The 66001-nt window shown below is 40.4% G+C and overlaps 1 protein-coding gene and 1 pseudogene across 1 annotated transcript; both read left to right on the plus strand.

Annotated features, from left to right (window-relative positions):
- LOC136329986 (guanylate-binding protein 7-like) overlaps nucleotides 1–9146 on the plus strand; it is a 329745-nt pseudogene extending 320599 nt beyond the window's left edge.
- A 15379-nt stretch (nucleotides 9147–24525) lies between these two features.
- LOC136330982 (guanylate-binding protein 1-like) lies at nucleotides 24526–60625 on the plus strand. Its single transcript, XM_066268716.1, has 12 exons — nucleotides 24526–24651; nucleotides 31983–32088; nucleotides 34361–34569; nucleotides 37614–37741; nucleotides 38979–39088; nucleotides 39510–39706; nucleotides 47632–47874; nucleotides 48882–49162; nucleotides 57849–58061; nucleotides 58472–58574; nucleotides 58811–59001; nucleotides 60115–60625. The coding sequence occupies exons 3-11, from the start codon at nucleotides 34380–34382 to the stop codon at nucleotides 58921–58923; spliced, it is 1578 nt and encodes a 525-aa protein (XP_066124813.1). The 5' UTR covers nucleotides 24526–24651; nucleotides 31983–32088; nucleotides 34361–34379; the 3' UTR covers nucleotides 58924–59001; nucleotides 60115–60625.
- Nucleotides 60626–66001: the final 5376 nt, after the last annotated feature.

Genomic DNA, 66001 nt, shown 5'->3' on the forward strand with positions numbered 1-66001 from the left:
CCGCGGGCGCACTCCCTGGCGGCTTGAATGAGCGTCGCTGCGGTAGCTTCCTCCACACCCTCGTCTCTCAGATTCAAGTGATAACAGTCCTTTTGCTTTCAGTTTGTGTGGAACTCCAGAATGCTCCGAGGATAAATTTTTCTGTTTCTAGTTGATAAATTTGTTGTGATTTAGGGGAGAGCTGTCGGACGCGCTTCTCACGGCGCCATTTCCGTGACGTCACTCCTCTTTCCATGTTTTTATATCGTTTTCAGTTTCTTTTATCCACATCTTTTAGTTTTACAAGTACAATTCTTTTACCTCACTGGATAAATTTAGTCCTAGGCATTTTATTCTTTGTTAGATAGTCATAAATGGGGTTGTTTTCTTAAATCATCTTCTTGATCATTCATTATTAATGTATAAAACTACAGTTAATTTCTGAATATTACATAGCTTTGAATCTTTGTACTTTCCTGAATTTATTTATTAGTTCTAATAGTTTTTTAATGAACTCTTTAGGGATCTCTTTATATAAAATTATGTTATCTGCAATTAATGACAGTTTTACTTCTTCCTTTTCAATTTAGATGTCGTTATTTCTTTTTTTTTAATGACTGCTATGACTAGGATGTCCAATATGATATTGAATAAAATTGGTGGAAGTAGACATGCTTGTCTTTTCCTGATCTCAAAGAAAAAAACTTTCTTTTCACTATTGAGTATGATGTTATCTGAGGGTTTGTCATACATGCCCTTTATTATGTTGAGGTATATAGCCTGTATTCCAAATTTGCTCCATTTTATAAATTGATGTTGGATATTGTCAAACTTTTTGCATTGATTAACATGATCATATTATTTAATTTTTCATTTTGTTTATGTGATTTACTTCATTCATTGATTTGCGAATGTTGAACTAACCTTGCATCCCAGGAATAAATCCCACTTGATCATGGTATATGAACTTTATAATGTATTGCTAAATTTGGTTAGCTAATCTTTTGTTGAGGATCTTTGCACTTATGTTCATCAGTTATACTCCTATTTCTATTTTTGGAATATTTTGTCTGACTTTGATATCAGGATGATGTTAGCCTCTTTAAGTACTTTGGAAGTCTTCAGTCTTCTTTAGTTTTTTGGAATAATTTGAGAATAATAGGTACTAATACTTCTTTGAATGTTTTCTAAATTCACCTCTAAAGCCATCTGGTCAAGGGCTTATGTTTGTTGTGAGTTTTTTTTATCATTGATTCAATTTAATTAGCTATCAATAATTCATTAGTTATCAATCTGTTCAGATTTTTTATTTCTTCCCTATTCAGCTTTGAAACATTTTATGTTTCTAAGAATTTCTTCCAGCTTGTCCAAATTGTTAGCATACAATTAATCATAGTATATGCTTATAATCCTTTGTATTTCTATTGCGTCAGTTGTTGTTTCTCTTTGATTCTGACTTTATTTACTTGAACTTTCTCTCTCTCTCTCTCTTTTTTTTTTTTTTGATGAATCTGGTTAAAGAATTATTAATTCCATATATTTTTTCAAAGAATCAGCTCTCGGCTTCTCTGATATTTTCTTTTCTATTGGTATTTTTTAGACTGTTTCATCCTATTTATTATTTCCTTCCTCCTACTTACTTTGGTCTATGTTTTTTGTGTTTCTTTTTTCTGGTTTCTTTAGTGAAAGGATAGATTGTTTGAGATTTTTCTTGTTTTCTGAGGTAGGCCTGTATTCAGTGGTGGGATTCAATTAATTTAACAACTGGTTCTCTGACCTAATGACCATTTTAAGTATAAAAAAAAAACCACCAAAAGGTAGTATATTATTTTATGCATTTAATATTTGAATACGAACAATAAAAGTGGTATACAAAACTAGATTATAAGAAAGTGTTTTACATTATACAAAGTGAAATAAGTAAATCACAAAAAACCAGGAACTGAATTATTCCATACGTAGGTAGGATATAAAAGCAAGACTAAGAGACATTGATAAGAGTGTGGTGGTTATGGGGGGTGGGGGGAGAGGGAGAGGGAAAGGGGGAGGGGGAGGGGCACAAAGAAGACTAGATAGAAGGTGACGGAGGACAATCTGACTTTGGGTGATGGGTATGCAACATAATTGAATGACAAGATAACCTGGACATGTTTTCTTTGAATATATGTACCCTGATTTATTGATGTCACCCCATTAAAAAAATAAAATTATAAAAAAAATAAAAAAAGAAAGTGTTTTAAAATATTAATGAAAAATATTAAATAATACCTGACAAAACACAATAAAACTTCTATTTAAGGTATTTCCATACTGCTTCTTGATTGGCATCCTCACATGCGATTTTTTTCACCTATGAACAGAGTGAAGATTACTATGGACACTTAGAATATGCTGTTGCGCAGATGAATGTTAAAAAAGAGTAAGGAATGTACATTTGTGATTTCCACATTGGGTGGCTACCCAGGCATCCACCTTAGAGAGAACTCTAGTTCCAGGTGCCATTTTAACAACCGGTTTGCCAAACTCAACAAAAAAACTAGGTATCGGTTCTACTGAACCAGTGCAAAACCAGCTGGATCCCACCACTGCCCGTGTGTCTATAAATTTCCCTCTGAGATGTCCATTGGCTGTATCCCATAGTTTTGGGTACTTGTGTTTCTATTTTCATTAGTCTCAAATATCTTTTTTTTTCCTTTGATCTCATTGTTAACACCTTCTTTGGTTAGTAATATATTATTGGGCCTCCATATGTTTGTGTTTTTCAGTTTTCTTCCTGTCATTTAATTCTAGTTTCATACTGTAGTGATCCTAAAAGATGGATTAATGTGTACTTTAAGGCCAGTGTTCCCTTGTTTATTTTTTGGCTGGAGGTCTATCTATTGATATCAGTGGTGTGTAAATTACTCTACTATAACTGTATATGTCAATATCTGAAGTTATGTCTATCAACATTTTCTTTATATACTTAGATACTCCTACTTTATGTGCATAGATATTTATGAGTTATATTTTTTGTTTGATGAACGCCTTTATCATTTTTAAATGCCCTGCTTTCTCTCTTGTTGCAGCCTGTGTTTGAAAGTCAGTCTTGTCTGTTAAAACTATTGCTACTGCAATTTTATTCTTTTCCAACACTTGACTTTCGGTTTGTGTGTGTCTTTTGATCGGAAGTGGGTCTCTCGTAGGCAGCATATGCACAACTCTTGTGTTTTTATCTATTCAACCACCTCATGTTTCTGACTGGAGTATTTAGTCTGTTTAAAGTTAATGTAATTATAGATGAGCATGTAGTTTTTAGTATTTTATTGTTTATTGAATGATTTTATAGTTCTCTATTTTTTATTCTCTTGCTCTCTTATGTTTTGATTACTTTCTACAGCATTGTGTTTGCCTCCTTTTCTTTTTATTTTTTGTATATCTCTTATAAGTTTTTGGTTTGCACTTTCCATTTGCTTCATATACACCATGTTATGTCTATTCTGTTCTACTTTTAGTTGATGGTTGCTTAAGTTTGAACACAATTGAAAATCACTAATATTTTTACTTCTTCCAAGTTTGTTTTTCATTAGTTTTTTACTCCTCTGTATGTATGGTTTATGTGCATTTTTTGTTTATTGTTGTAATTACACATAATCTTCCTACTTTTGCCTTTTAACCTTTGTACTAGCTTTATATTTAGTTGACCCACTGCTTTTATTAAGTGTTTGAATTTGTCAGTGAGAATTGGTTATTTTTCTATATTTCCTTATTTGTATTTATTTTTGATTTTTTTACTTAAAAAGGTACCTTTAACATTTCTTGCAATATATGCTTGGTGGTGATGAACCTTTCAACTTTTTCTTGTCTGCAAAACTCTATCTTGTTTAAGTGTAAATTAAATTATTGGGTCAAGTAATCTTGGTTATAGTCTTTGCTTTTTACCACTTTAACTATTTCATGCTAATCATCTCTGGCCTGCATAGTTTCTGTTGAGAAATCAGCTGACAGTCTCATGGGAGCTTCCTTATACATAACTAACTGCTTTTCTCTGACTGCATTTAAGATTCTCTGTTTATCTCTTACCTTGGCCATTTTAATTATCATGTATCTTAGGACAGGCCTATTTGACTTCATCTTATTTGGGACTTTCTTCACTTTCTGGACTTATATGTCTGTTTCCTTCACCAGGTTAAGGAATCTTTCAGTCATTAAGAAGAGAGTGTCCTGTAGTGACCTATAGTGCAGTCTTCCTGGTTAACTTAAGTTGGCTGCTCTAGGGATTTGTGTGCCCTCCTTTTGTTGTGAGCCTTCATTTCTTTTGACACATCAGTAGGTGGAATTGACCTTCAGGTGACTGGCTGTAAGGTCTGGCCATGACTACAGGGATAAGCTGTTGTATGAATTCTGATATCACAGTGCAAAAGCTTCTTTATAGCATGGTTCTGGTGCCAACCGAGCTTACCACTCAGATACGTCTTTTTTAAAAATGGCTGTGCAGTACTCTGGTGAGGACTAAATCAGGCCACCAGGTGTGTTGGTTCTGAAACCTTTTAGAAGTTCCAATGTAACTCAAGTTCAACTGCCATTTGTATCTGCCTTAGGGCCTCTTGGTGGGAGTTAAAATATGCTCTGCAGTTGGTTGCCACCTGTACTGGATGTGATGGTTCTTGGGAGAGACTATGCTGTGAACAGCTCAGGTGACACTAGTATCAGGCTTGCAGCCCATTGGTGGGCACCATGATGTGAGTTGAGGCTTTTTACCAGTTTTTACCCTGACTTTTGTATCTTCTGAAGCTAGCCAATTAAGTTTATCTTTGTATATCTCTGAAGCCTTTCAAACTTCTACCCCTGCAAGGATGGAGCAAGTGAGTTTATGAGTAAGTGAGTCCTTTTCAGGCCCCTGAAAAGTAACACTTTGGATTCAGAAGACTTTCTTCTCATTCATTTAAAATCCTTTCAGGTGTTCACAGCCAAATGTTGCAGCAACTCCTCTTCCAAGCACTGGTTCCATGGGCTGGGGTTTATCATTCCACAGGGGGGGTGGCTGACCAACCAAGCTGTCCTCAATTCTTAATTACCACACTGTAGGTATGGGACATGCTTGTTCCACATATCTGTCCTTCCTACCAATCTTATTGTGGCTTCTTCTTTATATTTTTCTCTCTCCATTTTCTCCTTTCGTTGAGTTATATTTTCCTTGAAGCTCTTCTCTTGAGCCTCCAGCTTTTCCTCCCGTTCCTTCTCTTTCTGTCTTAGCAGCTCCTTTTCTTCTCAGCTTCTCAGTTTTTGGCATGCTCAGCTGTTCCCCAAGCATTTTACAGAGGAAAGAATATCAGTTATGCTAATCTACAGATGATTCTCCAAGCTGATTGTTCTATAATTTTGTTGTAAATTTGATGTGGTCCTGGGAGGAAGTGAGCATACTTATCTATCTACTTTGCCACATTATTCACAAGTCAGACTACTTCTTCCAAGAGAATCACAGGCGACCTTTCCTTCTAACAGCTTCTTTCCCTCGGATTTCTCCACATTTCCCTGTCAGGAAATCATAGAGAAGAAGAAAGATGACTTCTTGCTGCAGAATGAAGAGGCATCTGTCAAATATTGCCAGGATCAGCTTAAAAAGCTTTCAGAGACACTGATAAAAGGCACTATGAGAGGAAATTTCTCTCAGCCTGGAGGATACAATCTCTACTCAGAAGAAATGGACAAGGTTGAAAAGTCCTATAACCTGGTGCCCAGGAAAGGAGTTAAGGTGAAGTATAAAAAGAGGGGGAAAGAATTTCACACTGGAGTCACAGGGTCTGTGTGGATTCTCTTGAAAATTTAAGACCATGGGACCATATGTGCAGAGAAAGCAGAGCATGGTGATGTCTGTACATTTTCAGCTTTTGTATACACAATTAGTTAGATACTCTTAAATAAACCAGAAATAGATCTTTGCAAATATGAAATTTATTATTAAAAATCTATATATAAAAAGAGTGTCTGTGTTATTTAATAACAGTGAAAAAGTTTTTGTGCTTAATATAGGAAATACCATATTTCCCCATGTATATGACACACCTTATTTCTTAAAATTTGTGGTCTAAAAACTGGCTGCATCTTATACAGTGGTGGCAGACTTTTTAACTTGCATGTCCCATTTTTTCACACTTGATTTTGCACTCATTGTTAAAGACAGTGATTCATCATCAGACACAGATGAGCTCAAGCTAATGGATGAGAGTTTTGACAATGATGAGAAGTTTATGAATTTTATGATGAATAAAACTTGAGTTCAATAACTTTATATAATACTTTTTTTTTTCAAAATTCAGACCTCAATATTATGGTGCATTTTATATGTAGGAGCGTCTTATACATTGGGAAATATGGTATATAATTAGAGAAACAATGTTCTCCAAAGCTTATGATCTTACTGAAATAAGACATATAAATAGTCAGTTGGATATGATGAGATATGGTTATCATGCAAGTATACATGATAGTGATGATGATGATGGCTAACATATATTGAGCACTCACTTTCTGTTACAGGTATCACCTTAGGTGCTGTATTTGGATTATCAATTTAATTCTTAGAATAATATGAATATAGGCGCAGCTGTCATCCCCATTACACAAGTAAGAAATGTGATGTAGGCCCTGGCTGGCTGGCTCAGCGGTAGAGCGTCGGCCTGGCGTGCGGGGGAACCCGGTTCGATTCCCGGCCAGAGCACATAGGAGAAGCGCCCATTTGCTTCTCCACCACCCCCCGCTTCCTCTCTGTCTCTCTCTTCCCCTCTCGCAGCCAAGGCTCCATTGGAGCAAAGATGGCCCGGGCGCTGGGGATGGCTCCTTGGCCTCTGCCCCAGGCGCTAGAGTGGTTCTGGTAGCGGCAGAGCGACGACCCAGAGGGGCAGAGCATGGCCCCCTGGTGGGCAGAGCATTGTCCCTGGTGGGCGTGCCGGGTGGATCCCCCTCGGTCGCATGCGGGAGTCTGTCTGACTGTCTCTCCCCGTTTCCAGCTTCAGAAAAAAAAAAAAAAGAAATGTGATGTACTGAGATGTTAACTGAGCTGTCTAAGCACACACAGCCAGTCAGTGAGTGGTAGAGATGGTGGGTCAGGTCTGTGTACTTGACATCCCATTCAAATCTTAGAAGGAAATTCAGCAGATCTTCCTGGAAGAGAAAGTAGAAGCTGCAAGCCAAAGTATCAATAAATGCTATCTGAATAAAGAAAGGGTAGAGGAGAATCCAGTCAAAGAAAAATAATGTGCAGGTAGTGTAATAATAGAGGATGAGTGTTTGTAGAATTGTACCTAAATCTGGCTGTCTGGAACCTGGGTTTGTGATGGTGGCATCGTTAAGACAAGAAGCTAGGGAGCTAGAAAGGAGGCTGCTATACAGAGTTTTACTCTACCAAAGAGGTTGAATTTTTTATTGTGGCTGTGGCGAAAGATAATTAATATGGGATCCTAAGAAGGATGAAGAATTTTCAGGATCAAATTTGTAGTTTTATTGAATAACAAATCTTTGCTCTTCTTTGTTTGCTTTATTTATTTTTTTTAAGGCAAATGAGGTTTTCCAGACTTTCCTGCAGTCACAGGCTGCAACAAAGGAATCCATCCTGCAGGCAGACAAAGCCCTCACTGCTGGGGAGAAGGCTCTAGCAGGTACGGGGCAGGGCTCTGACCACAGGGAGGGGAGGCTCCTGCAGTGCCCTGTAACAGGTGTGAGAGCAAAACCTTCCTGAAACAAGGTGCTTCCTGTCCTTCTGTCCTACAACTCTACTAAACTGAAAATAACCAGGGATATTCTGGTAGCTCATTGAATCAGTTAATGCCTTTCCAACACATTCTGAAACAGATTTCTCCTTACCATTTTAAAGTCATTTTAGTCCCTGAAATTAGGGGAGTACAGCTCAGCTATAACTGCTATTCTTTCCTCTCTACAACCCTTGGGGAACAGCTGAGCGTGTCAAGGATTTAGAAGCTGAGAAGGAAAAGGAGCTGCTAAGACAGAAACAGAAGGAACAGGAGGAAAAGTTGGAGGCTCAAGAGAAGAGTTTCAAGGAAAACATAACCCAACTGAAGGAGAAAATGGAGAGAGAAAGAGAAAACATCCTGAGAGAACAGGAAAGGGTGCTGGAGCACAAGCTGAAGGTAAGTCCATGTGGGTTTGGGGCAAAGCCTAAAGGACAGGAACCTGCTTCCTCATGAAGGGAAGAGAAAAACTTTAAAGTCAGAAACCCTGAAGGAAATCCAAAGGCATATGACTCAGTGAATTGTCAGATTAATCTGATCTTCTAATTCCCTAAATCTAAAAAACTCCACATCTTCTGTAGTATTAGAGTTTGCAGGGTACAAATGACTTGCTCCAGGCTCCTGAACTGCTGTTTGTGGTGATTTCAGGTTCTCATTGTGCCCCTAAGTGAATAGGACCTCAGACCTTAGGATGTTTGTTACAACCATCAATAAAACTTAATATAGACTCATTTGGTTGAAAATATCAGATTGTGTCTAATATGATATATAAAATGCTGAAAACTCTTAAATATGCTGCATCAGTTTCTAGGTCTTCCTGATTCATTCTGTACACCCAGAGTACCATGCATCCTTTGTCCCAACTTGCAGTGTGATAACCAGTGTTATACAGAGTCAGAATTCCCATTATGTGTTGCATGTGTGTAGTCATCCTATTTCAGTGGAATCAGGAAATAGAATTAAACTTCCATTCTTCCCAAAAAACATCCTTAGAACAGGAACACATTCCCGGGATAGTTGTCATTCTAGCTCAGCCAAACTCTTCTCCAACACCCGTGAGATTGTGCTGAAAGACCCTAGGAAGGTTGAAACCATGGGTACTCCCACTATCAGGAAACAAATAGCTGGAAATTGTGGACAAATACATCAACTACCATGTAAGCTAGTAGAGAAATAGAATGTGCTGAGCTGCTGCAATCATTAAATACAAAGGGATGATTATATGGAACTTTCATAAGACAACTCTCTCCCTTTTACAGATGCAAGCAGAACTACTTAATGAAGGATTTGAAAAGAAATCTGAAGAGATGATGAAAGAGATAAATCGACTTAAAGAAAGAGGTTCAAACAACTAAAAACAGTTGGCCTTCAATACTAAAAGAAATAGTGTGGCAGGTGGTGTATTACTTGGAGCACTCGGTGGGAAAGCAGGGAAGATAATTGCTGGAGTGAAAATGTTAGGGCTATGCATTTTTAGATAGGCTAAGAATTTTCAGTAAATATTTTATAGAAAGTTCATTGTGTCTTAATAGTATAACACTATGAGTCTTTTTCAAGTATGTGTGTCATTGTAGGTTCACCAAAAAAAGTTTAGAAATAAAGAATGATTACCAAAGAACATCAGTGCCTTATGTACAAAAAAAGGCTTAATTTCGATAGAATTAATTAATTTAGAGAAATAAAACACAAGTTAGAAAATGATTTATTCATATTAAAAATTTAAGTAAAACAAACAAAAAAGGAAACAAATGGTAAGGTGAAGAAAACACTGGTAATCTGTATTACAGTCACGGATTTTATTTCTTCAGCTACAATGATCCCTATAAACAGAGAGCAAATAGCAACAACCACATGTTTTAAATAGGCAAAAATATTTAACTTCATTGATTATAACAGACTTGCAAAGTAAAACGAGGAGATTGCTGTGTCACCAGTCAGATGGTCTAGAAAGAAAGTTTTGATAAGACACTAGATAGACAATGAATGGTTCAGGAAACTGGCAGTCTCTCCGATGTGCTAGGAGAGTACAAATTGAGGCAAATACATATCAAAATGTTAAAAGCAAGTACTATTATTGATCAATCATGTCCACACTTAGGAATAAACCTTAAGATTTATTGACCCTCGCTGAAAATGACATATGTAGTACTAAATTTCTATCAGGATTGTTGTAATTCCAAAAGACTAGAAACAATTTTGAATTTCTGGGTCTTATACTGGTAAAGTAAATCTTGAGACATGCTTACAAAGGAATACACTACAGTCACTAGTGTGAAAGGGGAAGCTCTGTTTGTAGGAACATGAGGAAACCACTAAGATGCAGAAGGTGTGTACCAGCAAATTTAGAAAATAATGAGTATGTGCGTTTATGACCATCTATGTAGAAAAATACAACGTAAAATATCATCCATGGAAACAACAGGAATGAACATGCGTAACTGAGGTAAGACATGAGAGAACAGCTAACCTTATATACTTTCTGTGCCCTTTAAACCTTGTATGAATTATTACTTATTTAAACATAAATAAATGTGATTACTCAGATTAAAAATGAAATAATAACACATGAAAGAGAAAGTTCCCATGACAGGCTCAAAATATTTGACACTACCAGAAATACCATAATTTATCTCAACAGGAAGAGTCTACTTATCACAGCAGGGAAGAGAAATTACAAGATGTGCATCTTAATTTTATAGTCCGTTGGGCCTCTCAATAAGACCTTGAAAATCAAATCCCGGCCCTGGCCGGTTGGCTCGGTGTTAGAGCATCGGCCTGGCGTGCAGAAGTCCCAGGTTCGATTCCCAGCCAGGGCACACAGGAGAGGTGCCCATCTGCTTCTCCACCACTCCCCCTCTCCTTCCTCTCTGTCTCTCTCTTCCCCTTCCACAGCCGAGGCTCCATTGGAGCGAAGTTGGCCGGGCGCTGGGGATGGCTCCTTGGCCTCTGCCCCAGGCGCTAGAGTGGCTCTGGTCGTGACAGAGCAACACCGGGGATGGGCATAGCATCACCCCCGGGTGGATCCCAGTCAGGCGCATGCGGGAGTCTTGTCTGACTGCCTCCCCGTTTCCAGCTTCAGAAAAATACAAAATAAATAAATAAATAAAATCCCTACTTTACGTTCAATTATAAAGTCTACCAGAATGTCAGCTGCAATGGTCTCCAAATTCTTGCTGCAATTTATAAAGATGGCGATTTAGACAGAAAATTTTTCAGAGTCAGCTCCAACATTTTAATTCTTTACAGCAGTGTAGAGCTCAAGACTCTTGTGATTAGAATGAACTGCTTGTAATTCCACACGCTGTATGTATTCTCTTGACTCTGGAGTTTTACACACAGGACACATCTTCTTTAAACACCCAGCTGCTCACCCTGAGCTCTTTATTTGCAAGCATCAATTGTATTTTTCTTTACCTGCTGCTATTTCCTGATCTTTTAAGGTTGCAAAAAGCTTCCTCCTTGGGCTAACATTGTACTATGATGACCCTGATGCCATAGCACTTTTATATAATTGTGAAGTTGAAATGACCTGTTTACAGCAGTCTTCTTTACTCCTCATAATCTCTTCTATGTGATGATCTTCATCATTGCTTATTTGGTTCTCATGACAAAGCTCAGCCTGTAAACACCAAGTATTCAAAAAATAAGAACGAACACATGAGCTGTCATCCAACATGGCACCAACTGCCCTTTTTTTACTATAGTAACAGCTCTTTTTGTTCTCAAAATAAAAGACACAGTTTTAGTTCCATAGGGACTTACTGAGGCAGAAAGCATATGCACACCTGTCAGAACCTGCTGCCATGTTCTCTGAGGGACAGGACACTCCATGGGATCTGGGTTCTTCAACCTTCTTACCCATGACAATTACCCAGCAATGAGATCACCATCTTTGTCTCACAGTGCAATTATGGCATTTAAAATAGTAAAAAAAGAGAGACAGTATTTTTTATTCATATTTGCACTGTAATTCTATGCATTCAATATGTTTCAGTTGAAATAAAACTACCATTTTGCTATGAAGATCAATTTCATTGAACTCACAGCTAACAGAAGAGTAGATCTAAAAGCATAGCTCTGTTTTCTTGATGTTTGTGAGATAGTACTCAGTTGGCTGTCAATTTCCCCATTGAAAGCCACTGTAGTGAGGAGCCCTTCACCTGACCCAGTCCCCGGAACCACTGGTATCACCTGAGAACCTTCTGAACATTGCACATCTGGATGGTGGATAAGAAGTTGAGGGACAGTGGTGCGTTCTGCTTCCTCACCAAATCTCCCCAACACACATGACCAGCAATACAAATTAGAAACAATTAATATGAGAATGGTGACATGAAATGATCATAGCTTAGAGAAAGGAGGAATCAAGACTGAGGTAAAGATCAATAAAAACCGAGAGAAGGAAATCTTCACGTACTTTCAAGTTTAGTCAGAAATTGTTCTCTCTCAGAATAAGTTTACACAAACCTTAAGATTAAGTTTAAGGAATAAGTCCTCTGCCATACTTGAAAAATTAATAAAAAATTGTTCAATTATTGAAAGAATCAAAGATCTATATTAGGATGTTTTCCATAATTTGGGAGGAAGGCAGTTTCACAACCATGCTTTCACACTGTTCTGTTACAGTAAGAAGTGAACCACTCCGAACATTATTACATTCCTTTGACTAAATGCTCAGATTGGTTTACTGCGGCCTCACTAGTGCTCCTCTCTCACCTGCCACTGGTATTGTCCAGTCCTCACTGTTAGGTCGCCCAGGGAGGGACGCACAAGCCTGATGAGTTTAATAAGAAATTTTTTATGCATCTGCAGACAGGTGGGCTGAGACTTTAGGGACTTCAGCCCCGATGGTCTGGGGCTTTAAGCTTTTATAGGGTAGTGAGCAAGGCTTAGCACGGATGTTAGTTTTGATGTTAAATTTCGGGGGTGGGGGCAGTGAAGGGATATGCTTAATCGGGAGGTTGGGTGAGGGGGTTGCTCACTGAGAAAGTTCCCCCAGTGGAAGGTTGGGTGAGGGAGATGTGGAATAGCAGTCAGGTTTCCTCAGGTGGAGAGCTATGGGAACTGCCCTGGCATCAGATTTCTTAAAGTTTAACCCGGCTTAGTAGGGTTTTTAATAAGGGGCTCTAGACTGAACCTAACACAGCATTCATTTATTATGGAAATTCTTCAGTGTTACAGAGGGAATAATATCCAGGAACTCGTTAAAAATACAAAGAAAAATAGAGGACACTTTCCTCCTAAAATACAGGAAAAAGCTGAGCAAAGCAGGAAAACTGACAGAACAGTGTCAGATGGCTTCCTCTGCACTCTGCAGGCTCAGGTTAACTGCTGCCAATTACGCATACATTGCATTTAACAAAGCAAGAACATTTAAACAACATCTGCAGCCTGGGGAGGTACTTCTCTGTGAAACAACGGCTCACTCCTGGGTGGATGCAGGAGCTTCCATGGCAGGTTCTCTGGCCTTGAACTTACTATAATTATATCAGAAGCTGCGTTCTCTCTGGAGTGGGGAGGAGTAGGGCACCATGTGCAAACCCTGGACCATACACAGCTGACAGGGCTACCAGGATGGCTGAAACTTATGTCTGTTCATACTGATACTGTTTCTGATGCCAGTTCTGAAGTGATTCTGGAATGTGTCACATAAAAATCATAGTACTGGACCTACATTTGGAGAAACTTAGGCTGTTGCAGTAAGATTTAATTGGGGTTGAAACAGAAGTTTGCTCACAGGCTTTCAATGTCTCATCTCTGTTTGTCCCACCAAGGAAAAGTCCAGTCTTTTCTTCATTAAGCCTAATATAAAGACCAAAGTCCATCCTGAACTGTGGTGGCACAGTGGATTAAACATTGACCTGAATACTAAGGCCATCAGTTCAAACTCCTAGTCTTGCCTGGTCAAGGCACATCATATGAATTGATACTTCTTGCTCCTCTTTCCCTTTCTCTCTCTCTCCTCTCTAAAAATCAATAAATAAAATCTTTTAAAAAAATAAAGACCAAAGTCCAGATAGTCTGTGCCGTGATTTAGCCAATATCAGTTTAGTCCAGTGCAGCTGCTCAAAGCCTGGACTTGGGAGACCATCAGGCTGCCCGCCCATGCAGCATGGTTGCAAACATGGTTTGCCCTTCCCATGCAGGAAGGCAGAGAGAAGGGCAGAAAGGCAGAAAGGACAAAAAGGACCAAATCACTGCTCTGACTCTGTTTATATTACTGGCCTGGCAAGGACTAGCTTCTTTTTTTTTTTTTTTTTTTTTTTTTAATTTATTTATTCATTTTTAGAGAGGACAGAGAGAGGGAGAGAGAGAGACAGAGAGAGAGAGAAGGGGGGAGGAGCTGGAAGCATCAACTCCCATATGTGCCTTGACCAGGCAAGCCCAGGGTTTTGAACCGGCGACCTCAGCATTTCCAGGTCGACGTTTTATCCACTGCGCCACCACAGGTCAGGCGCAAGGACTAGCTTCTTAAGCCAATCAGTTTCTTTTAAATTTTGTGACTTTATATTGGTTCCTCCCACTAACCAATTAGATTCTTCTCCTAGGCTAGACTGACAAGCCTCTATGGTTGCCATTCTGGCTTCCACTGTGCATGTCTTAAAGTGGAAGCACAGACGCGCCTCCTGCCCCAGTATGGGTCTGGCAGTGTCTTGTGGAGAATCCTCCCAAACCTGAGTCTGAGACTGAGGCTCAATGGACTCTGAAGGCACAATGGATTCCTGGAATGTGCAAATGGGTTTATAAATGCTTTAGCCTTCTAGCAAATTAAGCTAAAAGGAATGCTGCAGCATCTTACAGAAGCAGGCTTTTCAAGTTTTATAAAATCTAATGTCCAATTCCTTTGCTCTCTTTTGCCATCAATATCTACCTGTTAATGCACATTGACGATACTAGAATTTTGAGAACTGATCAAGTCTCCTAACTCATCACATACTTTAAGCCCCACTGACTTCATTATTTCTACTGATTCTTTGCCAATTAATACACTCTTCGTTATTATTTTAGAAAAGAATGCTTCCTGTACTAACTCACCTAAATATAATATCAAATTTTGTCCTGTCATCATCTCAACATTCAATTGCAGAAGGGTCCATTTCCCAAGGTCACTAATGTGGTTGTTTGCAAGGTCCATTTCATTATGGCTGGTAGGAAAGAAGGCCTTAGTTCTTTGCAGGTTGTTATCTGAAAACCATCCTCAATTCATCACCTTGTGGTCCTCTACACCAGTGGTCCCCAACCTTTTTTGGGCCACGGACAGGTTTAATGTCAGAAAATATTTCATGGACCGGCCTTTAGGGTGGGACGGATAAATGTATCACGTGACCGAGACAAACGTCAAAAGTGAGTCTTAGACAAATGTAACAGAGGGGTGGAATCCTGATAACATTATATGGAGTGAAATAAGTAAATCAGAAAAAAACAAGAACTGCAGGATTCCATACATTGGTGGGACATAAAAACGAGACTAAGAGACATGGACAAGAGTGTGGTGGTTATGGCGGGTGGGGGGAGGGAAAGAGGGCGAGGGGGAGGGGTGGGGGAGGGGCACACAGAAAACTAGATAGAAGGTGATGGTGGACAATCTGACTTTGGGTGATGGGTATGCAACAGAATGGAATGACAAGATAATCTGGACATGTTTTCTTTGAATATATGTACCCTGATTTATTGATGTCACTCCATTAAAATAAAAATTTATTTATAAAAAAAATGTAACAGAGGGAATGTGGTCATTTTTTAAAAATAAAACACTGTTCAGACTTAAATATAAATAAAATGGAAATAATGTAAATTATTTATTCTTTCTCTGCAGACTGGTACCAAATGGCCCATGGACCGGTACCGGTCCACGGCTTGGGGGTTGGGGACCACTGCTCTACACCATGGCAGCTTGCTTATTCATGTGAGCAAGCCAAGAAAGGGAGAAAATGAGAGCCAGAAGAAACAAAGAGAGAAGAGAATGGGTGAAAGAAAGAAATGCAACAAGAGAGAGTGCTAGCAAGATGGAAAGCATTCCTGTACCTAGATTGTTACCTAGTCACATAAATAATGCATCATAGTGTTGCTATTCTTTAGAAGCAGTGCTATGATTCAGCCCATTCGCACCAGTTCAGCAGAACCGATAACTAATTTTTTGTTGAGTTCAGGGAACCAATTGTTAAAATGGCACTTGTAATCAGGGTTCTCTCTAAGGGGTTTCCTGGGAAGAAGCCCAGTGTAGAAATCACAAATTGACATTCCTTACTTTTTGTTTGTTGTTTGTTTTTGTTTTTGTTTTTGTATTTCTCCGAAGTTGGAAACCGGGAGGCAGTCAGACAGACTCCCGCATGCACCCGACTGGGATCCACCCGGCACACCCACCAGGGGGCGATGCTCTGCCCATCTTGGGGCATCGCTCTGCAGCAATCAGAGCCATTCTAGCACCTGAGGCAGAGGCCACAGAGCCATCCTCAGCGCCTGGGCAAATGCTGCTCCAATGAAGCCTTGGCTGCGGGAGGGGAAGAGAGAGACAGAGAGGAAGGAGAGGGGGAGGGGTGGAGAAGCAGATGGGCGCTTCTGTGTGCCCTGGCCGGGAATCGAACCCTGGACTTCTGCACGCCAGGCCGACACTCCACCACTGAGCCAACCGGCCAGGGCCTCCTTACTATTTTTTAACGTTCATCTGTGCAACAGCATATTCTAAGTGCTGTTGTAATGTTCATTCTGTCCATAGGTGAAAAAAATTTGACAGAACTATGCTTGTAACATTTATTTATTCATTTCATAAAACTCATTATACCTTTGATGAAATACTACATTTTAATTCCCTCACATTTTTTATTTCAGTAAATAAACATGTAAAATAAAGAGAAAAAGTGCCGCCTGACCAGATGGTGGCACAGTGGATAGAGCATTGGATGGGAACGCAGAGGACCCAGGTTCAAAACCCCGAGGTCTCTGGCTTGAGCACAGGCTCATCGACTTGAGTACGGGGTTGCTGGCTTGAGCATGGGACCATAGACATTACTACATGGTCACTGGCTTGAGCCCAAGGTCACTGGCTTGAACAAGGGGTCACTCGCTCTGCTGCAGCTCTCCAGTCAAGGCACATATGAGAAAGCAATCAATGAACAACTAAGGAGCTACAGCTAAGACTTGATGTTTCTCATCTCTCTCACTTTCTGTCTGTCCCTATCTGTTCCTCTCTCTGTCCCTGTCTCTCTCTTTCTCTGTAGAAAAGAGAGAAAGAGTGTGTCAAATAACCAGGGGGTGACAATATTTTAAATTCATTAATATTTTAAAACTTTTTTATAGCAATCTAGTTTTGTATACCTCTTTTATTGTTCTTATGTAAGTATTAAATGCATGCAATTATGAATTATATCATTTTTGAATAAAAATTATATCATTTTTTTATACTTAAACAGTCATTAGGGCAGAGAACCAAACGATAGTTTCATTATTTGAATCCCACCACTGGATAGAGCCCAGAGACTTGGAGACAACTCTGTCGTAAAGCTGTCATTGTAGGCCTTTGTTGCCATTCAGAATTTTAAAGAGAGTGCTCTTTCCCCTTGTTCTGAAGGGGAAAAAGTCTTGTTTACTGAATTTACTGCATATGAACAGCTGTGCAACTCACTAAGTGATCATCTGCACACTGCACACTGCACCGATCGCCCCACTCAAAGCCCACTTCGTCCCCATCTTCCCTCCCTTTGCCACATCCAGCGACCCCCACACCCCAGCCCCTCTGGCTGTCACCACACTGTTGTCCTTGTCTATGTGTTACATAGAGAGGTATTGATGGGGTGGTTTTTTTAAACAATTTCAAAAGGAGATGAAAGAATCAGCTACTTTTAGTTCATAAACATAGAGAATTTGCATTTATTTAATCTTACATTATACACATTTCACAAAAAAGTTTCAGTTATCCCTGTAATCACTTTTTAGTTACCTGATACAAACCAAAGACTTTATTGATCAGGAGAACAAGCAGCTGATTTATTAACATTAGCTCTACTTCAAACTTGCCCTGTCTTGCTTTCATTTTCCATCTCACTTATAGGAACTGAAAATAAGGTTTCAAACTTTGTCCTGAGATTATCATGAGTATTCTATAATAATGGTGAAATGCGGCATGAACTTTAGACCTTATATTTCACAAACATTAATGACAGTGAAGAAACTTAAGGAAGCCAAGGAAAGAGGCGGACAGAACTGGTGCATCCTTGGCCAGTTTCTCAGCTAGACTTCAATCTAACCTTGAGTCTGCTGACATACAGACTTGCCATTTAGAATAGGACCCAATGCTCTCAAAAGCTTCAGTACGAATCTTAATTTTAGATGAGGTTTAGAATGTTCGGTGATTCTGCAAAAGACGCCAGATTCTGTTAGATGACTGTGACACAGAAAAAGCAGCAGCTCAGAACACATTTTAGCTTCTCTGTGTTTTAAGACACAGCATTGATAATTACAGGCCTCAATTCATACCTTTCTACTAATACAAGGGTTTCTCCCAGTTTTTTAAATTTATAATTGCCATATGACATAGAAAGAGAAAATATTCACCTCAAAAGAGTACAACAGGTGAATGTCACAAAATGAACACTTACATGGAATCATTGCACAGGTCAGGAACACTTCACACCCCAAACGCTTTCCTGTACCCTGTTTAATCAGTGACCCTTCACTCTTGTTTGTAGATAATCACCTGACTCTTAAGATCAGAGGTTGGATTTTCTGGTTTGAGAACTTTACATAAAAAGAACCAAACAATATATATAAGAGCTGGCTACTATGTTCAGCTCTTTTCACTCAATATTTTGACTGGGAGGCAGAGGTGGATTTAACGGCAGGCACACCGGGCATGTGCTCTGCGAACAAAATTTTTGTTGCATCCACAAAAACACTTGTTCTTACCTAATTCAAGTGTGCTGATCTCAAATCTGACATTAGTTTTTCTCTGTAAGCTACAGGGGTTTTTTTGCAATTCAAGATTTTAGGTTTTCATCTTATTGTAAAATTTTCAACATTTAGTTTAACATAATGAAGTAAAATGTCTTCTTGGGCATCATCTTTGTGAAAATATAATAATTTATATAATGCAGTAAATACACTAGTACACTAAAAGATATGATTGCATCAGAATTTGTCTACAATTTGTAAATAGAACATATTAAAACACTTATTTTAATCATAAAATTTGCACGAAACTTATTTAAATTTTATTCAGACAAGAATTTGCATTTGTAGCTCTTGCATTTGTGTACTTGTTGAGGATAATCTCATTGATGCTCCAGCAGTAGTCTGCCATGGTTTAGAGCTGTCAAGAAATAGCCGCCATTCTGTTGGACTGTAAGTGGTAAGACTATTGATATTATGACATTAAACAAAGTGTTTGTCTTTAGAAAAAAAGTCCACAAAAATTTGTTCACGCTTCTTGAAATGGGATACTTTAGCTCAGTGGTCCCCAACCCCGGGGCCGCAGACCGGTACTGATCTGTGGGCCATTTGGTACCGGCCCGCAGAGAAAGAATAAATAACTTACATTATTTCTGTTTTATTTATATTCAAGACTGAACGGTGTTGTATTTTTTAAAAATGACCAGATTCCCTCTGTTACATCTAAGACTCACTCTTGACGCTTGTCTCGGTCACGTGATACATTTATCCGTCCCACCCTAAAGGCCGGTCCGTGAAAATATTTTCTGACATTAAACCAGTCTGTGGCCCAAAAAAGGTTGAGGACCACTGCTTTAGCTGACAAATGAAGTACATTCTTTTCTTGAAACCTGGAGGCTAATAACTCAGCTGCTTTCTTTGATAGGCCCAAATCTTTTACTAAGTCATTCAATTCAGGTTGGCTAAACTGCTGAGGGGTTAATGACTGCTTGGCATCAGAAGAAGACCCTTCAGATTCTACAACCATTTCCTTATGTATCTTATCAAAATACACTTGATGACCATGTTCACTTTCTTTGTCCTTAGAAGAAATAAAACCATTGAAAACTGGAACCGGGACTGTCTCAGAGTGTGGGATAGGTCGTATTGCTGAAGGAATAATATTAGGATATGAGATCATATGCCATTTTTTCTTGTCGATGCCCTTTGTATGGATCAAACAGAAATATCAGTCACTGCTGTGGTCCTTAGGTTCACGCCAAACCATGGGAATACCAAAAGGCATTCCTTTGTGTTTTCCTTTTGACCAGTCACAAAGCATTTCCTCACAATTATGACACACAATATGAGGAGCCCAATTCTTGTCTTGATTGCCAAGGGGAACTTGAAAATAGACAATATATGCAAGTGTCACAAATGATGAAATATTGCGCCTTTGACATTGAAGTGTGTAACAGCCACATATATAACAGAAGATGTCAAGACTATTCTTACATTTACACCTAGTTGAAGAAGCCATGATTCAATTTTAAAACAAAATAAGAGGGTGTTTTTTATCAGATAATACTTTTTTTTTTTTTTTTTTTTTTTTTTACACAGGCAGAGATAGACAGGGACAGACAGACAGGAACGAAGAGAGATGAGAAGCATCAATCATTAGTTTTTCGTTGTGACTTCTTAGTTGTTCATTGATTGCTTTCTCATATGTGCCTTGACCGTGGGCCTTCAGCAGACCGAGTAACCCTTGCTGGAGCCAGGCGACTTTGGGTCCAAGCTGGGTGAGCTTTTTTTTTTTGCTCAAGCCAGATGAGCCCGCGCTCAAGCTGGCGGCCTCGGGGTCTCGAACCTGGGTCCTTCCGCATCCCAGTCCGATGCTCTATCCACTGCACCACCACCTGGTCAGGCTCAGATAATACTTTTTTACATTTAAAAACAACTACAATTATGTAAAAGTGCATGCCATTAACTGTAACAAAAAGAAATTTAAATTGCATAAACACTAGAGCATGCACCAAAAAATGGATTTCAGATTTGGAATCAGCGATGCAGAAATATATTTTAAAAAGTTCTAAACCTTCATGCAACAGAAAATGAAAAAAATATTGTTCCTCACTGATACAGACCTTAATTCACACATTTCTACTAATACAAGGTTTTCTCCCAGTTTTTTAAATTTGTAATTGCCATATGACACAGAAATAGAAAACATTCACCTCAAAAGAGTACAACAGGTGAATGTCACAAAATGAACACTTACATGGAATCATTGCACAGATCAGGAACACTCCACACCCCGAACGCTTTCCTGTACCCTGTTTAATCAGTGACCCTTCACTCTTGTTTGTAGATAATCACCTGACTCTTAAGATCAGAAGTTAGATTTGCTGATTTGGGAACTTTACATAAATGGAATCAAACAATATGTAAATACTATGTTCAGCTCTTTTCACTCAATATTTTGACTGGGAGGCAGAGGTGGATTTAACAGCAGACACACCAGGCATGTGCCCTGGTCCTAACTTCTGAAGGGCCCCACAAAACCCCAATTTTACACTTTTTTCCTAATGACAAGGGGTCCAATATTTTCTTCTGCACCCAGACCTTCAACCGGCCTTAGTCTGCCTCTGCTGGGAGGGTCATCCTTTGTGTTGCACTTGCTTAATTTGATTGTTTTCATTGCTATTAATCTTTTCATTTTACAAAAATGCCACAATTTACTCATTAATTCACTGTTGACGGACATTCCAGTCATTTTCATTTATGCTAATGTGATCATTTTGTTTATATTTTATGGGGGGCATGTGCATACATTTCTTATGGTAATATATTTAGAAATGAATGGCCAAGTCATGGGGTACTTACATTAAATTTTATTCTTTAGGCCCTGGCCAATTGGCTCAGCGGTAGAGCGTCGGCCTGGCGTGCGGGGGACCCGGGTTCAATTCCCAGCCAGGGCACATAGGAGAAGTGCCCATTTGCTTCTCCACACCCCTCCCCCTCCTTCCTCTCTGTCTCTCTCTTCCCCTCCCGCAGCCAAGGCTCCATTGGAGCAAAGATGGCCCGGGCGCTGGGGATGGCTCCTTGGCCTCTGCCCCAGGCGCTCGAGTGGTTCTGGTCGCAACAGAGCAATGCCCTGGAGGGGCAGAGCATCGCCCCTGGTGGGCATGCCAGGTGGATCCCGGTCGGGCGCATGCGGGAGTCTGTCTGACTTTCTCTCCCCGTTTCCAGCTTCAAAAAAAAAAAAAAAGAAGCAATTATTTTATATTTCACAATGTTTTTCAGTTGGTGGATAGTTTTTTTCTCTGGAATTGCCTGGCCATAATCATGCGGTTGTATTCTAGTAGGGAATCAGTAGGATATGGTAGACTTCACATGGCCTTAACAATATGTCAGAGTATGGCAGGGAGAGCACAATCGCTGTCTTACATGGATGTCCAACATTCAGTCACCTAGTCCACAATTTCTGAGTCAGTCATTCATTGATTGTAATTTGTCATAGTTTCTCTCATGTTACAAAATTAAACAGACCATCAGCTTGGCGAGCAGAATCTGTAGGGCTCTTATAAGAGAGATGGATCCTGATCACGTAAGACAAATGGCTTTTTGCCATCTTACTCTGATAAGTTCAGAAGCCCAATAGGAGACAGGACTTCCATGCTGTTAGAAATAAGCCCTCAGTGAAAGCCAGTCTAGAAGTAATCAATTCTATAGTGAAAAAAAAATTTATTCATTATAAGGTAAAACTAAAAGGTAGGGAACATATACTCGATAAGATACTGAAGGAAGAAATTGAAAATATAAAAAATGGAAGGATATATCTTGTTCTTGTATTAGAAGGATTATGATTAAAATGTCCTTACTACCTGAAGCTATAAGCAGACTAACTACCATTCTTTATTATTATTATTGATTTTAAATTATTGTGTTTACATAGATTCTAGTGTCCCCCCGAATGCATCCCCCCTCCCCTATGTTCCCCTAAACATCTCCCTGTCCCGTCCCCACAGTGCCCTCAACTCTTCCCTCCAGGATTATCCCATCCTATCATCCCCTTTCTCTTTGTCCACTTTTTCTCTGGTTCCTTTGATCCAATCTCTGTCCCTATTCCATTCCTCAGTTCACAGTGTTCATTGGATTCCTCAGATGAGTGAGGTCATATATTTTTCTTTCTCTGCCAGGCTTATTTCACTTAACATAATAGTTTCCAGGTCCATCCATGATGTCGCAAAAGGTAAGAGTTCCTTCTTTTCATGGCCTCATAGTATTCCATTGTGTATATGTACCACTGCTTTTTAATCCACTTGTCTACTGATGGACATTAGGGCTGTTTCCAGATCTTGGCTATTGTAAACAATGCTGCCATAAATATAAGGGTGCATTTCTTCTCTTAAATCAGTGATGTGGTGTTCTTGGGTTATATTCCTAAAAGTGGGATTGCTGGGTCAAAAGGCAGTTCCATTTTTAATTTTTTGAGTAATCTCCATACTGTTTTTCACAGTGGCTGCACCAGTCTGCAATCCCACCTGCAGTGCAGGAGGGTTCCCTTTTCTCCACATCCTCGCCAGCACTTATTCTGTGTTGTTTTGTTGATGAGCACCATTCTGACAGGTGTGAGGTGATATCTCATTGTGGTTTGAATTTGCATTTCTCTAATGATTAGTAATGGCAAACATTTTTTCATCTGCCTATTGGCCATCTGTATGTCCTCTTTAGAGAAGTGTCTATTCATTTCTTTTGCCCATTTTTTGATTGGATTGTCTATCTTCCTGGTGTTGAACTTTAAAAGTTCTTTATAAACTTTTGGTTATTAACCCCTTATCAGACGTATTGTCGAATATGTTCTCCCATTGTGTGGTTTCTCTTTTATTTTGTTCATATTGTCTTTAGCTGTACAAAATCTTTTTAGTAGGATATAGTTTAATTTGTTCATCCTGTCTCTTATTTCACTTGCCTGTGGAGTTAAATCAGCAAGTATATTGCTATGAGAGATGTCAGAGAGCTTACTTACTGCCTATGTTTTCTTCTAAGATGCTTATGGTTTCACGGCTTACATTTAAGACTTTTATCCATTTTGAGTTTATTTTTGTGAATGGTGTAAGTTGGTGGTCTAGTTTCATTTTTTTTGCAGTTAGCTGTCCACTTTTTACAACACCATTTGTTAAAGAGACTATCACTGACATCAATAGTACTTTCAAGATATCTCTAATTGCCACACATTATTTCTTACTCATGAGAAAAAGAAGAGCCAGAGGCTTAATTTATAACAGAACAAATCAGACTGCTATCAAAAAAACCATTAAACATCTTTAAACTGCTGGTGCATAAAATGCAAATAATAATACCTACATTATACGCATGCGCTAAAGAATAAGTTAAATTTGATTAACAACACATGTATAGAGTTTAGAACCACGGGGGGCACTTACATCCAGTAGGCATTTGGTGATTGTGACCCCACGCACCCAGAAAAGGCGGTGTGGACCCACACCGGGCTGCTCAGCAGGCGTCAGTGGTAAACCACTGCTGCATCTTCCTATTCTATTTTTTCTCTCCCTTTTCCATTTTACTAAAGTAAATGAAATGAAGTTGAGTGCTTTTATGCAAGTATTCAAGAAAAAATTGACCACACAACACATGCTAGTAACAATTGGCAGACAAGAATGCAAAGCTGAAAAGAAAGCAGAACTAAAAGTCATTGGAAAATCTGAATTAGGGGTCAGAAATGAACCATGAAGTTCTGTGAAACGAACAATTTGTTCATCACAAATAGGTGCTTCAAACAACCAGAGGACAGTACACATGGACGTCACCAGATGGCCAATATGAAATTAACTATGTAATTTCTATATTTCACAACTCTCCGCAATTTATTTTATGGTTGCTGTTATTACTTTGTACTCTGTACTTTCGGTTTCTAATTATTATAAATATTTTACTTCTAAACAAAGGATCCTTAGGAAATCTGGAAAGCCCTCAACATCGTCCGGGAATTAAAAGTCCAACCACCCAGTGAAAGAGAGGTAACCGAAATCACTCCAACACAAACTGAAGAGAAAAACAGGTAGGAACTCTATTTTCTCATCAAAGCAGCTTTCTCTGCACCTCTAAAGGATCTGTACTCTGGAAAATGGAGCCCAGGATAAGGTTTGGGGGGTGATTTATAAGGTCAGTTTGTTTTCTAAGAAATGGCCAGCGTGAAGACAGGTTGCAGCTGAGCCCAGCGTGTGACAGGAGGTTGGGTGAAATCCTGGCACTATCAGGTGCAGAGTATCCCTAGTGTCCCTGCTGTGCTTGTGTGGAATTAGTCACCTGCAGACATGGGGCTAAACTAAGAGTCTGAAATGCATTAATTTGGATTGTCTTTCTCTCTGCCAACATTGTCTGTATTAGCTGTGGACACAGTTAAATTACCATTGTCTTTTTACCATTGTCTTTGATGGAACTTGCTCAGTTCTGATCTGACTGTAGCTAAGACACCGAACGGGCTTCAGATGTTATTTTCCTGAGAAAGAAAGCATAGTAAATGAGATGCAGTACACAGCCACCTGGCACTGTTACAGAAAAAGAAAAACCTGAAACCTAGAGTGAAAGAAGATTCAGGAACACTCCATACTTTTTAATCATACATATGAACTTTGTTTCAAAGTAGATTTCTTTTTTTAGATGTAACCCAAGTTCTGGTTGCCAGAGAAGAAGTTTGGGGGCTGGGTGATGAAAAGGAGAAGGGATTAAGAAGTACAAATTGGCAGTTACAGAACAGTCAAAGGGTTGCTAAGTACAGCATAAGGAATACCATAATAATATTGTAATAATGTATGCTGCTATGTGGGTACTAGACCTGTAGGGTAGGGGGATCACTTCCTAAGTTATATAAATGTCTAACCACCATGTGGTACACCTGAAACTACTATAATATCGAATGTCAACTATAATTTTAAAGTTAACATTTTTAAAATATATAATAAAAAATAGCTCAGTTTTACTAGATCTAATTTTTTAATACCAACTCCCTTTTCACCCCTACAGGCAGAATTTGGTCCATCATGGCCAACATATGGCCCAAGGGCCCGATCCGGCCTGCATAATGAGTTTATGTGGCCCACGATTAAATTTTTAATATTCTCCGCTACTTTAAAATCTTAGCTAATCAGAAGTGGAAGTGTCTTTGATTATTGAAAATTGAGATATTTAAGAAGATAGTGATACACGGAAAAGAATTCCACGTTTGACTAATCTAGGGTTAACTTCCAATAATTGGTCGAGTGGATTTGTGATACTTCTTTAGTTTTTAAAAAAATTCCATTATAAAGATTTACAACTTTTATACTCATCTGTACTTGATATGAACTGTTTGACATTTAGCGACAATGTGAAACCCACATTCTTTTAGATGGAGTTTGCCAGTGTGCACCCAAGGTCAGACAATTCATTATTTTTGTGGTCAAGTGTGCTGATTCAAGTGGCAATGTAGCTTAGACAATAGCTGCAGTTGATAACTGAAAACGTGTCCAGGCTGTTTGTAAAACAAAATAATTGTTTTATTTACGATATAACCGCTTCAAGCTCATTCTATTAATTAAATATTGTTTTGATTGATTGTGATAGTTTGGATATTTAAACGGTATCTAATTATATTTTTATTAAAATAATATTGTATATTAATTTTTTCACTCACATTTATTCATAAACAAATTACATAATAAAATTTTGTTTACTTAAATGAATTGTTTTTGTATTTAACATTTTTTTAATTTTAATGTTTCATCCGGCCTATGAAAAAAATTTTCTTTCTAAATCTGGCCTGGGGGCAGAAACTGTTGCCCATGCTTGATTTGGTCCCACTGCTTTACTAAAAAATTTTCTCTTTAAAGAATTGATGTGGTATTGTTTCTTTATCTCTTCACTTTGGTATTTTAATTATGGTGTGTCTTGGTGTGAGTCTCTTTGGGTTCCTCTTTAGTGGGATTCTCTGTGCTTCTTGAACTTGTGTGACTTTTTCCTGCATCAATTTAGGGAAGTTTTCAGTTATGGTTTGATTGAGCAAGGTCTCTATCCCTTGTTCTTTCTCTTCTCCTTTAGGAACCCCTATTATGTGGATGTTATTTCTCTTCATGTTGTCACAGAGATCTTTTAGAATTTCCTCAGACTTTTTGAGCCTCTTTTCTATTTGCTGCTCTGCTTCCGTGCTTTCATTTATCTTGTCCTCTATATCACTGATTCAATCCTCAGCTTCATCCATCCTGCTTTTAATTTCTTCTAATGTGGTCTTCATTTCTTTGTCATTTCTGACTGTTTCTTTTTTATGATTTTAATGTCTTGTGTGTGTGTGTGTGTGTGGATGATGTTCTGCCCATCTAGGGCATTGCTCTGTTGCAACCAGAGCCATTCTAGCACCTGAGGCAGAGGCCATAGAGCCATCCTCAGTGCCCAGGCCAACTTTGCTGCAATGGAGCCTTGGCTGCGGGAGGGGAAGAGACAGAGAGGAAGGAGAGGGGGAGGGTGCAGAAGCAGTTGGGCACCTCTCCTGTGTGCCCTGGCCAGGAATTGAACCCGGGACTCCTGCACGCCAGGCCGATGCTCTACCACTGAGCCAACTGGTCAGGGCCTTAATGTCTTTTCTGATGCTTTCTATCTCTTATTTGGGTGCTCATTATGTCCATACATTGTTGCTCTAAGATCTTTGAGCATCCTAACAATCATTATTTTAAATTCTGCATCCAGCCCTGGCTGGTTGGCTCAGTGGTAGAGCGTTGGCCTGGCGTGCAGGAGTCCCGGGTTCGATTCTCGGCCAGGGCACACAGGAGAAGTGCCCATCTGCTTCTCCACCCCCCCTCCTTCCTCTCTGTCTCTCTCTTCCCCTCCCACAGCCAAGGCTCCATTGGAGCAGCATTTGCCCGGGCGCTGAGGATAGCTCTGTGGCCTCTGCCTCAGGTGCTAGAATGGCTCTGGTTGCAACAGAGCAATGCCCCAGATGTGCAGAGCATCGCCCCCTGGTGGGCATGCTGGGTGGATCCCGGTCGGGCGCATGCGGGAGTCTGACTGCCTCCCCGTTTCCAGCTTCAGAAAAATACAAAAAGAAAAAAAAACTAAAATTAAATTCTGCATCCACTAATTTGGTTATTTCCATCTCACTCAGTTCTTTTTCTGAGGATTTGTCTTGTTGATTCATTTGGATTGCATTTCTTTGTCTTCTAATTTTGTCTGTGTATACACTCTAACTTTGGGTGTGTTGTTTGTGTAGCTAGCTGAGTCTAGGGTGGGTATTGTCTGCCTCCAATTTTCAGGGGTTTTTTTTTTCTAGGTCTTCTTGGGTTGGCATTAGCTGTTGCTCGTAATCAGATGTGGGCTACTTCTCTGCTATCACTATTCTTTTTGCTACTTGTGTCAGCATTTTCTATGTCTTAGCTCAGTCAGATGTGAGGATCCCTTCCTTAAGCTACCATTCTAACAAGGGATGTTACATTCTGAACTGATGGTCTCCGTATCTGGCCACTGGATGTGCCTGTCCTGGACCTCCCTGGCCAGAACCTGGTGCAGATCAGTGGGGGTCACTCCCTATGACTGGCTCTTATCAATCTTGTTGGAGCTACAGGCAATCAAGATCTTGTGGATGCCTCTGCTGGGCCCAGGTGCTATTGTAAATATCAGCTGCACATCTAGGCTAGCTTTTACCTACTCTTGGTCTGGGGGAAGTTCCTTTAAAATTTCAAGTTCCCCTGAGTTCCACTTTCTGCTGCTTCTTATTGCTGGCTACTTGTTGGGCTCAGTACTGTAATTAAGTGATTAGGTACAGTATTGGATGTGGCTTGCCTCTTAGCCTCAGATGTCTTTCTATCCAGACTTTTTATTTAGTTAGTTTTCTTCTTTTTCAGCACTCAGAAGGGTATGGTTAGAGAGGTCCAGTGGGTGTGACCTCTGTGTGTTCGGATGTGTGGTCTGCCAACCGCTCCCCCCCACCCCACCGCCACTGTTTCCTCCTCAGGCATTTGGGCTCAGGCACTGCAGGTGTCAGCCTGCATCTGCGGCAGCCGCAGCTTCCATCACCCTTGGCTTGCCGGTGCATGCCCACTCAGAGCACTTCCATTGTCACTGGGGCCTCAGCCTCTGCCAGGGACCGGCCCATGCTGCAGGCAGGATTGTGCGCAAGCTCAAACCTCCTCAGCAGCTGCCCCAGCCTCTGACTACATGGGCAGGCCCGTGTGCAGCTGCTCAGATTGCCTCTGCTGTCGCCCGGACCCCTTCCACCTCCAAAAGCGGGCTTGCGCGGCGGGCAGGATTGCACAAGAGCCTGGACCTCTGCAGTGGCTGCCACGGCTCCCACCTCCACAGACAGGCCCGCATGAGCCCACTCGGACTGCCTCTGCAGTTGCCCTGGCTCACACTGCTGGCGGGCTTATGCGCTCACTCTGACCTTCATAGCGGCCACCATGGCTTCCTCCTTTACGGGCAGGCCGGTGTGCACTCACTTGAACCACCGTGGCTCCTGTAGCCGCACCCCACTGCCGCCAGCCCGCCAGCCTGCCTGCCCCAAGCACTCAGTAGCCTGGGGGGGGGGAGTGTAGCTCAGACCTCAGCACTCACTACCTGTGTCCCTAACATGCTGCCTGCCTCTAAGCACCTCTTTGTTCTGACTGGAGCAGAAGAGCCTCCAGTGGGCAGGGTAATTTCTTCTCTTTGGTGGTGTTGCTGCTCTGAGGAAAAATGTTCACTTTAGATTTGGGGAGTGATTTAACCCAGGGGTTAGGGTACCCATCTCTCAAAGTGTCTCCCCCAGTGCCTTCAAGACCACACTGTCCGCTGGCAACTCCAGTCCTCCCAGAGCTTCCCGCTCCCAGAGCCTCGGGCAGGTGGCTGTGAGTGAGGCTCTCTGTGCGATTTCTTTGATAGGGAGCCTGAGTCCGAGAATTATGTCTCCTTCTCTCAAACAGTATCTAGGCTCCTTTCTCAGCCAAATACAGTCTGTTAGCCCCTTCCAGGCTCCAGGGCTCTAGGCTGGGACTCCAGTTCTGGGGCTGAGGACCCACAACCCACAACTCACCCCACCTCGAGAGTCCTTCTGGGCCGCCGCTCGCTCCCGGGAGCGAGGCAATCCTTTCCACATCTCTGCCTTTCCTACGTGTCTCAGTGTGAGTTCTTTGGTGGTCTTGGCTATAGAATCCTCTTAGTTTAGTCCAAAGTTAGTTTTTCAAGATGACTGTTCTCAAAATTAAGTTGTAATCTACTTTAGTTCTGGGATGTGGGAGTTGGAACGTCCGCCTATTCCATGGCCATCTTCTATCTGCTTATTGCCATTCTTATTAAAATACCAGTGGAATTCTTCTCAGAATTAGAACAACTATTCTTAAAATGTATATGGAACCACAAAGGACTCTGAATAGACAAAAAGTTTTGAGACAGGACCAAGTAGGAGGTATCATGTTCCCTCATCAAAGTATACTATAAAGCTAACAAAAAATCAAAACACTATGCACTTGTATAGAAACAGATATACTGATCAATAGAATAGCATAAAGAGCCACTTCTCTGGTCAGCTAATCAATTTCAAAAGAAGTGGGACAAGAATGTACCTCAAATTTATGCTAAATTAAATCCAGTGAGATACAGAAGTGGTACTCTTATAACTATTCCTCTTACCCCTTTTTATGCTATTATTTTTACATGTGTATTACAAATTACATCTATATACATAACAACTCCAACAATACATTTTTTTAAAGACTTTATTTATTGTAGCAAGGATAAAGAAAAGGGAGAGGAGCAGGAAGCATCAACTCCCATATGTGCCTTCACCAGGCATGCCCAGGGTTTTGAACCAGGGACCTCAGCATTTCAGGTCGACACTTTATCTACTGCACCACCATAGGTTAGGCCCCTGGTCGGCAAACTGCAGCTCGTGAGCCACATGTGGCTCTTTGGCCCCTTATGTGTGGCTCTTCCTCAAAATACCACATGCAGGCACTACCTCAATAAGAAATGTACCTACCTATATAGTTTAGGTTTAAAAAATTTGCCTCTCAAAAGAAATTTCAATCATTGTGCTGTTGATATTTGGCTCTGTTAACTAATTAGTATGCCAACCACTGGTTAGGCGAACAATACATTTTGATAGTTATTAATTTATATCATTTTATTTTTTTTAAAGAAGATCAAGGAGAAATAATAAATTATAGACCTGTATTATCAAATATTAACTTTCTTATGGCCTGACCTGCGGTGGCACAGTGGGTAAAGGCATCGACCCTTGGAACACTGAGGTGGTGGGTTTGAAACCCCGGGCTTCCCTGGTCAAGACATATGGGAGTGATGCTTTCTGCTCCTTCCTCCCTTCTCTCTCTGCCTCTCTCTCTCTCTCTCTCTCTCTCTCCTTTCTCTAAAATGAATAAATAAAAATCTAAAAAAAAAATTAAAAAAAAAAACTTTCTTACATACATTTTCTGGTTCTTTTTATTCCTCTGGGTTCAAGTTAACATCAGATGTCATATCTTTATTTCAATAGGCTTTGCATCCACCTACCATCTTTATTGTTATTGTTCAATATATTATATTTATGTATATTATAGGCCCTACAATACAATTCTATGATACTATTGTATATAATTGCTTTTTAAATCAGTTAAGAGAAGAAAAGAAAAGAAATCTGCATTTATCCTATCTTTTATAATTACATAATTCCCTCACTGGTGCTCTTTGTTTTTCTATATGCATTTGTATTACTATCGGGGGTCCCTTGCTTCCTGCCTGAAAACTTCCTTTTGTACTTTTTGTAAAGTCAATCTGCTAGCAATCAAGTTTCTTCAAGTCCCCACACTCTGTTTCAAATAAAGTCAGTTCTTTTGGGGAGAGTTTCAGAGATTTCTGTGTTTATAGACTACCTCTCTCCGTGGACAAAAATCTCTGAGCCACTGCTTTCTTGAGCAGGGGTTGTGGCCTCTAGTCTTCTCCACTTGCCTCTCACAGGGAAACCCAATCCTACTAGTGAGCCAGAGTGGGGTGCTCAGGCCAGGTGATCACAGCCCGCTATGTGTGAGCTTAGTCTTCACTATGACTGGTGCTAAGTGGAGGCTGGGGCTGCCAACCTCCAATCACTCAAACCAGAATTTAGTCTCTGCAACTCAGTGTATGAGATGAGAAATATTGGTGGCCTGCTCTTCCCAGTGAGAAACCTTAACCTGCTTGAAAGATGAGGGAAGAGGGACCCTCATTTTGTTGACCATACCCACCAGGAGTAGAGCTTTCATCAAACTAAACAGTTGAAAAAACATGTGAAACCCATGTGCCCTTTCATCTGCCCAGCTCTCAGCAATTTCTTTTATGGTTGTTCTTATTGCTTTGTACTCTGCTTTCGGTTTTACATTACTCATAATTCTTAATCTCTAATTAAACAATGTTTAGGAAATCTGGAAAGCTCTGTGACATTGGATGAGTGAATTAAAAGTCAACATTCAGTAGAAGAGAAGTAACCAAAACCACTCCAACCTAACCTGAGGAGAAAAAATAAGTAAGAACTTTACATTCTCATCAAAGCAGTTTTCCCTCCACCTGAGAAATGGAGCCCAGGATAAGGTTGGGGCAGGGGAGAGAAGGGATTTATAAGGGTCAGTTTGATTTCCAAAAAACGACCAACATAAAGACAGGTTTTCAGCTGCACCGAGTGGTTGACAGGAGGTTGGGTGAAATATTGGTACTATCAGGCGGTAGGGCATCCCTAGTGTCACTGCTGTGCTTGCATGGAATTAGTCGCCAGCAGACATGGGGCTACACTAAGAGTTTAAAAGGTATTAGGACTATCTTCCTCTTTGCCAACATTGTCTGTGTTGGCTGTGGACACAAATTACCACTGTCTTTGATGGAACTTGCTCAGTTCGCATCTGACTGCAGCTAAGGCACTGAAAGAGCTACAGATACATTATTTTCCTGAGAAATAAAGCATAGTAAATGAGATGCAGTATACACAGCCCCCTGACACTGATACAGACCAAGAAAGAAAAACTCAAACCCAGAATGAAAGAAGAATATTAAGAACACACCACACTTTTTAATCATACATATGAACTTTGTTTCCAATTAAATTTGGTTTAGAAGTATCCCAGGTTCTGGTTGCCAGATGGGAAGAAGGTTGGGGAATGAATGAAAAGGAGATAGGATTAAGAAGTACAAATTGGCAGTTACAAAACAGTCACAGGGGCCCTGGGCAGATAGCTCCCTTGGTTGCAGCACAGTCCCAAAGCTCAGAGGTTGCTATTTTGATCCCTAGTCAAGGCACATATCAGAGCAGATTAATATTCCTGTCTCTCTTTCCCTTCTTCTCTTTCTAAAATCAATATATTGAAAATAATTTTATAAAACAGTCCCAGAGATATAAAGTATAGCATAGGTAATGTAGTTGATAAAAATGTAATATTATGTATGCTGCCAGGTGGATACTAGACCAATGGGGTAGGGGGGGCTCACTTCTCAAGTTATATAAATGTCTAACCACTATGGGGTACACATGAAACTAATATAATATTGAATTATATTGAAATATAATATTGAATTTCAACTGTAATTGAAAAATAAAAAATCTTAAGGAAAATAAAATAAAAATAGCCCAGGTTCTTAGTGCCAACTCCCTTCTCACCCCTACAGGCAGAATTTGGCCCCACTGCTTTACTAAAAGATTTTCTCTTTGAAGAATTGATGTGGCGCATCACTAACGCCAACATTTTGTTCACCTGACCTCTCAGTGTTCTCATGCAGTTTTATTCTTGCTTTCTGGAAACTCGGCCTCTGAATTCCTTGGCTCATCCCCTCTTTGTCTGACAGCTCTCTCTCTCTCTCCCTCTCTCTTTTTCTCTTTCCTTTCAGCTCTTCCTCCCCCTTTCTCTCTCCATCCTTCTCCCCTCGTCTACCTCCTTCTCTCCCTCCCCTCTCACCTTCCTCTCCTCTTCCTGCTTTTCCTTCTCCTCTACCGTGTGGATAAACAGAACAAAACAGAAAACCTAGAAATGTACGGATGAAAATATATTTTCATTGAACAACCCACCTTTCCAGCTCTCCTAATCTTTTAATCCACATTTCATAGTCTTTTGTTCCCTTACACATACACATATACACACAAACATGTTTTCAGCAACATTCAGTTTGGGCAGCTATGAGGCCATACCCCCACTTAACTAGAGGCAAATGTTTTGTGAAGCTAATGAAGTTGGAGAGTCGGGCCCCTTGTTTACACAGCCCGTACCAAGGCTTTGGGAGGGTCCCTACTTCTGTGTTTCATAGAGTTATGAATTTTTATAAAATTCAGAAATGTAAGTTATATTGGCTCCACTTTCAGAATGACAAATAAAGAGTTACATTTATTTACAAAAGTCTTTATTCATGATAGAATTAATGAATAAAATATCAATATTGAATTTCTTACATATAACCAGCATGTAAAATAACATCTAAACCCTATTCTATTTTACATTTACATCTAGTGTATAAATTGTAATGAGAATCCAAAAAAGAAAGTTATCCATGATACATTACAAATTTTGTTCATGACAGTGGTTAATGTTGACAAGTCACTGTGATACCAATATTTTTGAATGGATTACTTTGATTACACTTCTGTAGCTTTCTGAAATGATGCAGATCTTCCCCTCGTCTATCTCACTGTTGACACAAAACTCTTGGCCATGTTGCAGAATGTTATGATTCCAACCTCTGAATGCAAAATAACCTTGTGAAAGTTCTTGATCTACTTAGTCTGGAAATTTTAATTCATCCCATCTCCTCACTTGCAGACAAAGTGACACCCTGAACATGGCCTTAGAGAGCCACATGCCAGCCCCAGTGTGCCTCATTGAGAACACTAAAGGGCAACTGACAGTTAATGAGGAAGCTCTGAAGATCCTGTCTGCCATTAGACAGCCTGTTGTGGTGGTGGCCATCGTGGGTCTCTACCGCACGGGCAAATCCTACCTGATGAACAAGCTGGCTGGGAAGAAGGAGGGTGAGTGACACCAGCAAGCTCTGCTGAGTCCCTTCTGTCTGTCCACACTCTCAGCACTGAGGATGGTTGTTACAGTAAATATAGGAAAATAAGTTGTGGAAATACTGATGGGAAAATTTGTAAATAGTTGAAATGAATACAAAGTGAAACTAAAAATATTTATGTGTTGGGCGAACAGCCAAACAAGGAGTGCAAAGAAGTAATAAGAGTGAACCCTGGCAATAGCCAGATGTTTATGTGATTTGCAATAACCATATGGCAAGAGGTGCTACATGCAAAGGTCTTTTAGAAGGGGCTCCTGAACCACAGTAGTCAGTCAGCCATCCAAACTCCAACATTGAACGTGGACTGTCTCCACACCGCTCTGACCAAGGACAGCCAAGAGGAGCATGCTGATGGGGCCCTATTAAGCTGTACCCAGGCTGTAATAAACTGTCTGTGTGATTCTTGCAACTAACTTGTGTGTCAGTCGTGTCTTTCCTCCAGTGGCAGTTAGTCTCGATACCAATAAGTAGAATCCTCATAGCTGCCTCAAGAGTAGTCTCGAAGAGGCTGCCAGCCCTGCTGTTAAGCAGGAGTGTCCCACTTCACAGGAAAGCCGAATTGGGGACACCTGATCAATGTAGAGCTCGCACTCTATTGGGAAAATGATGATGCAAGGAGAGAAAGTTAGAGATGGGGAGTAATATTGAAATTAACTTTCAGGCTACATTTATGCTCTTATCTTTACTATGATCTGAAAGAAGTAATTCACTGTCTCCTGCCACTTTGCCTTTATTTCCCTTTTTAAAAGCATACATTTTTATTCCTTTTCTAGAACTTTATGTTTAATTTTGTTTAAAGAAATCAGCATATTGTGACTCTGGCCAGCTAGCTCAGTGGACAGAGTGTTGGCCCAGGGTGTGGAACTCCCAGGTTTGATTCCCGGTCAAGGCACACAGGAAAAGCAACTGTCTGCTTCTCTTCCCCTCCCCTCCCCCCCACAGTTTCTCTTCTGCTCCCACAGCCAGTGGCTCGATTGGTTCGAGTGTCCACCTCAGGCACTAAGGATAACTCCACTGATTGGAGAATTGGCCCTAGACAGAGGTTGCCAGGTGGATCCTGGTCGGGGTGCATATGGGAGTCTATCTCCCCTCATCTCACTTTAAAAAAAAAGAGAAATCGTCATACCGTTTTTCACAGTAATGGTGGCATTTTACATTTCTCCCAGAAATACACAGGACTCTAATTTCTCCACATTCTAACACCTGTTATTTTGGGGTTTTTTGTTGTTGTTGTTTTGTTTTTTGTATTTTTCTGAAGCTAGAAACAGGGAGAGACAGACAGACTCCCACATGCGCTCGACAGGGATCCACCCGGCATGCCCACCAGGGGGCGATGCTCTGCCCCTCCGGGGCGTCGCTCTGTTGCGACCAGAGCCACTCCAGCGCCTGGGGCAGAGGACAAGGAGCCATCCCCAGCGCCCGGGCCATCTTTTGTTCCAGTGGAGCCTCGGCTGCGGGAGGAGAAGAGAGAGACAGAGAGGAAGGAGAGGGGGAGGGGTGGAGAAGCAGATGGGCGCTTCTCCTGTGTGCCCTGGCCGGGAATCAAACCCGGGACTTCTGCACGCCAGGCTGACGCTCTACCACTGAGCCAACCGGCCAGGGCCTGTTATTTTGTTTTTTGATAGTGGTCATCCTAATCAGTGTGAAATAGTACCTCATTGTGGTTTCAATTTGTATTTCCCTGATGACTAGTGATGTTAATCATCTTTTTAATTTTTTTAATGATTGATTTTAAAGGGAGAGGAGAGAGAAACATCAACTTGTTACCTATCTATGCATTCATTGCTTGTTTCTTAAATGTGCCCTAACCATAGATCAAATGCACAACCTTGGCCTCTTAAGACAGATAATGGTCTAACCTACTGAGCGACCTGGCCAGGGTGAATCATCTTTTTATGTGTATATTGGCATTTGTATATTTTCTTTGGAGAAATGTCTATTTGAAGCCTTTGCTCATTTTTTAATTGGTTTGTTTTCTGGGGTTGCACTGTAGGACTTCTTTATATATTCTGGATATCAATCACTTAGAAGATTCCTGAATAAGAAATATTTTCCCCATCCCATAGGATACCTATTAAACTCTGTTGATCAAAAAAGTTTTAATTGTGTTCCTTTTCAATAGGTGGCAGAATTAACATACCACCCTACACTGATTTTAGCTCTCCCTCCCTTCCTGGAATCCTGAGATTAATGTGGAGGAGAGATAGATACTGAAATGATCTGTGAATGTCTTTGTATTACCTTGAAAGTTTTAATGTTTTCTGTAAATCCCCTAAACAAATGTTAATTTTGTTAATGTAATGTAAATCTTGTTCAATGTTAATCTTGTTAATGATTGAGTCATGCTGTCATAACCCCCACCTGTATGTAGTCAAAGGGCATATAACCAGCCTCTGAAATATACTCACATGCACGATTTGGGTCTGCAATTGCCCCGTGTCAGTCATATGTGGCCGGCATATTTAACAAATCTCGTCCTTCAATAAAACTCTTCAAAATTCAAAAAAAAAAAGTTTTAATTGTAAAATTCAATTTATCTATTTTACATTTGTTGCTTATGTGTTTGATGTCAAAACCAAGAAATTATTTCAAATCTAGTATTATGAAGCTTTTCCCCTATGCTTTTTTTCTAGGAGTTTTACAAGTTTAGCTTTTACATTAGCTCTTTGAAATATGTTGGTGAATTTTTGTAGGAGGAAAGCTTTCTGTCATTCACCATTGTGATCTTGGCTGAAGGTTTTCATGTATGGTTTTTATTATGTTGAGTTAGTTACCTTCTAGTCCTAGTTTGTTGATTGTTTTTATCATAAAAAAAAGGTGTTGAATATTTTCATGTAATGGATATTTAAATTTCCCTATTTCTCTGATTATAAGATTAAGATTAACACTGGTTGTGGTTTTGGTCTCTCTCCTTCCCTTGATTATGTTAACTTTTCTCTCAATTTCCAGACACATGTGCTATTAAAACTCTACTCCCTCTTATCTCCATTTCCCCTGCAGGCTTCTCTCTGGGCTCCACGGTGCAGTCTCACACCAAGAGAATCTGGATGTGGTGTGTGCCTCATCCTAAGAAGCCAAACCTCACACTAGTTTTGCTTGACACTGAGGGCCTGGGGGATATAGAGAAGGTAAGTACTGAAGATTCAATTTGGGGACAAGCCCCTCATCTCTGGATTTTCTTATTTTTATTCAAATAAGAGTTTGCACTGAACTGTAATGTTTTTTCATTTCTGTTTACATGCTTTGAGACCAAGTTTTGCAATCAAGGGTCAGGAAAATATTCACAAGTCAGAATCCTAGAAGAAGAGCATGGTGGTCAATAGATAGTTTTCTAATTTTTTTTTTTAATTTTTCTGAAGCTGGAAACAGGGAGAAACAGTCAGACAGACTCCCGCATGCGCCCGACCGGGATCCACCTGGCACGCCCACCAGGGGGCGACGCTCTGCCCCTCTGGGGCGTTGCTCTGTTGCAACCAGAGCCACTCCAGTGCCTGGGGCAGAGGCCAAGGAACCATCCCCAGTGCCCGGGCCATCTTTGCTCCAATGGAGCCTCGGCTGCTGGAGGGGAAGAGAGAGACAGAGAGGAAGGAGAGGGGGAGGGGTGGAGAAGCAGATGGGCGGGATTCGAACCCGGGATTTCTGCACGCCAGGCTGACGCTCTACCACTGAGCAAATCGGCCAGGGTTAATTTTCTAATTCTTAACAATAAGCTATAAGCCAGTTAAACCAGATGCGTAAAGGCAGTATGAACAAAATCCATGTCATGACTTTTATTATGCAGAGAAGTGCAGTTAAGGATTTATGTTCAGAAGTTCTGTACTGTTGTTTAAATTTGAACTCTGTCATTAACACAGTGGCCTTAGCAAATTATTTCACTTCTTTTAAACTCAACTTTGATTGGTAAAAGAGACGTAAACAATCAATCTGCCTCACAGCATTGTTTTGAATATTTAATAAGAATGGAAAGCGTTAGGTGCATAATAATTGCTCAGTAAAATAGCTATTAGTATTCTTACCCTTAAATAAGTCGATTTTTCTGTTAAAACATAGAAAAAATTAACTTAAAATTACATTTAAGCTTTAGAACACACACCAACCTTGACAATTTGTTTTGCAATGATCTGCCAATGAATACAAGAGGACCTAGTGAGAATCAGTGTAAACCAAAAATACTCATCAGAAAACTATTCAAAGTTCAAATCCTACTAACAATCATTTTCATTGAGATTTGGTTTTCTATTATAGGTTATTAATCTAAAGAGAAAACACCACCCAGATTAAATAAGCATCCTTTCACTACTGCTGACCTGGAAAGTGCCCTGAAAATGAAACATAATCTTGATCCAAATGTGTTCTGACTTCTAGGGTGACAATCAAAATGACTCCTGGATCTTTGCCCTGGCAATACTGCTGAGCAGCACCTTTGTGTACAATAGCGTGGGGACCATCAACCAACAGGCCATGGACCAACTGCAGTATCCTTTTTGTGGTCCAGTAGAGCATCAGAATCAGAGGGGAGAGCTGCCTGAGTATGAGTCCTGGTGAAGCAAGCACAAAAACATGAAGTATAAAAAATAATTCACCTGACCTGGGATGGCGCAGTAGATAAAGCATTGACCTAGAATGCTGAGGTCTCTGGTTCGAAATCCTGGGTTTCCCAGGTCAAAGCACATATGGGAGTTGATGCTCCTCCCCCTTCTCTCTCTCTCTTTCTCTCTCTCTCCTCTCTAAAATAAATAAATAAATCTTAAAATACTTTAAGGGCAGAAGAAGGATCTTATGTACCTATTGAAGAATTGACACTGGGATTAAAAACAAAGGTTTTGAATATGTGGGACTAATATAGGATGAGGGGCAATGTTCTTTTACACCACTTTTCCTTAGTTTATTACTCAGCTATGTGACAGAGCTGACAGATCGAATAAGAGTAACTTCTTCACCTGCTGCAAAAAAGGTTGAGGACTCAGCTGACTTTGTGAGCTTCTTTCCAGATTTTGTGTGGACGCTGAGGGATTTTTCCCTGAAATTGGAAGCAAATGGACAACCTATCTCAGCAGATGAGTACCTGCAGAATTCACTCAAATTTAGGAAAGGTAAAGGGGACTGAGAAGTGATCATTGGGAATGTCAAGACACTAGAAACTTACTTTTTTTTTTAAATTTATCTATGTAGCTTTCTTATACTTACAGTTTTCCACTTCTCAGCTGGTTATTATTAAAAATCAATGCTTGTTTACTATCTGAATTGATAGATTTGATTTTGAATTACCTTCTCCTCTGTTCTAAAAAAAAAGTTTCTTTGTCTTTCACCTTCCCCTGTGCTATGGTCAGATTAATTTTAGCTCCCTGCCTAAGGCTTGTGATGCTAAAATTAACCAAAGATTATGGAGTAGAATGGGCATTTACTTAAAAAAATAGATTAAAGCACAAACAGTGCATTAGGCAGCGGCAACATGGTGATGGAGTAGGTGAACGTACCAATTTACAACTCCCAGAATCAAAGTGGATTACAACTTAATTTTAAGAACCATCATCTGGAAAAACCAACTTTGAACTAAATTAAGAGGACTCTTCAACTAAAGAACACTGAAGAAGCCACATTGAGACTGGTAGGAAAAGCAGAATTGTGGATAGGGCTGCCCAGCTCCCCGGAGTGAACGGCAGCCTGGAGAGACTCACATGGCAGGAAGAGAGTTTAGCGGAGAGGGGAGGGACCTGGGCCCCAGGAACAAAGCCCCAGCCTGCTGCCCCAGAGCCTAGAAGAGGCATATGGACAGTATTTAGCTGCAAAAGAAGTCAGGATACTGTTTGTGAGAGACAGATTTCTCAGACCCAGGATTCTTCTTAAAGGGATGGCGCAGAAACCCTCTTTCACAACCACCCACCCGGGGCTCTGGGGAATGGGAAGAGAGGAGAGGACCGGAGTAGCAGGAAGAGAGAGTAATCTATGAAGCACAGGGAGAAACACTTTTAGGGACAGCAACCCTAACCCCTGGGCTGAGTCACTCCCCAAATCTGATGAGAATATTTCCCCTGCAACCAATAATATCAGCAAAGGGAAGGAGGACACCAGCGAAACAAGCTCTCCCGTGGCATTCAGAGCAGAGCTGCTTAGAAGGAAGGAGCTTTCAGGACTACAATATGGAGTGTTAGGGTCTGTCCTGAAGCACCCTCACCCACAATGCTGAGGGCTTGCTGGAGGGCAGGAGACAGTGGGATGTGGAAGAGTGGTTCTGTTGTTGGTGGTGGAAGCTGGGCCGGCCACCCTTGAGGCCCAGCGTGAGATCAGTCTAGCGCAGCGGGGGCGGAGGGGGTGCTGAAAGCGGTCCGTCCCAGCTGCAGGCACGCCAGCAACCCTGCCTGAGGGGGAAAGTCAGGAGCCAGGGAATAGGAAGAGATCTGCAGCTGAGCACATGCCTGCAGCCCTGCCAGGCCATGGAGCCAGGCTTGCGGCCGGACACGCGAGCTGGCTCTGACTGTGGGAATGAAAGAAGCCCAGGAACAGAGACCCACAGCTGGCAAAGGTGCTCACCCCTGACCTTGGTGCCGAGGCTTGTGGCCCATGTGTAGCATGCAACGCCACCCACGGGAGCAGAGCGAAGGCTGAGACTGGCTGATGTTTGTAGAGCCAGGCAAGTGAACACATCCCCTCCCATGGAGGAGAGGCAGAAACTGCAGTGAAGCTGCAGCAGGCCGACACCAGCAAGGTCCATACCCCAATGCCCTAGGCAGCAGTGACAGAGGGGGTGGTGGGCCTGCTGACCACATCTAGGGAACACAGAAGCAACACGCATTGGACTTCAGTGGCCAAACCCTTCTTATACACAGACAAAATGGGCAGGCAGAGAAATGCAACCCAAATGAATCAAGAGAAATCCCCAGAGAAAAACCTGAATGAGTCAGACATAACCAAATTACCAGATGCAGAGTTTAAAATAATGATTGTTAGGATGTTTAAAGAGCTTATAACAACAATAGATGTTCATTATGGACACCTAAATAAAGAGATAGCAACTATTAAAAAAGAAATTGAAATAATAAAAAAGAATCAGTCAGAAATAACAAATACAATATCAGAATTGAAGACCACAATGGAAAGAATTAAAAGCAGGATTGGGGGACCTGGCCGGTTGGCTCAGTGGTAGAGCGTCAGCCTAGCGTGCGGAGGACCCGGGTTCGATTCCCGGCCAGGGCACACAGGAGAAGCGCCCATTTGCTTCTCCACCCCTCCGCCGCGCTTTCCTCTCTGTCTCTCTCTTCCCCTCCCGCAGCCAAGGCTCCATTGGAGCAAAGATGGCCCGGGCCTGGGGATGGCTCTGTGGCCTCTGCCTAAGGCGCTAGAGTGGCTCTGGTCGCAATATGGCGACGCACAGGATGGGCAGAGCATCGCCCCCTGGTGGGCAGAGCGTGGCCCCTGGTGGGCGTGCCGGGTGGATCCCAGTCAGGCGCATGCGGGAGTCTGTCTGACTGTCTCTCCCTGTTTCCAGCTTCAGGAAAATGGAAAAAAAAAAAAAAAAAAGCAGGATTGGGGACCTGGGTTCAATTCCCGGCCAGGGCACATAGGAGAAGCACCCATTTGCTTCTCCACCCCCCCTCCTTCTTCCTCTCTGTCTCTCTCGTTTCCTCCCACAGCCAAGGCTCCATTGGAGCAAAGATGGCCTGGGTGCTGGGGATGGCTCCTTGGCCTCTGCCCCAGGCGCTAGAGTGGCTCTGGTTGCGGCAGAGCGACACCCTGGAGAGGCAGAGTGTCGCCCCTGGTGGGCATGCCAGGTGGATCCCGGTCAGGCGCATGCGGGAGTCTGTCTGTCTCTCCCCGTTTCTAGCTTCAGAAAAATACAAAAAAATAAAAAATAAAAAAAAAAAGCAGGATTGATGAAGCTGAAGATTGAATCAGAGAGTGAGAGGACAAAATAAATGAAGGCACAGAAGGAGAGCAGAAAAAAGAAAAAGGACTCAAAAAGTCTGAGGAACTCTAAGAGAGCTCTGTGACAATATGAAGAGAAATGATATCTGCATCATAGGGGTTCCTGAAGAAGAGAAAGAACAAGGGATTGAAACTTTGTTCAATCAAATCATAGCTGAAAACTTTCCTAAATTGAGGCAGCAAAAAGTCTCACATGTTCAAAAAGCACAGAGAACTCCATTAAAGAGAAACCCAAAGAAATCTACACCAAGACACATCATAATTAAAATACCAAAGCTAACTGATAAAGAGAAAATATTAAAGGCTGCTATAGAAAAAAAGGCTATCACCTACAAAGGAGAATCCATAAGGATGACATCTGACTTCTCAACAGAAACACTTGAGGCCAGAAGGGAATGGCAAGAAATATTCAAAGTAATGCAGAACAAGAACCTACAATCAAGACTACTTTATCCAGCAAGGCTATCATTTAAAATTGAAGGAAAAATAAAAAGCTTCCCAGACAAAAAAAACTCAAGGAATTCACTACAACCAAACCAATGCTGCAAGAAATGCTAAGGAGCCTGTTGTAAACAGATCAAAGGGGGAAAAGAATATAGCAAAAGAGGAATACAGCTTTAAAGAATAAAATGGCAATAAACAACTACATATCAGTAATAACCTTAAATATAAACAGAAAATTGATCCAATCAAAAGATACAGAGTAGCTGCGTGGATAAAAAAACAGGACCCTTATGTATGCTGTCTACAAGAGACACACCTCAAAACAAAAGATGCACATAGACTGAAGGTAAAAGGATGAAAAAAATTATTTCATGCAAATGAAAATGAAAAAAAAGCTGGGGTAGCAATACTTATATCAGACAAAATGGACTTTAAAACAAAAGCTATAGTAAGAATAAAGAAGGACACTACATAGTGATAAAGGGAGCAATCCAACAGGAAAATATAATCATTATAAATATCTACACACATAATATAGGAGCACCTAAATATATAAAGCAGACTTTGATGGATATAAAGGGCGAGATCAACAGTAATACTATAATAGCAGGGGATTTCAATACCCCACTAACATTACTAGATAGATCCTCAAGAAGGAAAATAGACAAAGAAATAGCAGACTTAAAGGACACACTAGATCAACTGGATTTAATAGATATCTTCAAAACCTTTCACCCTAAAGCAGCAGAATAAACATTCTTTTCAAGTGTGCATGGTACATTCTTTAAGAGAGACCACATGTTAGGGCACAAAAGCAGTCTCAACAAATTTAAGAAGATTGAAATCAAATCAAGCATTTTCTCTGATAACAATATATTGAAACTACAAATCAACCACAACAGAAAAACTGAAAAATACTCAAACACTTGGAAACAAAATAGCATGTTATTAAATAACAAATGGGCTAACAATGACTTCAAAGAAGAAATAAAGAAATTCCTAGAAACGAATGAAAATGAACATACATCAAATCAAAATTTATGGGACACAGTAAAAGCAGTACTGAGAGGGAAGTTCATACCATTACAGGCATACCTTAAGAAGCTAGAAAAAGCTCAAATAAACAACTTAACCCTGAACCTAAAAGAATTAGAAAAAGAAGGGCAAGTAAATCCCAGGGGTAGTAGAAGAAAGGAAATAATAAAGATCAGAGTGAAAATAAATAACATAGAGGCTAAAGAAACAATACAGAGAATCAATGAAACCAGGACCTGGTTCTTTGAAAAGGTAAACAAGATTGATGAATTTATAACTAGACTCACCAAGAAAAAAAGAGAGAGAACTCAAGTAAAATTATAAATGAGAGTGAAGAAATAACAACTGACACAACAGAAATACAAATATTGTAAGAAAATACTATGAAGAACTGTATGCCAAAATACTAGACAACCTAGATGAAATGGACAAATTCCTTGAAACATACAATTTTCCAAAAATCAATCTGAAAGAATCAGAAAACCTAAACAGACCGACTACAACAAATAAAATTGAAACAGTTATCAAAAAACACACAAAAAGAAAAGTTCTGGGCCTGATGGCTTCACAAGTGAACTCTACCAAATATTCAAAAAAGAACTAACTCCTATCCTTCTCAAGTTATTTCAAAAAGTTCAAGAGAAAGGAAGACTTCCAAGCTTCTTTTATGAGGCGAACATAATTCTGATTCCAAAACCAGGCAAAGACGACACAAAGAAAGAAAATTATAGGCCAATATCCCTGATGAATATAAATGCTAAAATCCTCAACAAAATATTAGCAAACCGGATCCAGCAATATATTAAAAAAAATCATACACCATAATCAGATCAAATGGGATTTATTCTGGGGAGGCAAGGCTGGTATGATATTTGCAAATCAATCAATGTGATTCATCACATAAACAAAAGGAAGGAGAAAAACCACATGATAATTTCAATAGATGCAAAAAAAGCATTTGATAAAATCTAGCACCCATTCATGATCAAAACTCTCAGCAAAGTGGGAAAACAGGGAACATACATCAACATAATAAAGGCCATCTATGAAAAACCCACAGCCGACACCATAATCAATGGGCAAAATAAAAGCAATCCCCTTAAGATGAGGAACAAGGCAGAGGAGCCTCCTTTCACAACTCTTATTTAACATAGTTCTGGAAGTCCTAGCCACAGCAATCAGACAAGAAGAAGAAATAACAGGCATCCAAATTCGAAAAGAAGAAGTAAAACTATCATTATTTGCAGGTGATATGATATTGTATATAGAAAACCCTAAAGTCTCAGTCAAAAAACTACTGGACCTGATAAAGGAATTCAGCAAGGTGGCAGGATATAAAATTAATACTCAGGGCCTGACCTGTGGTGGCACAGTGGATAAAGCATCGACCTGGAAATGCTGAGGTCACCAGTTCAAAACCCTGGGCTTGCTTGGTCAAGGCACATATGGGAGTTGATGCTTCCAGCTCCTCGCCCCCTTCTCTCTCTGTGTCTCTCCTCTCTCTCTCTCTCTCTCTCTCTCTCTTTCTCTCTCTCCCCTTCTCCTTTCTAAAATGAATAAATAAAAATAAATAAATAAAATTAATACTCAGAAACCAGAGGCATTTTTATACACCAACAAAGAACTGTCAGAAAGAAAAATTAAGGAAACAATTCCCTTCACTATTGCAACCAAAAAAAAAGTAAAGTACCTAGGAGTAAATTTCACCAAGGAGATTAAAGACTTGTACTCGGAAAATTGTAAAACATTGATTAAAAAAAAATTAAGGAAAATACAAACAAGTAGAAGCATATACTGTGTTCCTGGTTAGAAAGAATAAACATCATTAAAATGTCTATATTACCCAAAGCAATTTATAAATTCAATGCAATATTAATTAAAATACCAATGAGATACTTCAAAGATATAGAACACATACTCCAAAACCTTATATGGTACCAAAAAAGAACATGAATAGCCTCAGCAATTTTGAAAAAGAAGAATAAAGCAGGAGGTATCACTTCCTGATATCAAGTTATACTACAAGGTCATTGTACTCAAAACAGCTTGGTACTGGCATAAGAACAGGCATATATATCAATGGAACAGAACAGAGAACCCAGAAATAAACCCACAACTTTATGGACAATTGATATTTGATAAAGGAGGTAAGAGCATGCAATGGAGTAAAGACAGCCTCTTTAACAAATGGTGTTGGAAAAATTGGACATCTACTTGCAAAAAAATGAAACTAGACCACCAACTTACACCATTCACAAAAATAAAGTCAAAATGGATAAAAGACTTAATGTAAGCCGTGAAACCATAAGCATCTTAGAAGAAAACATAGGCCGTAAGCTCTCCGACATTTCTCATAGCAATATATTTACCGATTTATCTCCACAGGCAAGTGAAATAAAAGACAGGATAAACAAATGGGACTATATTAAACTAAAAAGCTTTTGCACAGCTAAAGACAATAAGATCAGAATAAAAAGACAAACTACACAATGGGAGAACACATTCTACAATACGTATGATAAGGGGTTAATAACCAAAATGTATAAAGAACTTGTAAAACTCAATACCAGAAAGACAAACAATCCAATAAAAAATGGGCAAAAGAAATGAATAGACACTTCTCCAAAGAAGACATACAGATGGCCAATAGGCATATGAAATAATGCTCAACATCACTAATCATTAGAGAAATGCAAATTAAAACCACAAGGAAATATCACCTCACACCAGTCAGAATGGCACTCATCAACAAAACAACACAGAATAAGTGCTGGCGAGGATGTGGAGAAAAGGGAACCCTCCTGCACTGCTGGTGGGAATGCAGACTGGTGCAGCCACTGTGGAAAACAGTATAGAGATTCCTCAAAAAATTAAAAGTCAAACTGCCTTTTGACCCAGCTATTCCACTTTTAGGAATATACCCCAAGAACACCATTGCACTGTTCCAAAAGGAGAAATGCACCCCCATGTTTATGGCAGCATTGTTCACAATAGCGAAGACACCCAAGTGTCTGTTAGTGGATTAAAAAGCTTTGGTACATATATACTATGGAATACTACTCAGCCATAAGAAATGATGACATCAGATCATTTATAACAACATGGATGGACCTTGATAACTTTATACTGAGTGAAATAAGTAAATCAGAAAAAAAGAAGAACTTTATGGTTCCATACATAGATGAGACTCAGAGACATGGACAAGAGTGTGGTGGTTACGGGGTCGGGGGGAGGTGGGTGGGGTAGGGGAGGGGCACAAAGAAAACCAGATAGAAGGTGATGGAAGACAATTTGACTTTGGCTGATGGGTATGCAACATAATCAAATGGCAAAATAACCGGAGATAATGGCAAAATGTTTACCTATGGCCCACAGGCAAATGATGGTAAATACAGCTTGCTAGCTGTCCTTTAACTGAGTTTTACTGGACTAGTGCTGCGCTCATTCATTTACACATAGTCTGTGGGTGTTTTCATGCTACAATTGCAGAACTGAATGCTTGGAAAAGAGACTACCTGACCTGTAAAGTCTTTTTTACTTATTTACTCTTTGGCTCTTTACAGAAAAAGTTTCCAAGCCCCTATATTAAAGCAAGTTCTTTTTAATTTTTCCCCAGGTACCAGTCAAAAAGATAAAAATTTTAATGCATCTCGACTCTGTATCCAGAAGTTCTTCCCAAATAGGAAATGCTTTATCTTCAATCTGCCCACTGACTGGGAGAAGCTAGGCCAGCTTGGGACACTCCAGGATGATGAGCTGAACTGCAAATTCGTGCAACAAGCTACAGTCTTCTGTTCCTACATCTTTAACAATTCCAAAATTAAAACTCTTCCAGGAGGCATCGAGGTCAATGGACCTCGTGAGTACTCTTTCCAGTCTTTACTCTCAGTGTTGAGACTAAAGGAAGGTGGAATAACATCCACCTAGTTCAGCTTTGAAAGATGCAAATCTTTTACTATTATTTTGGTAAACTCTGGGTGACACAACATTTCTAATAGATTTTATTAGTCATGTTTCTTGGTTGAGAAAAGATAGGAAAGGACAAAGAAACGAGCTCTATTGCTTAAAATTGGCCTTGTACATTGGACCTGCACTATCCAATATAGTAGCTCTTAGATAAGTGTGGGTACCTAAATTTAAATGTAGATTAATTAAAATTAAAGAAAATTTGCCTGACCTGTGGTAGCACAATAGATAAAGCATTGACCTGGAATGCTGGTGCTGTTGCTTTGAAGCCCTGGGCTTACCCAGTCAAGGCACATATGAGAAGCAACTACGAGTTGATGCTTTCTGCTCCTCCCCCGCATCTCTTAAAGAAAATTTAAAATCCTGATTATACAGCTATATTTCAAGGGCTCATACCTACACATGACTCGTGGCTTCAACACTGCACAACATATATAGGACACAAATATCATCACAGAAAGTTCTATTGGACAGTGTTCTGCTAGAATAAATAAAATAGAGGACTCCTTTTTAATTTTTCACAAATGTTGATATTACAAATACTTGCCATGGACCAGCACTGATGATACAGACATAAATGAGAGAGGTACATTTCCTCTCCTAATGGGGGTTGGAATAAAGTACATGCACTCAATAAACACAGGTCTGTGGTATCCAGAACAGAAGTCCTCACCCTTTGATATGTGCTCATATTACCCAAGGATCTTGCCGGGGAAGGTCTAATTCAGTGGATCTGGGATAGAGGCTGAGATTTGCATTGCTAGCAAGCTTCCAAGTGATGCTGAGGACATTGATGTTGTAAGGCAAATGAATGGTAAAAGGTATCATTAGATTGACACAGAATAGACTGCTTCCTTACCCTAGCTACTACAAACACTACCATTTGTTCTCTATTTGTAGGACTGAAGAGCATGGTGCTGACCTATGTCGAGGCCATCCGAAGTGGGGAGCTGCCCTGCATGGAGAACGCAGTCCTGGCATTGGCCCAGATAGAGAACTCGGCCGCAGTGCAAAAGGCCATTGCCCACTATGAGCAGCAGATGGGTCAGAAGGTGCAGCTGCCCACAGAAACACTCCAGGAGCTGCTGGACCTGCACAGGGCCATTGAGAAAGAGGCCATTGAAGTCTTCATGAAGAATTCCTTCAAAGATGTAGACCATTTATTTCAAAAGGAATTAGCAGTAAGGTTTTTTTTTTATGTCAATATGGGTTAGGGTCTCGGAAAGCAAAGTACTACTAGAAAAAAAAAGGTATTTATTATGAGAGAAAAAATTCTTACCAAACTTCAAAATGATTTAGCTTGACCAGGTGGTGGCACAGTATATAGAGTGTCTACCTGAGATGCCGAGGATCCACGTTTGAAAACTTACGGTCACTGGCTTCAGTGCAGGTTCATCCAGCTTGAGTGCTGGCTAACCAGCTTGAGCACAGGGTCACTAGCTTAAGAATGGGATCATAGACATGACCTCATGATTGCTGGCTTGAGCCCAAAGATCACTGGCTTGATGCCCAAGATCGCTGGCTTGAGCCCAAGGTAGCTGGCTTGAGAAAAGGGTCACTGGCTCAGAAGAAGCACCCTAGTCAAGTCACATATGAGAAAGTAATCAATGAACAACTAAAGTGCTACAACTAAAAGTTGATGCTTCTCATCTCTCTCTTTTCCCATCTACCTCTATCTCCCTCTCTTGCTCTCTTTAAAAAAAGAATAAAACTTTAAAAAAACCATTATTTTAATGAGCAATTTTAGTTTGATTGACTTAAAGTGGGTTTTTTTGTGTTTTTTAATTGATTTTAATTTATTGCATTTACATAGATTCAAGTGTCCCACTGAATACATCCCCCTACACCCGTGTTTCCAACATCATCCCACTTGCCAGCCTCCCTCCAACACCCTCCCCCCTTTCCACCAGGATTTGCTTTAATCTGCTCTCTATAACACTGTGTTATGTAAATATAATTTCACCAATCTCTTTCCCTTCTCTAATCCCATCCTCTCAGCCCCTTTCCCTCTGTTCACTTCCCTTCTGGTCTCTTTGATCCCAACTCTGTCTCTATTCCGTTTCTTAGTTCACATTGTTCATTGGACTCCTCAAATGAGTGAGGTCAGATGATAGTTTTCTTTCTCTGCCTGGCTTATTTCACTTAGTAGTTTTCAGGTCTATCCATGTTGTCGCAAAAGGTAAGATTTCCTTCTTTTTCATGGCCTCATAGAATTCCATTGTGTATATGTCCCAGAGCTTTTTAATCCACTCGACCACTGACAAACACTTGGGCTGTTTCCAGATCTTGGCTATTGTAAACAATGCTGCAGTAAACATGGGGGTGCATTTCTTCTTTTGAATCAGTGATTTGGTGTCCTTAGGATATATTCCTAAACGTGAGATGGCTGGGTCAAAAGGCAGTTTTATTTTTAATTTTTTGAGGAATCTCTATACTGTATTTCATAGTGGCTGCACCAGTCTGCATTCCCACCAGCAGTGCAGGAGGGTTCCCTTCTCTCCACGTCCTCGCAACACGTATTATGTGTTGTTTTGTTAATCAGCACCATTCTGACTGGTGTGAGGTGGTATCTCATTGTGGTTTTACTTAGCATTTCTCCAATGATTAGTGATGTTGAACATTTTTTCATCTGCCTATTGGCCATCTGTATGTCCTCTTTGGAGAACTGTCTATTAATTCCTTTTGCCCATTTTTTGGTTGGATTGTTTATCTTCCTGGTGTTGAGTTTTACAAGTTCTTTATAAATTTTGGTTATTAACCCTTATCAGACATATTCATGAATATGTTCTTCCATTGTGTGGTTTCTCTTTTTATTTTGTTCATGTTGTCTTTAGCTGTGCAAAAGCTTTTTAATTTGATATAGTCCTATTGTTCATCCTGTCCTTTATTTCATTACCTGTGGAGATAAATCAGCAAATATATTGCTATGAGAAATGTCGGAGAGCTTACGGCCTATGTTTTCTTCTAAGATGCTTATGATTTCACAAATTAAATTTAAGTCTTTTATCCATTCTGAGTTTATTTTTGTGAATGGTGTAAGTTGGTGGTCTAGTTTCATTTTCTTGCAAATACCTGTCCAATTTTCCCAACACCATTTGTTAAAGAGACTGTCGTTACTCCATTGTATGCTCTTACCTCCTCTGTCAAATATCAAATATCAATTGTCCATAAAGTTGTGGGTTTATTTCTGGGTTCTCCGTTCTGTTCTATTGATCTGTATGCCTGTTCTTAGGCCAGTACTGAGCTGTTTTGAGTATCATGGTCTTGTAATATAACTTGATATCAGGAAGTGTGATACCACCCACTTTATTCTTCTTTTTCAAGATTACTGAGGCTATTTGTGTTCTTTTTTGGTTCCATATAAATTATTGGAATATATGTTCTATATCTTTGAAGTATGTCATTGGTATTTTAATTGAAATTGCATTAAAATTATAAATTGCTTTAGGTAATATAGACATATAAATAATGTTTATTCTTTCTATCCATGAACATAGTATATGCTTCCACTCGTTTGTATTTTTCTTGATTTCTTTTATCAATGTTCTATAATGTTCCGAGTACAAGTCTTTAACCTCCTTGGTTAAATTTACTCCTAGGTACTTTATTTTTTTGTTGCAATAGTGAACGAGATTGTTTTCTTAATTTCTCTTTCAGACACTTCATTGTTTGTGTATAAAAGTGCCTCTGATTTCTGAATATTAATATTATATCCTGCCACCTTGCTGAATTCATATATCAGGTCCAGAAGTTTTTTGACTGAGACATTAGGGTTTTCTATGTACAGTATCATATCATCATTGAAGAATGATAGTTTTACTTCTTTTTTTCCAATTTGGATACCTTTTATTTCTTCTCCTTGTCTGACTGCTGTGGCTAGGACTTCCAGAATGATGTTGAATAAGAGTGGTGAAAGGGGACACCCCTGCCTTGTTCCTGATCTTAAGGGGATTGCTTTTAATTTTTACCCATTGATTACGATGTTGGCTGTGGGTTTGTCATAGATGGCCTTTATCATGTTGAGGAATGTTCTCTGTATTCCAACTTTGCTGAGAGTTTTGATTATAAATGGGTGCTGGACTTTATCAAATGCTTTTTCTGCATCTATTGATATTATCATGTGATTTTTCTCCTTCCTTTTGTTTATATGATGAATCACATTGATTGATTTGCAAATATTGTACCAGCCTTGCTTCCCCAGAATAAATCCCACTTGATCATGATGTATGATTTTTTGCATGTATTGCTGGATCCAGTTTGCTAATATTTTGTTGAGAATTTTAGCATCAAATTCATCAGGATTATTGGCATATACTTTCTTTCTTTGTATTGTCTTTGCCTGGTTTGGAATCAGAATTATGCTCGCTTCATAAAAGGAGCTTGGAAGTCTTCCCTCCTCTTGAATTCTTTGAAATAGCTTGAGAAGGATAGGAGTTAATTTTTCTTTAAATATTTGGTAGAATTTGCCTGTGAAGCCATCTGGACCAGGGCATTTGTTTGTTGGGAGTTTTTTTTTTATAACTGTTTCGATTTCATTTGTTGTAATTGGCCTGTTTAGATTTTCTGATTCTTCCAGATTTATTTTTAAAAGATTCTATGTTTCAAGGAATTTGTTCATTTTACTTAGGTTGTCTAATTTTTTGGAAGACAGCTTTTCATAGTATTTTCTCATGATCCTTTGTATTTTTGCTGTGTCAGTTGTTAACTTCTCCACTCTCTAATTTTATTTGGATTCCCTCTCTTTTTTTCTTGGTGAGTCTGGTTAAAGGTTCATCAATCTTGTTACCTATTCAAAGAATCAGCTCTTGGTTTCATCCTCTGTATTGTTTTTTTAGCCTCTATGTCATTTATTTCCTCCCTAATTGTTATTATTTCCTTCCATCCACTTTTTCTGGCTTTACTTGCTGTTCTTTTTCTAGTTCTTTTAGATGCAGGATCAAGTTGTATATTTGAGCTTTTTCTTGCTTCTTAAGGTATGCCTGTAATGCTGTGAACTTCCCTTTGAGGTCTCTTTTTGCTGTATCCCATAAATTTTGAGTTGTTGTATGTTCATTTCTATTTGTTTCACGGAAATTTTTTATTTCTTCCTTGATCTCATTGTTAACCCATTAGATATTTAGAAAACATGCTGATTAGTTTCCAAGTGTTTGAGTGTTTTTCAGTTTTCTATTGTAGTTGATTTCTAGTTTCATACCATTGTGATCAGAGAAGATACTTCATATGAGTTCAATCTTCTTAAATTTACTGAAACTTGTTTTGTGTCCTAACATGTGGTCTCTCCTAGAGAATGTACCATGCACACTTGAAAAAAATGTTTATTCTGCTGCTTTAGGGTAAAAGGCTTTGAAGATATCTATTAAATCCAGTTGTTTTAGTGTGTCCTTTAAGGCTGCTGTTTCTTTGTTAATTTTCTTTCTTGAAGATCTATCCAGTGATGTTAGTGGGGTATTGAAATCCCCTACTATTATAATATTGCTGTTGATCTCACCCTTTATGTCCATCAAAATCTGCTTTATATATTTAGGTGCTCCTATATTAGGCACATAGATATTTATAATGGTTATTTATATCTTCCTGTTGGATTGCTTTATCCTTATGTAGTGACCTTCTTTATCCCTTACTGTAGCCTTTGTTTTAAAGTCTATTTTGTCAGATAAATGTATTGTTACCCTAGCTTTATTTTCATTTCCATTTGCATGAAATATTTTTTTCATCCCTTTACCTTCAGTCTATGTGTATCTTTTGTTTTGAGGTGGGTCTCTTTTAGACAGCATATGTACAGGTCCTGTGTTCTTATCTGTGCAGCTACCCTATGTCTTTTGATTGGAGCATTTTATCCATTTACATTTAAGGTTATTATTGATATGTAGTTGTTTATTTCCACTTTATTCTTTAAATCTACATTCCTCTTTTACTTGATTTTTTTCAACTTTGTTCATCTACAGCACGTCCCTTAACATTTCTTGCAGCATTGGTTTGGTTGTAATGTATTCCTTGAGTTTGGGGTGGGGGGTTGTTGTTCTGGGAAGCTTTTTATTTCTCCTTCTATTTTAAATGATAGCCTTGCTGGATAAAGATCTTGGTTGTAGGCTCTTGTTCTGCATTACCTTGAATATTTCTTGCCATTCCCTTCTGGACTCAAGTGTTTCTATTGAAAAGTCAGATGTCATCCTTATGGGGGCTCCTTTGTAGGTGGTTGACTGTTTTCTCTTGCAGCTTTTAGTATTCTTTCTTTATCTCTTTGCTTTTGTATTTTAATTATGATGTGTCTTGATGTATGTCTCTTTGGGCTCCTTTTTAATGGGATTTTCTGTGCTTCTTGAACTTGTGTGACTTTTTCCTGCATCACTTTAGGAAAGTTTTCAGCTACGATTTCTTTAATCAGGTTCTCTATCCCTTGTTCTTTCTCTTCTCCTTCAGGAACATGTATTATGCAGATGTTGTTTTTCTTCATGCTGTCACAGGGCTCTCTAAGAATTTCCTCAGACTTTTTTTTTTTACAGAAATAGAGAGAGTCAAAGAGAGGTGTAGATAAGGATAGAAAAGAATGGAGAGAGATGAGAAGCATCAATCAATTTTTTTGTTGCAGTGCTTTAGTTGTTCATTGATTGCTTTCTCATATGTGCCTTGACTGTGGGACTACAGTAGATCAATTAACCCCTTGCTCAAGCCTGTGACCTTGGGTCCAAACTGGTGAGCTTTGCTCAAACCAGATAAGCCCATGCTCAAGCTGTCAACCTCGGGGTCTCAAACCTGGGTCCTCTGCATCCAAGTCCAACGCTCTATCCACTGTGCCACCGCCTGGTCAGGCTAGAATTTCCTCAGACTTTTTGATCCTGTTTTCTTTTTGCTGTTCTGCTTCTGACCTTTCACTTATCTTGTCCTCTAAATCGCTGATTCGATCCTCTCCTTCATCCAGCCTGCTTTTAATTACTTCTAGTGTAGTCTTCACTTCTGATATTATGTTTGTCATTTCTGTCTGATTCTTTTTTATTATTTCAATGTCCTTTTTGATGATTACTATCTCTTTGTTTAGGTGCTTGTTATGTCCATCTATTGTTGCTCTAAGATCCTTGAGCATCCTAACAACCATTATTCTAAGCTCTGCATCTGGTATCTTGATTATTTCCATTATGTTTAGTTTTTTCTGTGGATTTCTCTTGTTGATTCATTCGAATTGCATTTCTCTGTCTTCCCATTTTGTCTCTGTACACTGTTCCTTTGGATATATTGTTTTTGTAGTTAGCTGAATATAACGGTGTTGTCTGCCTCCAGCTTTCACTTGTGTTGTTTCTGGATCTTCTTTAATTGGCTTCAACTGTTAGTATTCTGCTGTGAGCTGTCTGCTTCTACTGCCCTTTTTTGCTGTTTGTGACAGCGTTTTCTATGCCTTAGCTCGGTCATGTGTGAGGAGCTTTTCCTTAAGATACCACTCTAACTAGGGTTGTTAGGTCCTGAGCTGATGCTTTCCGTATCTTGCCGCAGGATATACCAGCTTTGGACATCAATGGCTGAAACCTGGTGCAGACCAGTGGGGGTCATTGCTTCTGACTCACCCTTAGCAACCTTCTTGGAGCTACAGGTCATCCAGAATTTGTGGCTGCTTCTGCTGGGCCCTTATGCCATTGTAAATATCAGCTAAACTCCTAGGCTGGCTTTTATCTACTCTTGGCCAGTGTGTGTGGCCTCTCTATTCCTGAAGTGTAGTCTTTCCGCCAGTCCCCCATTTCCTCCGCCTCTTCAGGCACTCCGGCACTGGCATGGACTCACGGGCTGCAGCTTGGGCTGCTCCATGGGTGTGGGGTACTCCTCGCCTCACTGGGCTCCACACCTTGCGGGCAGGCAAGATCCCTTACAAGGCTCCACACCCCATGGGTGTGAGACCCCTCACCCTGCTGGCATCCACCCCACACCGGTGTAAGGGACACCTCGCCCCACAGGGTACCACCTCACATGGGTGCATGGGAGGTCTCTCCAGGTTCCACCCTCCACCGCCACATGGGCCAAGGACCAGGGCAGCCAGGACCTCCCACCCTTAGGAGGGTATTCAGCAGATTGGGGGGTCATGTAACCCAGACCTCAGCACACAAAACCTGTGTCCCTGATGCGCCCCCCTGCTTCTAAGTGTCTCTCTGCACTAACTGAAGCAGGAGAGCCTCTGATGGGTGGGGTAATTTCTTCCCTTTGCTGGCTTGGCTTTTCCAGGAAGAATGGTTACTTTAGATTTGGGGAGTGACCCAATACAGGTCCCCCACTGTCTCTCCCTGTGCACCTGAGACTACACTCTCCTCTCACAACTCGTCCTCTCAGTGCTCCCTGCTACTGGAGCCCTAGGTAAGTGGCTGTGAACAAGGTTTTCTGTATGGTCCCTTTAAGATGGAGCCTGGGTCTGAGAGTTCTGTCTCCCTCTCGCAAACTGTAACCTGGCTCTTCTTTCAGCTAAATACTGTCTGTATGCCCCCTCTAGTCTCTGGGGCTCCAGGATGGGGTTCCTATCCTGTGGCTGAGGACCCACAACTCTCCGTGCAACCCACTCCACCATGAGATACCCTCAAGCCGCCTCGCTCCTGGGAGCAGGACAGCCCTTTCCGCATCTCTGCCTTTCCTACCAGCCCAGTGTGATTTCTTTGGTGATGCTTGGTTATAGATTCCTTTTAGTTTAGTTCAAAGTTGGTTTTTAAAGATGATTATTCCTAAATTAAGTTGTAATCCACTTTGATTCTGGGAAGTGGGAGTTGTAACGTCCACCTACTCCATCGCCGTTTTCCCTCCTTCAGGAACTGAATGCTGCCTGGCTGGTGGCTCCATCAACTCAAAGTTTTGAGAAACATTTTTCTTTTATCCATAAACTAATCATATTTTCCATAATTTAATTATAGACATATAGCTAACAATCAGAGCTTCTAATCATATTACATGCTTGTTGTCATCAGACTAATTTAATATTATACCCCAAAACAAAGAAATATGTAGCCTTTGTTATCTTGAGAAGACTTACATTGAGTCACATTTATTCTGATATAATCATTAGTCCAATTTTGGATGGAGAAGTTTATTTCTAAAGAAGTATTTTTAGGAGTAGAGAGCATAGGTCAATGCCATCATCTAGAACCTAGGTCAATGCCATCATCAGTGGGGAAATGTTTTTTTTTTGTTTGATTGTTTTGTATTTTTCTGCAGCTGGAAATGGGGAGAGACAGTCAGACTCCCACATGCACCCGACTGGGATCCACCCGGCACGCCCACCAGGGGCAACGCTCTGCCCACCAGGGGGCGATGCTCTGCCCCTCTGGGGCATTGCTCTGTTGCGACCAGAGCCACTCTAGCACCTGGGGCAGAGGCCAAGGAGCCATCCCCAGTGCCCGGGCCATCTTTGCTCCAATGGAGCCTCGGCTGCAGGAGGGGAAGAGAGAGACAGAGAGGAAGGAGAGGGGGAGGGGTGGAGAAGCAGATGGGCACTTCTCCTGTGTGCCCTGGCCAGGAATCGAACCCAGGACTTCTGCACGCCAGGCCGACGCTCTACCACTGAGCCAACCAGCCAGGGCCAGTGGGGAAATGTTTTGCATGGAGAATGCAACCCTAGCCTTGGCCCAGACCAAGAATACATCTGCAGTGCAAAAGTCCATGGCCCACTATAACCAGCAGATAGGCAAAGTAAATACTAACATAAAGCTAGCAATCTCTGCCATGAACTTCACCTCCAAGGAGAAAGAGACTTCAATAGACACAGAATCAGGAGGAAAGTGGAGGTACCTAAAAGTTTTTATAAGGGTCACAGATTTAGTTTTTGAGAAGTCTTTTTAAAAATTCTGAGGTCAAGATAAGATCTTCTCTCCACTGTTTTTATTTCCTATTTTCACATTAAAGGCCCAGCTAGAAAAAAAGCGTGATGACTTTTGTAAACAGAATGTGAAAGCATCATCAGATCGTTGCTCAGCTTTACTTAAGGATATTTTCAATCCTCTAGAAGAAAATATAAAGCAAGGAATCTATTTTAAACCAGGAGGTTATCGTTTATTAAACCAGAAGATGGAAGAGCTAAAGAAAAAGTACCTTCGGAAATCCAGGAAGGCAATACAGGTAACCAACATTTATCTGTCTCTCTGTCCATTGCTCCCTTCAACCCCACACTTCCCTCACTCTCATTTTCCCTGCTCCTCCTTTCCTTGGGTCTACTTTCTCCCTGATGGCTTCCTTCCCCAGCAGGCTCACCCCACATGGGACCACAGCCCAACAGCTCCAAAACTGGAGCCTTCAGTCAAAGAACAGAGACTGTCCATTTATATTTATATCAATCCCACAAAGGACCCTGCTTCATAGGATGCCATAGTTGGCCAACCTGGAGAATGCACCCACCAGTGACTGGGCACCATGACCACCAGATGCAGGAGGGCTAAGAAAAGCAATTCCTAGAGGAATGTATGGTGGGCAAATAGGAATAAGCACTTACTGCTATTTCTTATTACTAATTCACTTTCTCTGAGTCCTAGAGTGAAGAAATTCTCCAGACATACTTGAAGTCCAAGGAGTCTGTGATTAATGTAATTCTACAGACAGACCAGACCCTCACAGAAAACGAAAGAAAGATTGAAGGTGAGGAGCAAGTAAAGAGACTAGATAGCCTCAAAAGCTTTTAAAATTTAAACAATTTGGCTGGGTGATCCTGGGGTCCTTAAACTAGAGCAATGTGAACAAAGATGCCTCTAACTAACTGAAGTCAGTTCAGAGTAGGGCATACACAGTCAGCAACAACAGCGATTGGTAAGTTTACAAGAAAGAAAAAGCAGCATGGTCACCCACATGAATTTTCCTTCATTTCCTCTTTTAAGAGTGTGTGAAAGCTGAGTCTGCAGAGGCTGCAGCAAAAATGTTGAAGAAGATGCAATGGAAGAATCAGCAGATGATGGAAGAGAAAGAAAAGAGTCATCAGGAACACATATGACAACTGACTGAGAAGATGGAGATGAAGAGGGCCCAGTTAAAGGCAGAGCACGAGAGGGTTCTGGATCTGAAACTTCAGGTATTTCATTACATCACCTTGAGGTTTCTTTTTTTCTGTTTTTTCTCCACTCTCCCTGATCTCTTTGTGTGGTTGTTAGAAGATGAAGCCCAGGAGGACCTTGCTTGCCTACATACACTTTTCAATCCCTGTCTGATTGCCTCACCTGGCTCCTGCCTGTGTCTGGTTATTAAAATTATTTTTGCATTTATACCACATCTAATCCTTTATCAGTATATTCTTTGGTCAATGGTAGCTTATCAGCTAGGCATTACAAAAAGTGTCTTATCTGTATCTCTTTCTTAATATTATATGAAGCAAGAACTGCTATATCCCTATGACTTAGGAGAAGAAACAGGTTCAGAAAAGATTAAATAACTTTTATAAGATCACACAGCTTGGTAAGACATCTGAGTCAACTTCACCACTTATAGGAATTTAAGATAACTTTTTCTGTGACTCCTGGTATGGCTCTAGTTCTAAGGGAATTTAAGAGCAGAAAGACTCCTTAACTCTCACACCTGTATCAGTCTGCCATTCCTGACTGCTTTCTATGCCATACTCCCAGGTTGAGGAGTAAATTATGTGCAGAAATACAGCATGGGCAGTTTGGAATTTTGATATCCTCACTTATATCCTGCTACCCTTGCCACCAAGCCATGGAGGCTTAAATGAAATTCCCTGATCTAAGATTCAGACATTTCATTTGATTTTGAAAACTTTTTATTTGTTATGTGTTTGTATTTTTCATGTGTATATAAGAGTCTCTTTGTATATGTGTCTGTATAAAAAAAGTCAATAATGCATAGATAACATTTGAAAGCAAGCATATGATTAAGATTGCTCACAAAGGCTGTATAGAATAAATGGGATAAAAGTTCAAGACTTGTAATTTAAGCTCATCAATATATCAGAAGGCATAAGCCAAAAGTCTTTCTTAGATAAAGGAGGCTCAGGGAAAGTAATCATGGAACTAGGATGCCCAAGAGAAAATATAACAAAAATTAATGATGGAGAGAATTTCAAGAAGAAATTAAAAAAAAACAACTATGAATGTGGGAACATGTAGATAGAAGTTAGAGATTTGCTTACTGCTATAGTTTATTTGTTCACTCTTTATTTGTCCCTTTTTAGGAACAGAATGAGTTACTAAAGGAAGGATTCAAACAGGAGAGCACACAACTTCAGAATGAAATAGAAGATCTCAAGGATAAGCTGAATAACAGTCAGATGAGCTGTATCTTAAGCTAAAAACCTAAGGAATAAAGCTTTCCTGGACACTCTTACCCATGGCATAACTCAAGCAGTTTTAGAATTCGGAAAAATGTCACTACACTTGAGAAAAAGTGACCTTTTTAAAGCTGATAAAAGGAATCTACACAAAATTCTCCTCACATATTTCATGATGAAAAGCTGAATGCTTTGCCCCAACTCAGGAACAAAGCAAGGATACCTGGTCTCTCCTCAGGTGTTAAGTGTTATACTGCAAAGCTAAGTACAATATGGCAAGAAAAAGAAATAAAAGGCACATAGGTCAGAAAGAATAAAATTAAACTGTCTTTATTCTCAGACACCATCATTATCTATATAGAAAAATCCCAGGGTGTCCACAGGAGGGGAATTAAAAACTCTTGGAACAAATAAGTGAGTTTAACAAGGTTGTAAGATTCAAGATCAACATGCAAAAATCAATTTTCAACTGTATTTCTGTATAAAAGCAATGAACAATTAGAAACCAAAATTTAAAAAACAATACCACTGCCCTGGCCGGTTGGCTCAGCGGTAGAGCGTCGGCCTAGCGTGCGGAGGACCCCGGTTCAATTCCCGGCCAGGGCACACAGGAGAAGCGCCCATTTGCTTCTCCACCCCTCTGCCGCGCTTTCCTCTCTGTCTCTCTCTTCCCCTCCTGCAGCCAAGGCTCCATTGGAGCAAAGATGGCCTGGGCACTGGGGATGGCTCTGTGGCCTCTGCCTCAGGCACTAGAGTGGCTCTGGTCGCAACATGGCGACGCCCAGGATGGGCAGAGCATCGCCCCCTGGTGGGCGTGCCGGGTGGATCCCGGTCAGGCGCATGCGGGAGTCTGTCTGACTGTCTCTCCCTGTTTCCAGCTTCAGAAAAATGAAAAAAAAAAAATACCACTCACAATAGCTGTTTTTTAAAAATGAAATACTTAGGTAGAAATCCAACAAAATATGAACAGGATCTCTGTAATGCTGGTGTTCGAGGCCAGGCAGGTTCACATTGGATTTGGGCAGAGGGTAGATGAACTGTGGAGCCAGAAAGTGCTAGGCCATTCCCATTTATTAGATTCTCGCAATGGCAGGGGGAAAAACAGGCAGGAAGGCAAACAGGCAGGCAAGTGATCTGCCTAATGGTCCCTCACAGTAGTGAGCAAGCAATCCGCACCAAGAGAAAGCACCCATTGCCTTACATAGACTATACACACAAGGCTCTGCCATGTGCTCATGTACTAATCATGCAAAGTGCAAGCAAGCAAGCATAATACAGCTGTTTTCCCAAAAATCTCTATGCTGAGAAACCATTCTAAGACCAAGAGATTACGGGATAGATCATGATCCATAAATCTCGTTAGATTCCAATCCCTTGCAGTTCTCATGATGTTCCTTTCACTCATTGTAGAGAAGGTTCAAGACACTTCTTTATAGTTAGCCATGATAAAAGCATGTGCCTATTATTAAGTTCCACTGAGCACTAAAAATATGTCCATTGTGTGGGTTAGCTTTTATCCAAATTGAAAGAGGAAAAATATTGCCCAGAACTCAAGAGTGCCACATAATATCTCAACTACACACACACACACACACACACACACACACACACACACCCCTACCCACTGGGAATTCTTTGACAGACAGGATTTCATAAAACTTACCAAGTTTTTATTACAGAGATTTTTGCCACCATCAAACTTTAAAACAGAGTCGCTGGGTAGTTAGATGAGAGTGCATGAAAAGCAGCAATTGCTTCATCTACAGGGATTGTTCTTTCAAAAAATACTGGTTGAGCCTGACCAGGTGGTGGCGCAGCAGATAGAGCGTTGGACTGGGATGCCTAGGACCCAGGTTCAAGACCCTGAGGTCACCAGCTTAAGCGCGGGCTTATCTGGTTTGAGCAAAAGCTCACCAGCTTGGACCAAAGGTCGCTGGCTCGAGCAAGGGGTTACTCAGTCTGCTGAAGGCCTGCGGTCAAGGCACATATGAGAAAGCAATCAATGAACAACTAAGGTGTCGCAATACGCAACGAAAAACTAATGATTGATGCTTCTCATCTCTCCATTCCTGTCTGTCTATCCCTCTCTCTGACTCTCTCTCTGTCTCTGAAAAAAAAAAAAAAAATACTGGTTGAGGATCTACCACATACTTTTCCAGGGAGGGGAAACATAGTTGTAGTCCCTCTCTTAAGGAGCTACTAGTCTAGTGGTGAATACAGAGATTAAACAAATACAGAAAACTAAATACCCAAGAAATAGTGGGGAGAAAATTTCTGATTTAGGAAGGAGTAGATCTAACCCCCCTCCCTCAAGATATCTCAGATGGCTCCTCAGCATGTTTTAACCATATTCCCTTTATCAGTCATTTAGTAAGAAAAAAAGTAATTCAAGTTGGGGAGGGACAGGAAGAGAACAAGTGCCAATCATCTGGCCCCCAAACACAACTTTAATGTTTAATAAGTGCCAATCATCTGGCCCCATAACACTCAGAGTATCTCTCTTTTGGAGTGGATTATTAAGTAAAAGAAATGAAGAAAGCGATGAGCTCCATCTAGTGGCCAATATTTTTATTTCTCTTCACAGCACTTGATCACTACCTTTTATCACCAGTTTGTTCATATTTATTGCCTGTCTCCTCCACTAGAATATAAGCTGCATGTGGGCAGAAACATTGCCTATTTTGTTCATTGTGGACTCAGATGTTTAGAATGGTTCCTGGCACATAATAAACGACACAATAAATATTTTTAAGCATATGAGTGAACATCTTACATGAAACAGTTTATCTTCCCAGCACCACCCCTGATGCTTCTCCATAAAACTTTAACATTTGATTATTTAATGTCATATTGAGGAGTACAGGAATTTGACAGTTATTTAAATTCTTGTACTATTTAGAGTAGAATATTCTCCCTCTCTGTCTCAAAAACATTTTCATCATTATTCCTTCTTTATAAACCTAGAGAACGTGATGTTGATTTTCGTTCCTGCCATTGCTCTAGGGACTTTCCTGACATAAGCCCAGAGTCCTGACCAGTGGCAGTGCTGAGAGGACACTGCAGGCTATGATAAATTGAAGAAGCAAAGGGCAGTCACCATTGAAACCCTCCAGGAGCAGAGAACCTGCATAGGCTGTGAGAACAAAAACAATAAGAAGAGTGACAGTGGCAACAAAATTATAGAAGTTATCAAGCAAATGGGCCAATTTAAATAAGCTGAATCCGAACAGTCATGAAGAAAGCCAAAAATAAAACTCGACTTACACCCCCCCCCCCGAACTCTCCTGAGGTCCAGGACCCCTGGTCTGCCATAGCTCCACCAATTGGCCCCCTTCACCTCAGCAGGAGAGGAGCAGTTTATAGTCTGTAGAGGGTACACAGAGATAAAGATTAACTGGAAGCGAACATAATCAGACAGGAGGGTCTATGGGAGGAGCTAGGGCTTATGGGGAAGTTCTCACCTGCTATCATAACTGTGAGAATACTGGAAGAACTTTATGTTTATAGTAAGCCCGTATGGTTCAAACATCCCCTGCCCTTAACTTCCTTTCCCTTTGTATTAATAACCCTGCATCCTGGCACTCAGGCCAGAGTACACATGTGGCTTGCCATGTCTGAATGCACTGGGTTGCAACCCTCTCTTTTTCCTGAATAAATCCTTCTTGGTGACAAAGTATCTAGTCAGTATTATTTTTCAGTGAACACCAGGTACAGTTGATAGTGGAGGGGAAGTGCTGAAATAGAAGAAATAGGTGAATGTTAGCATAATGATCTTTAGCCCTCTTTCTCTCCACTGCCACCTCCCTAGTACCTGGCAACATCATCTCTCACTCTAACAACCTCCTAACCTTCCTGCTTCTGTTCTTGCCTACGCACAAGTCTCACCTCCAAAGCAGCTAAACTATCTTCTTAATTTTTAATTAAGATCACATTAGCCTGACCAGGTGGTGGCGCAGTGGATAGAGCTTCGGACTGGGATGCAGAGGGCCCAGGTTCAAGACACCGAGGTCGCCAGCTTGAGCACGGGCTCATCTGGTTTGAGCAAAGCTCACCAGCTTGGACCCAAGGTCACTGGCTTGAGCAAGAGGTTACTCGGTCTGCTGTAGCCTCCCGGTCAAGGCACATATGAGAAAGCAATCAATGAACAACTAAGGTGTTGCAACGAAAAAACTAATGATTGATGCTTCTCATCTCTCTCCGTTCCTGTCTGTCTGTCCCTATCTATCCCTCTCTCTGACTCCCTCTCTGTCTCTGTAAAAATATAAAATAAAATAAAAAAATAAATCACATTATTCTTCTACTAAAGATGTCCAATGGCTGCTTCAGAATAAAATCTAAACTACCTACTGTGGTCTTCAAGACTGCATGACCTGGCCCCTGCCTTCCTCTCCATCCTAGTCTGGAAGCACTCCCCCTGTGTCACTATGTTTTAGACATACATATGGTCTCTTTCTTAGTCCTTGAACATGCCAAGATTCTTCCCATTTAAGGGCCTTTTCAACTGCTGCTTTCCTTTCCAGAATTTGTTTTTTCCGAAGGTTCCTTCTTCATCATTCAATTCTAGGTTCATATATCAGCTCCTAGAAAGAAGGAAAGAAGGAGAGGAAGGAAGGAAGTAGAGAAGAAAGGAAGGGAGGGAGGGAAGGAAAGAGGGAGGGAAGAAGGGAAGGAGAGAGAGAAGGAGGGAAAGAAGGAGGGAGGGAAGGAGGGAGAAGGGAAGAAAGAAAAGAAGAAAGAAAGAAAGAAAGAAAGAAAGAAAGAAAGAAAGAAAGAAAGAAAGAAAGAAAGCCTTTCCCGACCATCTGCTGTCTCCACCCCTCATATTTCTGTCATAGTACTTATCAACCCTTGAAGTCATTATATATATTTACTTAGCTATTGTTTCTCCCTCTGTAAGGTTTAAGACACACACTTTCTATACTTCATTTTTCCCAATAGCCTCAGCACCTATGTACTCATTGTATTTGTTCAATGTGAGAAGCAGAAAAGCAGAAGCTGGCATCAGGAACTGAACTTACATCTTTACATCTTCAGTGTTGTTAGGAGCAAGCCATGGTGTGTCCCCTATAAAACACAACAACCTGACAGAACACCAGCATCAAAGTCACTCTGTGACCCTGATGAAGTGAGACCACACACAAGATCCCTTCATAATCTTGCCTAAACACATATAAAAACAAGATCACTTTGCAACTACAAAAATACCAAACTTCCTCCTCTCCCAGCTAGTAAAACTGTTACTTCTCTACCAATTACAGATTTAGCCTTAAAATTTTCCTTCCTTCTTCTGCATAAACTGTATGATACCCAATCTTAGAATTGCCCCACATCTTGAAAGCACCCAAAATAGAGTGTCCATTTTTTTTTGAATCCTCTCTGAAAATCACCTAATACAAGCCTAAAACCTATAAGTCATTCCTAATACTGTTATTAAAATGACCCACCTCTGCCCAAGGTGTGTGCTCTCCCTCATTGCAATGACTAAGGAAACCAACTTTCTGACTATAGGTGTATTCTTGGTGGTCTTTTTGGGTGGAGATTATTGACTAAAGAATGCCCTTCACAACAACTCAAAATCTAGGGGTAGATTATGTATCGTACACAGTAATTTCTCCATTCACCGAATCATCTTCTGAACCTCCTTGTACTAGTTGAACAGTGCATTTCTTCAAAGATGATCTGAACGCTCTCCTCTAGGCCTGAGTATCAATGATACTGCCTCATCCACTACACCTATCCTCTCAACTTCTTAAGATAGGAGGGAAAGAAAATGTAATTATGTAACTCCATT

This window comes from Saccopteryx bilineata, chromosome 3 (genome assembly GCF_036850765.1).
Source record: "Saccopteryx bilineata isolate mSacBil1 chromosome 3, mSacBil1_pri_phased_curated, whole genome shotgun sequence".
Taxonomy (NCBI): domain Eukaryota; kingdom Metazoa; phylum Chordata; class Mammalia; order Chiroptera; family Emballonuridae; genus Saccopteryx; species Saccopteryx bilineata.

Coding starts and splice junctions, on each gene's coding strand:
- LOC136330982 (XM_066268716.1), top strand. CDS start 34,380: ATGGCCTTAGAGAGCCACATGCCAGCCCCAGTGTGCCTCATTGAGAAC. Junction 34,570..37,613: donor GCTGGCTGGGAAGAAGGAGG/GTGAGTGACACC, acceptor TTTCCCCTGCAG/GCTTCTCTCTGGGCTCCACG. Junction 37,742..38,978: donor GCCTGGGGGATATAGAGAAG/GTAAGTACTGAA, acceptor TCTGACTTCTAG/GGTGACAATCAAAATGACTC.